Consider the following 72089-nt stretch of genomic DNA (forward strand, 5'->3'; position numbering starts at 1 on the left):
AAAGAATGAAATTAGAACATTCTCTAACACCACATACAAAAATAAACTCAAAATTCAAAAGAATTAAATGTAAGACCAAAATCACAAAACACCTAGAAGAAAATATAGGTGAAACACTATTTTGTCATAACTTGTAGCAATATTTCTTTGGATCAATTTCCTAAAGCAAAGGATACAGAAGCAAAAATAAATAAATGGCATCTAATTAAACTTAAAAGATTCTACACTGCAAAGGAAGCTATCCACAAAACAAGAAAACCTTCTGAATGGGAGAAAATACTTGTCAATAATATGATTGATGAGGAGTTAATATTCAAAACATATAAACAGCTCATATAACTTAACATCAAAAAAAATTTGATTATAAATTGAACAGAAGATTGAATAGACAATTTTCCAAAGAAGGCATACAAATGCCCAACAGAAACATGAAAAGATGCTCAATTAATGATCATTGATCGTCAGGGAAATGCAAATCAAAAGCACAGTGAGATATGACCCCACGCCTGAGGCTATCATCAGCAAGAACACAAGTAACAAATGTTGACAAGGATGTGGAAAAAAGGGAACCCTCATACAGTGCCCGTGGAGTACCAACTGGTGTAGCCACTATGGGAAGCAGTATGGAGGTTTCTCAAAACACTAAAAATAATGCTACCATATGACCCAGCAACTCCACTCCTGGGTATACACCCAAAAATATTTTGAAAATCTTAATTTTAAAAGATACATGCACCCTAATGTTTATAATACCATTATTTACAGTTGCCAAGATATGGAAACAACCTAAGTGTCCATATATAGATGAAGTGATAAAGAAAATGTGTAATACATACACAATGGAATACTACTCAGTCAAAAAAAAAAAAGAATGAAATTTTGCATTTTCAGTAACATGGATGGACTTGGAGGGTTTATGCTAACTGAAGTCAGTCAGAAAAAGACAAATATTGTGTGTTTTCACTTACATATGGAAAAAAAAATAAATGAATGCAACAAAACAGACTGGCAGGTACAGAGAACAAACCCAGTGGTTACCAGTGGAGAGAGGGCTGGAGAGAAGGACAAGATAGGGGAAAGGGATTAAGAAGTACAAACTAATAGGTATAAAATCTATATACGAGTAAGTAATATTCAGCACAGTGAATATAGTAAATATTTCATAATAACTTTGAAAAGTGAAAAGTGAAAGTTAGTTGCATAGTCGTGTCCGACTCTGTGATCCCATGGACTGTAGCTTGCCTGGCTCCTCTGTCCATGGAATTCTCCAGACAAAAGTACTGGAGTGGGTTGCCATTCCTTCTCCAAGGGATCTTCTTGACCCAGGGATCGAACTCAGGTCTCCTGCATAGTAGGCAGATTCTTTACAAACTTAGCCACTAGGAAAGCCCCGTGATAACTTTAAGTGGAGTATAATCTATAAAAATATCAAATCCCTATGTTGTACACCTGAAACTAACATTGCAAATTAGCTATAATTCCATAAAAATGGTAACTGTAAAAGATAGGATATGATAAAATGATTAGGCTCAGTTTCCACTTGTAAGTATCCAGGTGTCAATTCCCAGGATAAGGTAAACAATATCTTGCCTTGATTGTCTGCCTTCCTTGTTAATGGTACCTCAGTTGGACCATAAGTGATTTGTACAGCTACCCAGACAGCTTCCTGGTATTACAAACCATCTCAGTCCAAACAAAGAGGGTCCAAGACAGTGAATTGCCCCCATTCACGTAATAATGTTATCAGTCAAATAGCAGTCTTTGTCAAACTTATACATGTAATGTCATATCCTTGATTCTTATTCCAGAGCTCAAATAATTAGATTGTGTGGTTGCCTTTAGAAATGTTCAGTTTAAAATTATTCTACAGAGGATAAAGAAAACCGACAGCTTTGAGCCAGTTGCCAATTTCAAACTCACTACTTTGGATCTAACATCATCAACTAAATAACTCATAAACTACTGTTAATCTAAAATTTGATCTTTGTATGTGACCCTAATCACATTTAAACAATGACACTTTTTCAAATAAGCATTGTTATTTATGACAATCTCTAGCTTTCACCATTTTAAAAGTGATTCTGAGTATTAATAATATTCCAAACTGTATTTGGGCAAATCAAGGTCAATTTCTCATTATACTGGAAATACTGTAATTTCCTCATCTGTAAAATTAGATGATCAGATTACATGATCTCTAAAGTCCCATCCAATCTTAAACATTTATGTTTTGTTTCCAAGAATGGATATAAAGAAATCCAACCTCTATCTCAGATCTCAGCACTGAATTACCTAGTGTTCTTTTGTCTCTTTTCACCCCAGAAAACTTAGCTTAGGAAAAAAAAAATACGTTGATGTGCAATATGCCTACAGCAACAAAAAGTGAAAATTATCAGAGGCTTAGTTGCTCAGCAGTATTTCAATTCATAGACACTCAAAAACAGCCACCTTTGTACTCAGTGAAATTAAACCCACTTAATAACAGCAATCAAAAACATACACGTACATGGATTGGCACATTTGCTTCTATGAAATCTCAGTATTCAAAGTATTATACATATTGTTTTAAACTTGGCTCAGGACTGGTGATGTGAGATATCCTGAGAGGAAATCTATTAGTATGAACATATTCTTAATACACCAAAGACTGTGACTGATCTCTTTCAGATTACAGTTGGCCTTCTGCCTCAGGCTAGTCTAGAAATAAAGCTAACACTAAAACAATATAGGAAGAAATCTAAGAAGGCTAAGGCAAGAAAGAATTCTTTTCTCTTAGTGCCCGAGATTCTTGAGAAAGCAAATAAACTCATTGTTTTCTGATTCAATAATTTAAAAAAATAATTTGGAAAACATTTGATTATTCATACATATAAAAGCACTGGCAATTTATATTCCAAGATAAGTCTAGTTTCCCCATTTTGTTTCCAAATTCTTACACAAATCTTATCTAAGTTTTTACAAGTGTCATAATTTGGTTTAAACACTTTTGTCTGCTTTTACTCCCTTTAAAGTGTAAATACTTATAAATATGACAAGAACAAATCCAAGGAGGAATCCAAGAAGGTAAGGATGAAAGAGCAGAAATGTCATCTACTTCTTCCTGGCCTCAGAGATACCTCACTTAGGAGCACTTAACTCTTTCCCCAGCACAGCATCTTGGCAAAATTAAGGTGCTCAATACATTTCATTAATACTATATGAGCAAACCCAGCTTGAAGCAATAAGAACACATGTAATAAATTAACAACCAGTGAGAAGTGTTGCCATCAGCAGCCTGGATATCAGTCTACAGACTTTTCCCTTCCAGATCTTCTCTTTGTCCAAGACTTAGAACTAGTTTTCACTCTACATGTCTAACTATATGACCTCTTTTGACACTGAAATCATACATTGAAAGTCAACCTATTTTGACTTTATTCCAATATTTTATTTCCAATATTTTGCTTTATTCCTATCAGCTGCCTCACCTCCAGGACCTGGCTCTCATTTTCTACAGCTTTAGCCACTGGCTGTGCAGTCTCCAGGATCTACAAGTTTTATCGTAGTAATAGAATATTGAATGGGACTGTTTCTGTCTCAGTCTCTACTGAGGTCCCGGACAGTTGTTGTCAATGACTTTGATATTCCCAGGTGAAATGTGAGAGCACCTATGCAGGACTGCAAGAGAACTGTTTGTGTATCAGTTTTAACTAACCTTCGATCTCACTCATCTCTGGCTTTTACAGGGAGTGGGAGTGATACATACATCAGAAAATAGGAAGAGGATTTCTTTGGGGACCATTGCTAGTGAGCTGAAGGAGGCATGTGGGGGCACATGGAGAATTTGCCCCTGATCCCAAGTCAAGTGAACAGGGTTTCAAGGAGACAATTTCTTAAGAAGTCAGACATAATTCCCCTGGAGTTTGAGGACATGCAATCTAATTTCCAACTCAAGCCTGATTGTATAAGCAGTAGGAATCTGGACTAAACAGCCTGTAGTGACAAAGATAACTAGTTAGGGAAGCTACTGAACATCACACAATGGGACATGGGACCAGATTTCCCAAGAACAAGGCATGGGCCACCTGGGAAAGAGAGGTAACCCATAGATGTTTGAATCATGTCCAAGAGGGCTTTCTACAATGATCGAGACAATCTCATCCAGGGAGGCTGAAGGTATAGAGGCAGGTGCAGAAGCTAAATGGGAATTACAACTGGATGGATGAGGGAGACTTACTACTCATGTGAAGGGGGCCTCCAAAAAATAATGGAGTAGTTCACTAAGCACGCAGAGAAGAATCACTTCAAACAATAGGAAAGGACCAAGAAAATCAACATCAGATGCCACCTGAGCTCACTTAAGAGTTTTCCTGCCTCTTACTTCTCCTCCCTTTGGCCTATCAGAGACCTCATCCAGGGACAGGAGAATTATTATGGGATAGAAAAAAATCTGCAAACTTTGGGAGATAGTGAAGGGCAGGGAAGACTGGCATGCTGCAGTCCATGGGGTTGGACACGACTTAGTGACTGATCAACAGAAGAAATTTGACCAAAAAAAAAAAAGACAATAAAAGTTAAAATCAGTTTCTAAGCCAACCATGTTATTTCACATATTATACCATCAACAAGTATTACCTACCCTTCCAAGTTTTGTGGGGACCATATCTTACTCTCTGCATCAGAAACAATTAAATTTGCTTTTTTTTTTTTTGGATTTTTAACATGTTTAACAACTTTTCTAGTGGGGAAGCCTTGTATTCCTAAACTTTGTACTCCCATTACTCCTCACTTCCATTGAGATATCAGCATGTCTTATAATTGAACCCTGTTTGGAACTAAAGAAACAAACTAGTGACATGTGTTTAGAAAACACAAAACTGATAATTCGAGCTATATTCTCAGGTAATCATTTCAGAAGATAAAGGCTCTTTGCTTTTGTTTCTGTTTGTTTTGGGTTTTGTTTTGTTCTCTTTTCGTTTGCTTACTTCCCTTAATTCAGAGAGTATTCTCTGCTTTTTAAAAGTCCATTTCAGTAAAATGAGCTTGGGGTAAAAGAAGAAAATACTGTCAGGATTGTTTTGTGTTGTTTTTTTGTCCTTTCATATCAGTAGCTGATATTTAATGATATATGGCTATACAAATTACTACAAATTCAGTTTAAAGCAACACAAATTTATTACCTTATAGTTCTGTAGGTCAGAAGTCTGATGGAGGCCTTTCCTTCTGAAGTCGTATGTGAAAATCTATTTCCTTGCTTTTTTCCAGTTTGTACAAACAGCCAGCGTTCCTTAGCTCATGGCCTCATTCTTTCTTCAAGGTAGCAGTGCCCTGGACAGCCAATTCTTTCTCATATAACATCACTCTAACTCTGTTTTGCCTCCTGCTTCCTCTTGGAAGGACGCTTGTGATTATTTTGGGCCCACCTGGACAATCTGCGCATACATAGTTTTCAAGTAACTGATTGGCTGGTAAGACCCCCTTTGCCTAGTAAGAGCCTATTCACAGGTTCCGGCCATGAAGCCATTTTTCTGCCTGCTCCACCATTACTATCACCACCGCCATCTCCCATACATACACACACATGTTTCTCTGTTTAGTGGAATAAGTTTGATAAGTGTCCTTAGAATGTCAGATAATGCTTAAGCATGTTAGACCCTATAACTTCCTTTTATTAATCAGCATGAATACCATTTGTCTGGATAAACACTCTGAGTTTTTTTTAACCTTCATGAATGACAAGTATAATTGTATTAATTCAAATGCACTGGGTAAAGTAAAAACAACCTCTATTTATTCTAACGCTAATCCCTACAAATGAAATCAATGTGCTTCAACAAGGAAATCAAGTTTGTTCTTTCCCTTGTTCCTTCTCCTTTGTCTGATTTTCATGGAAAATCTATAGTTGACAGTAGAACTGAACTCAACATATTTGCTACAGGTTGGTGCTTGGACTAATGGAATTTTCAGTGAAAATTTTAAAAGGTGATTGGAACAAGCCTAGGTTCACTAGTAAATTAGGGTGAAAGACAAATCAGGTATTGCAGTTTAGGGTTAATGGTATCATAAGAGGCTTTCAGGGTTGATTAGCAAGGTTGAGTTGTTGCTTTCTTTTTCAACTTTTTTTTTCTTCCTTTATCTCAAGTAGAGGAATTTCTAGCTGGAGCAGTGGTAAAGAATCTGCCTGCCAATGCAGGAGATGCAGGAAATGCGGATCCAATCCTTTGTTGGTAAGATTCACCTGGAGGAGGAAATGACAACCTGCTTCAGTATTTTGGCCTGGAAAATCCATGGACAGAAGAGTCTGGATGGCTATATCCATGGGATTGCAGAGTAGACATGATTAAGCACCTATGCACACATCTTAAGTAGAATTCCCTAGAAGCAGGGCCTGAGACAGGATTTCAAGCACATATGAGATATTTTGGAAGTTCTCTTTAGGAAAAACCTATTATGAGAAAGAGGGAGGGCTAGAAAATGACAAAAAGCGAGCAAGCACATGACCTCAGCTAGAGGCTAGTCTGGACTATATATTGCACGGATAGAGTTGTCTTACCTTGAAGCAAGATGACTGAGGTTTTGTACCTTGTATCAGTCAGTCATTAGCTGCCCCAGGGATGAGGAGACAGGTAACATCAAGTATTAGCAGGTCAGTGAAGGACAATTCTCCATAGATGCTTGCGCAGCTGGAGGATGTCTTCCTGATCAAGTAAAAAGGATCTGGGAGGAAGAACAAGAACATCATCTGTATCATTCCTTCCTTTTCCCTTCAATTTCTCTTTACTTGCTTCCTTCCTTCCTCTGTTCCCTTTAAATCTTGCTCTCCTCTACACTGCTGTATTTTCAAAACTTCAGATCTTACTGAAAATTGTCATTCTTGTTGTTCAGTACTAAGTAGTATGTGATTCTTTGTGACATCATGAACTGCAGCACGCCAGGCCTCCCTGTCCCTCACCATCTCCTGGAGTTTGCCTAAGTTCGTGTTCATTGAATTGGTGATGCTATTCAAACATCGCATCCTCTGTCATCCTCTTGTTCTTCTGCCTTCAGTCTTTCCCAGAATCAAGGTCTTACCAGAGCTTTATTGGAAATATTCACCTATAATTTTTTTTTAAACTCAAGGTGAATTACTTTACATTACTGTGGTGGTTTTTGCCATACATTGACATGAATCAGCCACTGGTGTACATGTGCCCCTCCACCCTGATCCCCCTCCCTCCTCCCTCCCCATCCCACCCTCTGGGTTGTCCCAGTGCACCAGCTTTGAGTGCCCTGTTTCATGCATCAAACTTGGACTGGTGATCTGTTTCATATATGGTAATATACATGTTTCAGTGCTATTCTCTCAAATCATCCCACCCTTGCCTTCTCCCACATAGTGCAAGAGTCTTCTTTATATCTGCATCTCTTTTGCTGTTTCGTGTATAGAGTCATTGTTACCATCATTCTAAATTCCATATATATGCATTAATATACTGTATTGGTGTTTTTCTTTCTGACTTACTTCACTCTGTATAATAGGCTCCAGTTTCATCCACCTCATTACAACTGATTCAAATGTATTCTTTTCAATGGCTGAGTAGCATATTGAAAAGCAGAGACATTACTTTGCCAACAAAGGTCCATCTAGCCAAGGCTAAGGTTTTTCCAGTGGTTGTATACGGACGTGAGAGTTGGACTGTGAAGAAGGCTGAGCACCGAAGAATTGATGCTTTTGAACTATGGTGTTGGAGAAGACTCTTGAGAGTCCCTTGGACTGCAAGGAGATCCAACCAGTCCATTCTGAAGGAGATCAGCCCTGGGATTTCTTTGGAAGGAATGATGCTAAAGCTGAAACTCCAGTACTTTGGCCACCTCATGCAGAGTTGACTCATTGGAAAAGACTCTGATGCTGGGAGGGATTGGGGGCAGGAGGAGAACGACAGAGGATGAGATGGCTGGATGGCATCACTGACTCGATGGACGTGAGTCTAAGTGAACTCCAGGAATTGGTGATGGACAGGGAGGCCTGGCGTGCTGCCATTCATGGGGTCGCAAAGAGTCAGACACAACTGAGTGACTGAACTGAACTGAACTGAATATTCCATTGTGTATATGTACCATTGCTTTCTTATCCATTTGTCTGCTGGTGGACATCTAGGTTGCTGCCATGTCCTGGCTATTATAAACAGTGATGCGATGAACATTGGGGTACACGTGTCTCTTTCAATTCTCGCTTCCTTGGTGTGTATGCCCAGCAGTGGGATTGCTGGGTCGTATGGCAGTTCTAACTATTTCCAGTTTTTTTAGGAATCTCCACACTGTTCTCCATAGTGGCTATACTAGTTTGCATTCCCACCAACAGTGTAAGAGGGTCCCCTTTTCTCCACACCCTCTCCAGCATTTATTATTTGTAGACTTTTTGATAGCAGTGATTTTGACAGGCATGAGATGGTACCTCATTGTGGTTTTGATTTGCATTTCTCTGGTAATAAATGATGTTGAGCATCTTTTCATGTGTTTGTTAGGCATCTGTATGTCTTCTTTGGAGAAATGTCTGTGTAGTTCTTTGGACCATTTTTGATTGGGTAGTTTATTTTTCTGGTATTCAGCTGTATGAGCTGCTTGTGTATTTTTGAGATTAATTTTTCATCAATTGCTTCATTTGCTATTATTTTATCCCATTCTGAAGGCTATCTTTTCACCTTGCTTATAGTTTCCTTCATTGTGAAAAAGCTTTTAAGTTTAATTAGGTCCCATCTGTTTATTTTTTCTTTTATTTCCATTATTCTGGGAGGTGGGTCATAGAGGATCCTGCTGTGATTTATGTCAGAGAGTGTTTTGTCTATGTTTTCCTCTAAGAGTTTTATAGTTTCTGGTCTCACATTTAGATCTTTAATCCATTTTTAGTTTATTTTTTTGTACTGTGTTAGAAAGTGTTCTAGTGTCATTCTTTTACAGATGGTCAATCAGTTTTCCCAGCACCACTTGTTAAAGAGACTGTCTTTTCTCCATTGTATATTTTTGTCTCCTTTGTCAAAGATAAGGTGTCCATAGGTGCATGGATTTACCTTTGGGCTTTTTGTTTCTTTGATTTATATTTCTCTCTTTGTGCCAGTACCATACTGTCTTGATGACTGTAGCTTTATAGTATACTCTGAAGTCAGGCAGGTTGATTCCTCCAGTTCCATTCCTCTTTCTCAAGATTGCTTTGGCTATTTGAGGTTTTTGTATTTCCATACAAATTGTGAAATTATTTGTTCTCGTTCTGTGAAAAACACCATTCGTAGCTTGATAGGGATTGCACTGAATCTGTAGATTGCTTTAGGGTGGTATACTCATTTTCACTATATTGATTCTTCTGATTCATGAACATGGTATATTTCTCCATCTATTTGTGTCATCTTTAATTTATTTCATCAGTGTTTTATAGTTTTCTATATATAGGTCTTTTGTTTCTTTAGATAGATATATTCCTAAGTGTTTTATTCTTTTCATTGCAGTGATGAATGGCATTGTTTCCTTAATTTCTCTTTCTATTTTCTTATTGTTAGTGTATAGGAATGCAAGAGATTTCTGTGTACTAATTTTATATCCTGCAACTTTCCCATATTCATTGATTAGCTCTAGTAATTTTCTGGTTCACCCATAATTTTTAAGCAATGGAAAATGCAGTGAGTTTTTGCTTAAAGCTGATTACCATGGTTTCTGACCTCTGAAAATACCCCTAATTAATTACTGCAAAACTTGGACTCATATTTTAAATTTATAAGTTTTTCTTCCAATTTTTAGGACATAATTGACATAGAGTAAACAGACTGGTTCCAAATATGAAAAGGAGTACGTCAAGGCTGTATATTGTCACCCTGCTTATTTAACTTATATGCAGAGTACTTCATGAGAAATGTGGGGCTGGAAGAAGCACAAGCTGGAATCAAAATTGCTGGGAGAAATATCAATAACCTCAGATATCCAGACGATACCACCCTTATGGCAGAAAATGAAGAGGAACTAAAAAGCCTCTTGATGAAGGTGAAAGAGGAGAGTGAAAAAGTTAGCTTAAAGCTCAACTAAGGTGATGGCATTTGTTCAGAATACTAAGGTGATGGCATCTGTTCCAATCACTTCATGAGAAATAGAGGGGGAAACAGTGAAAACAGTGTCAGACTTTATTTTCTTGGGCTCCAAAATCACTGCAGATGGTGATTGTAGCCATGAAATTAAAAGACGCTTACTCCTTGGAAGGAAAGTTATGACCAATCTAGATAGCATATTCAAAAGCAGAGACATTACTTTGCCAGCAAAGGTCCGTCTAGTCAAGGCTCTGGTTTTTCCAGTAGTCATGTATGGATGTAAGAGTCAGATCATAAAGAAAGCTGAGCACTGAAGAATTGATGCTTTTGAACTGTGCTGGAGAAGACTCGTGTGGTTTTGAGAGTCCCTCGGACTGCATGGAGATCCAACCAGTCCGTCCTAAAGGAGATCAGTCCTGGGTGTTCATTGGAGGAATGTTGAAGCTGAAACTCCAAAACTTTGGCCACCTGATGTGAAGAGCTGACTCAATTGAAAAGACCCTGATGCTGGGGAAGATTGAGAGCAGGAGGAGAAGGGGACCACAGAAGATGAAATGGCTGGATGGCCTCACCGACTCAATGGACATGGGTTTGGGTGGGCTCTGGGAGTTGGTGATGGACAGGGAGGCCTGGCATGCTGCAGTTCATGGGGTCCCAAAGTGTCGGATGTGACTGAGCGACTGAACTGAACTGAACTGAACTGAATGGTCCATTCTGTATGTATACCACATTTTCCTTTCCTTCTACTGATAGGTATTTAGGTTGTTTCCATGTGTTTACTATTGTGAATGGTGCTGCAATATGAACATAGGGGTGCATATATCTTTTCTAATTAGTGTTTTGCTTTTTTGGATAAATACCCAGGAGTAAAATTGCTGGGCCATATTTTTAGCTTTCTGAGGAATATTCATTCTGTTTTCCATAGTGGCTGCACCAATTTACATTCCCACCAACATTGCACAAGGAAACCCTTTTCTCAACATTCACTACACATTTTTTTAAATTAGAATCAGATCTGAGTAAGATAAGCATCAGTCAGTTAAGTTCAGTTCAGTTGCTCAGACGTGTCTGACTCTTTGCCACCCCATGAATCACAGCATGCCAGGCCTCCCTGTCCATCACCAACTCCCACAGTTCACTCAGACTCACGTCCATTGAATCAGTGATACCATCCAGCCATTTCATCCTCTGTCGTCCCCTTCTCCTCCTGCCCCCAATCCCTCCCAGCATCAGTCTTTTCCAATGAGTCAACTCTTTGCATGAGGTGGCCCAAGTACTGGAGTTTCAGCTTTAGCATCATTCCTTCCAAAGAAATCCGAAGGCTGATCTCCTTCAGAATGGACTGCTTGGATCTCCTTTCAGTCCAAGGGACTCTCAAGAGTCTTCTCCAACACCACAGTTCAAAAGCATCAATTCTTTGGCGCTCAGCCTTCTTCACAGTCCAACTCTCACATCCATACATGACCACAGGAAAAACCATAGCCTTGATTAGACGAACCTTTGTTGGTAAAGTAATGTCTCTGCTTTTGAATATGCTATGTAGGTTGGTCATAACTTTCCTTCCAAGGAATAAACCCCTGAAAAGTAGCCTGTTCCATCTATGATTTCTGTCCAATTAATATACTGCTGCTGCTAAGTCGCTTCAGTCGTGTCTGACTCTGTGCGACCCAATAGATGACAGCCCACCAGGCTCCCCCGTCCCTGGGATTCTCCAGGCAAGAACACTGGAGTGGGTTGCCATATCCTTCTCCAATGCATGAAAGTGAAAAAAATAAAGTGAAGTCGCTCAGTCGTGTCCGACTCCTAGCAACCCCATAGACTGCAGCCCACCAGGCACCTCCGTCCATGGGATTTTCCATGCAAGAGTACTGGAGTGGGTTGCCATTGCCCTCTCCAATCAATATACTAGATTCTAGAAATCAGTGAAATGCTATCTCAAATCTGTTCCTTTCACTGAAACCACAGTACAAAATTGACAGACCATTGATGATATAATTGCCTGAGAGTTGTGGTGTGTGTTTGTGAAAGTTGCTCAGTCATGTCTGACTCTTTGCAACCCCATGGGCTGTAGCCTGTCAGGCTCCTTTGTCCATGGGGATTTCCCAGGCAAGAATACCAGATTGGGCTGCCATTTCCTTTTCCAGGGGATCTTCCCACCCAGGGATTGAACCCAGGTCTCCCACATTGCAGGCAGATTCTTTACAATCTGAGTCATCAAGAAAGCCCAAGAATACTGGAGTGAGTATCCTATCCCTTTTCCAGGGGATCTTGCCAACCCAGGAATTGAACCAGGGTCTTCTGCATTGCAGGTAGATTATTTACCAACTGAGATACCAGGGAAGCCTGAGAGTTGTTGTAGTGAACTGTAAATATTCTACTAAAAGGCATATATATCTAAGTTGACTATAGGATATCACCAAATTCTGAGCACTTTTTTTAGCTATCCAAAAAATTGAATCTAAGTATCTTTAAATTTGGTGGATAATAAACTCAAAATATAATTAACCTTTATTTTACAATTAAAAAAAACATTGTAAATCAAGGATATCTGGAAGATCTATAACAAATTATCAAATCTTCCTTCATCTTTTGTTTCCTCATTTGTAAATTGCTTAACAAAACGACCTAAAGATTGCCTTCCAGAATTGAAATTCTGTGATTAAATGGCTAATTCTAATTTGAAATAGTGTACAGAGCAATACTCAGAGTTATGACATCATTCTTTGGCTGCATGATACTTTGGTTGTTTCCATTCTGAAATAAAAGAATAATGTAAAACAAATGGGCCCTTCTAATGGGGCTGAGAAGTTTCATGAAAAAAATTCTTTCTGTAATCACTACATCAAATTGTCACAATACATAATGTATGGGAAAAGTTATTTAGAGATTCTCTTAACTGGTCACTTATTTCCTTTTACTGATGTAAAAAGTAATTCATAATAATTATAATTCTATGTAGCTCACATTTCTTAACCAACATTGCATATATTTTCTTCACATAAAAATTCTTGGATATTTTTTATCTATATTTTACATGTGTATTCGGGAATAAAGAACCAATATCAGCTAGTGTGTTGGTAGTGAAATCAAAATTGGGAGCTAGGATTCCAGATTCCTATGCTCTTCATACTGTAGCACACACCCTTTCATCACGAGCTATAGTTTGGTTGTATAGTTCATTACAGTTTTGGTTGTATAGTTGTATAGTTCATTACAGTGAAATCATGTGCTACATAGATTTCACTGGCATCAAGCAATTAATCCAAATTATTATTATTATTCTTATCCAAATCCATATTATTATGCTGACATTCAATCAGAAAAGTTAAAAGTTTTACAAATATTTTTATTGTTCTTAAGTCTACTATATTGTCACGAGTGAACTATAAATTCATGCTGCATTATCACCCATGGAGCTGGATGGGAAAATATCGTCATATAGTCTTAAGTTCTGAGATACCGTGCATTCATCTTTGTCATCTTGCTTACCTTTGACAATCACTGGACTCCCTTCAATCTTAATCTTCCCATCACTCATTTGATTAAAAGTGAAAATAAGAATCATGAAGATGGTCAATTCTTACTAAAAGGCATAAGCCCAAATGACATTTCCCATTAATGCTAAGATCATCAAATTAAACCAGGGCCACTGTACTTTTCCATTTTGACTTACATACACCTGAATCAAATTTAATATTGTAAAAAATTATTGTTAAAAAGATTTATCTTTCACTTAATTATCTGATAAATATTGTTAAATTAAACAAGGAGGCCATTACATGGAGGCAGTTCTAATTCACTTTAATGGCCAAATAAGCAAAATAAAGTCTTAATCCTGTAAATGCCTCCAGGTTAAGAAATCAAAACCTAAGGACAACCAATCACAAAGAGCCAATTAAGGTTTTCCAACTAAGACAAACACTTAAGCCATAGCTTAATTGAAGCTTTGAATAATTTCATTGCTTTGCTTCTACTTTTTCTCTACAGAAGTCCTTCCCTGAGCTACTATGGGTATAACCTTCCTAACCACCTTTTCAACGTTGCCCACTTTGAATCAACTTTTGCCCAAATAAACTCTTAAAGTTTTCATTATGCCTCAGTTCACCTTTTAACAATTTGAACATTCGTGCTAAAATCATATACTCAGTAGGTACATAGTAAGTCAGGACAATGAACAGGAGTGGGAGAAAATGGATCTGTGTAACAATTTTTAATATCTACAGTGAATCATCATTCTTATAATTCATCTCTTCACCAACCACATTCTAGTTCCTGGAACATGCTCTGTAGCTTTGTATCTAGGTTCCCCTCATCATAAAATATATAAGTTAGCAAAAGTTTCATTGCCTCTGGATGGTTTTGATTGAGTCCCATGTCAGTCCTCAACCTATCACTATAGGAAAGTGCAATGCAGGGATTATGAGGGGTTGGATCTTATGCCTCACTCCAGACCAGGCTGGAGTCCCACCAGTCTTAAGGACTGAAGACAGAGATTCCCAGATAAGAATCGGTACTGTTGCCAATCATCAAGTTTCTATTACCATAGCATTCCCTCAGCTTTTCTTTACCTTCTCCCAAATTTTACACAAACATTCCAAACTATCAAAATGTTTTTTTAAAAAAAATTTCTAATCATCTTGTAATTTCTATTCAAATACCAATCCTAAGACTCATTTTCTAACCATATCTGTCAGAATTCTTCCCTCCCTTAACGGTTTGTCCTTTTATTAGTAAGTTATTTAATTGGACAATGTATATGTTGTTTATTTAACTTCTGCCAGCTTCCATGACCCATATTTCAAGTTGTTGATTTTTAGTCCCTAAGTCATGTACAACTCTTTGCAACCCCATGGACTGTAGCATGCCTGGCTTCCTTGTCCTTCACAGTCTCCCAGAGTTTGCTCAAACTCATGTTCATTGAGTTGGTGAAACTATCCAACCATCTTTAAAACTACATTATCTTATTTCCAGTATTTCCAGTGCCTCCAATACTGGTTCACACATCTTAATAGGCACTTGTTAAAAGGAAGGCTCCTAAGATGCATCAAGAAATATACCCAGGGAATAATTTTTTAACTAGGCACATCCTATGTGAGACATGGTGAAAAAAAAAATCACACATTAAAATGTGAAAGGAAATTTTGGTCAGTATTAATAAATTTTCAAGAAAAAGAGTCACTGAAATTAGAACACTTAGATACAGCAGTGTCAAAAGATGAGAGACTACAGTTCAGGTGACTGTCCCAGGGCTATAGCAGAATTCTGCCCAACTCCAGCTGATATCACAGTTTCAGAGGTGCTTTGAATGGCAGAGCCTGGATTTATGTGGTACATAACATATATAGATAATGACCTTGCTCAAAGAGATCTCATAAATATGAGTTTAACTTCATTAACAGTAGTCCTCCAACTTATTGTTTCATCTTTCAAGGACCCACTTGACAGATAAACTCATTTACACAGCTTGCATGGATTCATGAGTACAGACAGCTCAACACCAACTGCTTTGAACAATGGTTCTCAACCTACTATATATAGTTCCCCTACACTGAATAGAAGATGGGTGGTGCTTACTGACATCAGAGTAGAGGCAAAGAATGGTGCCAAATATCCTACAATGCATGAGACAGCACTTCACAATAAAGACTTATCCAGCCATAAAGCCAAAAATGTCAGCAGTGCACAGGCTGAGACTCTGCTTTAGAGATAAACTTACTAATGGCTTTTGCCTTCCACAGACTGCTATTTCTGGAAAACAGAGGAAACAATTCTAACACATATACGATAATAGATATAGACTCACAGAGGCCTTTGAGCCAACCACCTAATACAAAGATGAGCACAATAAAGGACAGAAAAGGACATAACAGAAGCAGAAGATATTAAGAAGAGGTGACAAGAATACAAAGAACTATACAAAAAAGATCTTCACAACCAAGATAATCATGACAGAGTGATCACTCACCTAGAGGAAGACATCCTGGAATGTGAAGTAAGTGGGCCTTAGGAAGCATCACTATGAACAAAGCTAATGGAGGTAATGTAATTCCAGTTGAACTATTTCAAATCCTAAAAGATGATGCTATGAAAGCACTGCACTCAATATGCCAGCATTCTGGAAAGCTCAGCAGTGGCCACGGGACTGGAAAAGATCAGTTTTCATTCCAATCTCAAAGAAAGGCAATGCCAAAGAAAGTTGAAACTACTGCACAATTGCACTATTCTCAGTTGAGTTCAGTTCAGTTGCTCAGTAGTGTCAAACTCTGCGACCCCATGAATTGCAGCACACAAGGCCTCCCTGTCCATCACCAACACCCAGAGTTCACTGAGACTCACGTCCATCGAGTCAGTGATGCCATCCAGCCATCTCATCCTCTGTCATCCCCTTCTCCTCCTGCCCCCAATCCCTCCTAGCATCAGAGTCTTTTCCAATGAGTCAACTCTTTGCATGAGGTGGCCAAAGTACTGGAGTTTCAGCTTTAGCATCATTCATTCCAAAGAAATCCCAGGGCTGATCTCCTTCAGAATGGACTGGCTGGATCTCCTTGCAGTCCAAAGGACTCTCAAGAGTCTTCTCCAACACCACAGTTCAAAAGCATCAATTCTTCAGTGCTCAGCTTTCTTCACAGTCCAACTCTCACATCCATACATGACCACAGGAAAAACCATGGCCTTGATTAGACAAACCTTTGTTGGAAAAGTAATGTCTTTGCTTTTGAATATGCTATCTAGGTTGGTCATAACTTTCCTTCCAAGGAGTAAGCATCTTTTAATTTCATGGCTGCAATCACCATCTGCAGTGATTTTGGAGCCCAAGAAAATAAAGTCTGCCACTGTTTCCACTGCTTCCCTATCTATTTCCCATGGGACCAGATGCCATGATATTAGTTTTCTGAATGTTGAGCTTTAAGCCAACATTTTCACTCTCCTCTTTCACTATCTTCAAGAGGCTTTTTCGTTCCTCTTCACTTTCTGCCATAAGGGTGGTGTCATCTGCATTTCCGAGGTTATTGATATTTCTCCCAGCAATCTTGATTCCAGCTTGTGCTTCATCCAGCCCAGCGTTTCTCATGATGTACTCTGCATATAAGGTAAATAAGCAGGGTGACAATAGACAGCCTTGACGTACTCCTTTTCCTATTTGGAACCAGTCTGTTGTTCCATGTCCAGTTCTAACTGTTGCTTCCTGACCTGCATATAGATTTCTCAAGAGGCAGGTCAGGTGGTCTGGTATTCCCATCTCTTTCAGAATTTCCCACAGTTTATTGTGATCCACACAGTCAATGGCTTTGGCATAGTCAATAAAGCAGAAACAGATGTTTTTCTGGAACTCTCTTGCTTTTTTGATGATCCAGAGGATGTTGGCAATTTCATCTCTGGTTCCTCTGCCTTTTCTAAAGCCAGCTGGAACATCTGGAAGTTCATGGTTCACGTATTGCTGAAGCCTGGCTTGGAGAATTTTGAGCATTACTTTACTAGTATGTGAGATGAGTGCAATTGTGTGGTAGTCTGAGCATTCTTTGGCATTGCCTTTCTTTGGGATTGGAATGAAAACTGAACTTTTCCAGTCCTGTGGCCACTGCTGATTTTTCCAAATTTGCTGGCATATTGAGTGCAGCACTTTCACAGCATCATCTTTCAGGATTTGAAATAGCTCAACTGGAATTCCATCACCTCCTCTATCTTTGTTCATAGTGATGCTTTCTAAAACCCACTTGACTTCACATTCCAGGATGTCTGGCTCTAGGTGAGTGATCACACCATCGTGATTATCTGGGTCATGAAGATCTTTTTTGTACAGTTCTTCTGTGTATTCTTGCCACCTTTTCTTAAGATCTTCTGCTTCTGTTAGGTCCATATCATTTCTATCCTTTATCAGGGCATCTTTGCATGAAATTTTCCCTTGGTAGCTCTAATTTTCTTAAAGAAATCTCTAATCTTTCCTAGGTCCGAGGTAGGGGCGGTGGCCGAGAGTGCCAGGCTGGGATGGCACAGGAGCGGCCGAGAGGAGCTACCCCACATCCGAGGTCAGGGGCGGTGGCCGGGAGGAGCTACCCCATGCCTGAGGTCAGGGATGGCGGCCAAGAGGAGCAACCCCACATCCAAGGAGCGGTTACTGCACTCATCTCACACACTAGTAAAATAATGCTCAAAATTCTCCAAGCCAGGCTTCAACAGTATGTGAAAGGTGAACTTCCAGATGTTCCAGCTGGATTTAGAAAAAGGAGAGGAACCAGAGATCAAATTGCCAACATCTGTTGAATCATAGAAAAGGCAAGAGAGTTCCAGAAAAACATCTACTTTTGCTTTATTGACTATGCCAAAGCCTTTGACTGTGTGGATCACAACAGACTGTGGAAAATTCTTCAAGAGATAGGAATACCAAACCACCTGACCTGCCTCCTAAGAAATCTGTATGCCAGTCAAGAAGCAACCGTTAGAACTGGACATGGAACAACAGACTGGTTCCAAATAGGGAAAGGAGTACGTTAAGGCTATATATTGTCACCCTGCTTGTTTAACTTATATGCAGAGCACATCATGTGAAATGCCGGGCTGGATGAAGCACAAGCTGGAATCAAGATTGCTGGAGAAATATCAGTAACCTCAGATATGAAGAGGACACCACCCTTAATGGCAGAAAGTGAAGAACTAAAGAGCCTCTTGATGATAGTGAAAGAGGAGAGTGAAAATGTTGGCTTAAAACTCAACATTCAGAAAACTGAAATTATGGCATCTGGTCCCATCACTTCATAGCAAATAGATGGGGAAACAACAAAAATAGAGACTTTATTTTGGGAGCTCCAAAATCACTGTGGATATTGATTGGAGCCATGAAATTATAAGACACTTATTCCTTGGAAGAAAAGCTATAACCAACCTAGACAGCATATTAAAAAGCAGAGGCATTACTTTGTCAACAAAGCTTCATCTAGTCAAAGCTATGATTTTTCCAGTAGTCGTGTATGGATGTGAGAGTTGGACTATAAGAAAAGCTGAGCACCAAAGAATTGATGCTTTTTACCTGTGGTGTTGGAGAAGACTCTTGAGAGTCCCTTGGACTGCAAGGAGATCAAACCAGTCCATCCTAAAGGAGATCAGTCCTGGGTGTTCATTGGAAGGACTGATGCTGAACCTGAAACTCCAATGCTTTGGCCACTGACACGAAGAACCAACTCATTTGAAAAGATCATGATGCTGGGAAAGATTGAAGGTGGGAGGAGAAGAGGACAACTGAGGATGAGATGGTTGGATGGCATCACCGACTCAATGGATGAGTTTTAATAGGCTTCAGGAGTTGATGATGGACGTGGAAGCCTGGTGTGCTGCCATCCATGGGGTCGCAAAGAGTTGGATACGACTGAGCAACTGAACTGATTGAACTGAATCTAATACATTTTTTAATTGTTACTATATTGAGAACTCTAATTGTATATTTTCATGGAAATGTGTTAAAAAAAAATGCGATGGAATATTATATAGTCACTAAATGTGAGACTGTGGGCTTCCCAGGTGATGAGGGGTAGAGAATCCACCTGCCAATGCAGGAGACGCAAGAGATAAGGTTTTTATCCCTGGGCTGGGAAGATTCCCTGAAATAGAAAATGGCAACCTACTCCAATATTCTTGTCTTGAAAATTCAATGTATAGAGGAACTTGGTGGGCTGCAATGCATGAAGTCACAAAGTGTCAGACATGACTGAGCAGCTGAGCATGCACACACAAACATAGAACTTTAGGAGGACTTTAAGTGGCATGTAAAAACGCCCATCACCTGATAGTTAAAAAGAATCAGAATTTTTTATAGTACATTACAACCTTACTATATATGTTTGGTAATATGGGAATATTTATGGATAATGTATGCATATATGTATATGAATAGACATACAAATAAAAATACATGTTGAAAGCCTATGATGTAATTTACAGGTCATTTTAATTTACTTCTTTATGCTTTTCAGATTTTTTAAATAACTATAATACCAGGATTTTATGAAAGGAAAAATATTACTTAAAATTTTAAAAGAAACAGTTTAATGTGTGCTGCTTAAATGTTTTCTGTAAAGAGATGTTTGGCAATTGTTAACACAGAAATGGCATCAGTCGTGGTGAAAACAAGTCAAAGTAAAATTTTTAAAATATTTTGAAATGAATTATTTTATTTGCAAAAAAGTCAGCATTAGCATTGAAACTGGAGAGCACAAAATGCATAAATTTATGAAGAAAAAAATAAGACACATCTGCTTTATCCATTCCCTATGATTCTCAGGAAGAGCTAAATAAGGGAAATAAGATTATTAGACAGTATTTGAGAAAATAAAACCAACAAAGAATGTTGAATATATGCAAAGTTTCTGACTTTTAGGGCATCAAGACTCAACTTCTCACATAATTAGAAGTTATTTTCCTACTATGCCACATATAGCATAGCATAGAAAAGAGGGTTATTTAATACACACACACACACAAAGACTTTTAGTTGTTCGTACAAGTGGAATTAGGAAGATGTTTGATGAGACTTTAACTTCAAAGAATCATAATCTTCAGAAAGGAGTGATTTATCTAGTTTAATCGACATATGCTGAGTTCTACCTTGCTTTACTCTTAGACAAATATTTCTTAAATAACACTTTCATAAAATGTAGATTTCTAAGCCTCCTCAGAAACTCGGGTTTAGAAGGCCTGGACCCGAGGCTTAGGAACCTGCATGGTCAACAAATTCGCGCAGATGGTTCAGAACCAGGGAAACACAACTCCTAGCCCCAGCTCTCCACAGAGTTTTCTTCTTGATTCTCTTTCCTCCCTCTGCCCTTCCCAGTTCTGAGATCTATTAGGCACTTCCCAATAATATTCCTCTTCCTTTAACATAAGAACTTAAGCTAGTGCTGTGTGGACCTTCTCTTTTGCCAGGTACTGTAGCTGGATATGGGACTGGATAAGAAAGGAGGGAAAAACCTCCTATCCTAAAGGTGGAGAAGAGAGGGAGACAAAACTATTGTGTTCTGTCTTGGCGTGTAAAATCTTTGTCCAGAGAAAGATCAATCTAATCTATTGCTAGCAAATATTTTCTATCTAAACATGCTGAAAGAATTACTGGCTTCTATCCTAGGCTGAGATTATTAGGAAATCTTTCTTCTGTAATTTTAAACATAATAGGTATCAGGCTTTGGGAAGTGATGGACATCCCCAAAACACATCCATCTGAAAATGATTCATTTTCTTTTTAATACAAGCTACAGGAAATAATGGTTGACAAAATTCCCAGATTTATCTTGATTTTATCATCTTTCTCTCTCCCCCAACCACAGAGATTGTCAACTTGTGAAGTATAGCCCCAGAAGAAGCAGGTGGAATGAAATAGAGTGGTTTGTCAGATTTACATAGTGAGCAAAAGAGAGTATGTGTTATAGGCTGAATATTTATGCACCCTAAAATTCATATGTTGAAATCCTAACCTAATGGTATTAGGTGATAGGACGTGATCCTTGTGAAAATGGTAGGATATGAGCTTGAAGCCCTCATGAATAGGATTAATTCCTTTATAAAAGAGAACCCAGAGAACTCCATTGCCCCTCCTGACATGTGAAAGTGAAAGTAAAGTCGCTTAGTCGTCTCCAACTCTTTGCGACCCCATGGACTGTAGCCCACCAGGCTCCTCCGTCCACGGGATTCTCCAGGTAAGAATACTGGAGTGGATTGCCATTTCCTTCTCCAGGGGATCTTACCGACCCAGGGATCGAACCCAGGTCTCCCGTATTGCAGGCAGATGCTTTAACCTCTCAGCCACCAGGGAAGCAGACAGCTTTCCATGAGCCAGGAAGTGGGCCCTCATCAGAACCCAACCATACTGGCAAACCTGATCTTAGACTTCCAGCCTCCAGAACAATGATAAATAGATTCCTGTTGTTTATAAGCCATCCTTCTATGGTATTCTGTTATAGCATCCCAAACCACCTAAGATATCAAAAGAAGGTATGGTTCAACCGGTTTGAGAAACGCTCCTTGAAAGAAAACAAACTGTTGATCACTCATTATCAGAGAAATGCAAATCAAAACCACTATGAGGTACCATTTCACGCCAGTCAGAATGGCTGCAATCCATAAGTCTACAAGCAATAAATGCTGGAGAGGGTGTGGAGAGAAGGGAACTCTCTTGCACTGTTGGTGGGAATGCAAACTAGTACAGCCACTATGGAGAACAGTGTGGAGATTCCTTAAAAAACTGGAAATAGAACTGCCTTATGATCCAGCAATCCCACTGCTGGGCATACACACTGAGGAAACCAGAAGGGAAAGAGACACGTGTACCCCAATGTTCATCGCAGCACTGTTTATAATAGCCAGGACATGGAAGCAACCTAGATGTCCATCAGCAGATGAATGGATAAGAAAGCTGTGGTACATATACACAATGGAGTATTACTCAGCCATTAAAAAGAATACATTTGAATCAGTTCTAATGAGGTGGATGAAACTGGAACCTATTATACAGAGTGAAGTAAGCCAGAAAGAAAAACACCAATACAGTATACTAACACATATATATGGAATTTAGAAAGATGGAAACAATAACCCTGTGTATGAGACAGCAAAAGAGATACCAATGTATAGATCAGTCTTATGGACTCTGTGGGAGAGGGAGAGGGTGGGGAGATTTGGGAAAATAGCATTGAAACATGTATAATATCATGTATGAAACGAGTCGCCAGTCCAGGTTCGATGCACGGTACTGGATGCTTGGGGCTGGTGCACTGGGACGACCCAGAGGGATGGTATGGAGAAGGAGGAGGGAGGAGGGTTCAGGATGGGGAATGCGGGTATACCTGTGGCGGATTCATTTTGATATTTGGCAAAACTAATACAATATTGTAAAGTTTAAAAATAAAATAAAATTTAAAATAAAAAAAAAAAGAAAACAAACTGGACTGAAAAATGGAAGTAGTTAGTTAAGTGATTGACCAAAGGCCCCAAAACTTTCATTCAGAAGATCTCAAATTTAAAAAACAGATTCAACTCAAAGTATATTCATTTCCCCACTTCATGTCCTCATGTAAATTTGCTTCATCCTTTTTACTGTTCTGTGTAAACAGAAGTGTAATTACCTTTGTAACTGGAATAGGTTTGCATTCCTTTTAAGATAAACAGAATAGTGAATAACTGGAAACTTTTTGAGTACACAACAAGAAAATACAAAATACACACAAATATTTAAAAAGCAAAACAAACTTAAGCAATCCCTGACTCCTATTCTCTTCCTAAAATGGATCAGAATATTTATGTGAAGCCTTGAAAATTCCCCTCTCAGAAAAAAACACTCAGAGCCACAAACTTTCTAAAACCAGGAGCTGTCCTTGATGGCAAAACTAATACCTTGAGAATCGGGCCTTATATGTAGCCCAAAACATCAAACATCCTGAATTAGAGACACTGATCGCATACTTTTGACAAGAGAAAAAAAGTCTACCAATTTTAATTTGTAGTTATACTGGAAAACATTAGGGATACGGTTTGGGTTGAGAATGAGAATAACATTTAGAGTTGATTAATTGCCTCTCCCCGCTTCATGGATCACAGCCTTGTCCATGGCAAAGGGACTTGCATAAGCCAATGAAGCTGTGAGCCATGCCATGCAGGGCCACCCAAGATGGATGGGTCATAGTGAAGAGTTCTGACAAAATATGGTCCACAGGAGGAGGGAATACAAACCAGTATTCTTGCTGCAAAAACCCCATGGACAATATGAAAAGGCAAAAAGATATGACATCAGATGATGAGCACCCTAAGGCAAAAAGTGTCCAATATGCTATCGGGAAAGAGTGGACGGCAATAACTCCAGAAAGAATGAAGCAGCTGGGCCAAAACAGAAACAACAGTCACTTAATGGATCTGTCTGGTGGTATTTACTCCTTGGAAGGAAAGCTATGACAAACATAGACAGCATATTAAAAATCAGAGATGTCATTTTGCTGACAAAAGTCCCTGTAGTCAAACCTATGTTTTTTCCCTTGGGCTCCAAAATCACTTTGCACGGTGACTGCAGCCAATAAATTAAAAGACACTTGCTCCTTGGAAAAATTGCAATGACAAACCCAGACAGTGTATTAAAAAGCAGAGACATTGCTTTGCCTGCAAAGGTCTGTATAGTCAAAGCTATTGTTTTTCCAGCAGTCAGCATCACCTACTCAGGGGTTTCCCTGATGATTCAGTTGGTAAAGAATCCACCTGCAATGCAGGAGACTCCGGTTTGATTCCTGGGTCAGGAAGATCTCCTGCAGAAGGGATCGGCTACCCACTCCAGTATTCTTGGGCTTCCCTTGTAGCTTAGCTGGTAAAGAATCCACCTGCAATGCAGGAGATCTGGGTTCCATCCCTGGGTTGGGAAAATCCCCTGGAGAAGGGAAGTGAACGTCGCTCAGCCATGTCCAACTCTTTGTGACCCCATGGACCATACAGTCCATGGAATTCTCTAGGCCAGAATACTGGAGTGGGTAGCCAGGTCTCCCGCATTGCAGGTGGATTCTTTACCAGCTGAGCCAAGAGGGAAGCCCAAGAATACTGGAGTGGGTAGCCTATCCCTTCTCCAGGGGATCTTCCTGACCCAGGAATAGAACTGGGGTCTCCTGCAAGTGGATTCTTTACTAACTGAGCTATCAGGGAAGCCTGGAGAAGAGAAAAGCTATCCACTCCAGTATTCTGACCTGGAGAATTCTGTGGACTGCATAGTCCTTGGGGAGTCAGCTTTCACTTTCATTTTCACCAACTCAATGGACATGAGTTTGAGCAAACTCTGGGAGATGATGAAGGACAGGAAAGCCTGGCTTGTTGCAGTCCATGGAGTCTGAAAGAGTTCGACACAACTTGTCAACTGAGCTATAGTAACAATTGCCTCCCATTTAAATATACTGCATTATAAAGAGTTCTCCAGAGAAACACAACTAGCATGATGTGTGTGTAACATAAAGAGAGAGATTTATCTTTAGGAATAGACTCACATAATTGTAGAGGATGGAAAATCCAAAATCTGCAGCACAGGCTGTCAGACTGGGGACCCAGAAAAAAGCTGATGTTATGGCTAAGACTGAAGAGTGTGGAGGCAGAATTTGCTCTTCCTCAAGACACCATATTTTTTCTCTTAAGGCCTTAAGCTAATTGGATGAGGCCCACCCATAGAATGGAGGGTAATCTGTTTTACTCAAAGTCTATTAAATAAATGTCGATCTCATCTGAAAAATACCTTCACAATAGCATCTAGGCTGTATGTGTATGATCAGGTATCTGGGATACTGTGGCCTAGCCAAGTTTACACACAAAATTAACTATTGTGTATACTTATAATTTGTTTAATCACTAAGTTGTGTCTGACTCTTGCAACCCCACAGAGTATAGACCACCAGGCTCCTCTGTTCATGGGATTTCCCAGGCAAGAATACCAGAGTGGGTTGCCATCTTCTCCTCCAGGGGATCTTCCCAACCCAGGGAGGGGCCTTCATCTGCTGTGTTTCCTGCATTGGTAGGTGGATCTTTACCACTGAGCCACCAGGCACTTTTTGTGATCCTAAGGATTTGACTAAAATCAGAGAAAAATAATATTTTTAATGCTCATTTAAAGTGTTTAATAAAAAAAAACTATACAAAGATGGGCACAATAAAGTACAGAAATGGTATGGACCTAACAGAAGCAGAAGATATTAAGAACAGGTGGAAAGAATACACAGAGGAACTATACAAAAAAGATCTTCATGACCCAGATAATCACGATGGTGTGATCACTCACCTAGTGCCAGACATCCTAGAATATGAAGTCAAATGGGCCTTAGGAAGTATAACTATGAACAAAGCTAGTGGAGGTGATGGAATTCCAGTTGAGCTATTTCAAATCCTAAAAGATGATGTTGTGAAAGGGCTGAACTCAATATACCAGCAAATTTGGAAAACTCAACAGTGGCCACAGGACTGTAAAAGTTCAGTTTCATTCCAATCCCAAAGCAAGGTAATGCCAAAGAATGCTCAATCTACCGCACAATTGCACTCATCTCACAGGCTAGTAAAGTAATGCTCAAAATTATCCAAGCCAGGCTTCAACAGTATGTGAACCGTGAACTTCCAGATGGTTTTAGAAAAGGCAGAGGAACCAGAGATCAAATTGCCAACATCTGTTGGATCATAGAAAAAGCAAGAGAGTGTTTTGTCTATGTTTTCCTCTAAGAGTTTTATAGTTTCTGGTCTTACATTTAGATTTTTAATTGTTTGGACTCTGTGGGAGAAGGTGGGGGTAGAATGATTTGAGAGAACACCATTGAAACATGTAAATTACCATATGTGAAATAGATCACCAGTCCAGGTTCGATGCATAATACAGGGTGCTCAGGGCTGGTGTACTGGGATGACCCTGGGGGGTGGGGGAGGGACGTGGGATGGGGTTCAGGATGGGGCACACATGTACACCCATGGCTGATTCATGTCCATGTATGGCAAAAACCACCACAATATTGTAAAGTAATTAGCCTCCAATTAAAATAAATAAATTTTTTTAAAGCAAGAGAGTTCCAGAAAAACATCTATTTCTGCTTTATTGACTATGCCAAAGCCTCTGACTATGTGCATCACAACAAACTGTGGAAAATTCTGAAAGACATGGGAATTGCAGACCACCTGACCTGTCTCCTGAGAAATCTGTATGCGGGTCAAGAAGCAACAGTTAGAACTAGACATGAAACAACAGACTGGTCCCAAATAGGAAAAGGAGTATGTCAAGGCTGTGTATTGTCACCCTGCTTATTTAACTTATATGCAAAGTACATCATTCAAAATGCCAGACTGGATGAAGCACAAGCTGGAATCAAGATTTCCGGGAGAAATATCAATGACAACCTCAGATATGCAGATGACACCACCCTTATGGCAGAAAGTGAAGAAGAACTAAAGAGCCTCTTGATGAAAGTGAAAGAGGAGAGTGAAAAAGTTGGCTTAAAGCTTAACATTCAGAAAATGAAGATCATGGCATCTGGTCCCATCACTTCATGGGAAATCAATGGGGAAACATTGGAAAAAGTGAGACTTTATTTTCTTGGGCTCCAAAATCACTGCAGATGGTGACTGCAGCCATGAAACTAAAAGATGTTTATTCCTTGGAAGAAAAGCTATAACCAACCTAGACAGCATATTAAAAAGCAGGGACATTACTTTGTCAACAAATCTCCATCTAGTCAAAACTGTGGTTTTTCCATTAGTGGTGTATGGATGTGAGAGTTGGGCTATAAAGAAAGCTGAGAGCCGAAAAATTGATGCTTTTGAACTGTGGTGTTGAAGAAGACTCTTGAGTGTCCCTTGGACTGCAAGGAGATCCAACCAGTCCATCCTAAAGGAGATCAGTCCTGAATATTTATTGGAAGGACTGATGCTGAAATTGAAACTCCAATACTTTGACCACCTGATGCAAAGAGCTGAGTCATTAGAAAAGACCCTGATTTGGGGAAAGATTGAAGGTGGGAGGAGAAGGGGATGACAGAGGATGAAATGGCTGGAGGGCATCACCGACTCAACAGACACGATTTTGAGTAAACTCCAGGAGTTGGTGATGGACAGAGAGGCCTGGTGTGCTGCGGTCCATGGGGTAGCAAAGAATCTGACCTGATTGAGGGACTGAACTGATATCTTATAAACTTAACTCAAAATTTGGAAACAAAGTTTCATTTCAATACTAAAATATTCCCTTCACAAAATACCGATTGTGACATCTGTGTTTGGTTCAGTTAAGTTTCAAGCTATTAACAGATCCTGCATTAAGAAAATAATTTAAAATTGTTAAAATATTAAGTGACTACTATTAAAAATATTTATTTCTAGCTCAATTGCTGATCTTTGGCTGATAGTCACTAAACTTCTAAAGTTGAAAATCCTCCTATGGTAAGATTATACTTAGTAGCTGCAACCTTGGCTTCACAGGCATTTACTGCAGATACTGAGGCCTGAGTCTCACCCCTAGAGCTTCTGATTTAACTGGTCTTGTACACACACTGGAGTTCAGCATTTTCTAAAATTCCACACATGAAGCTAATGTGCAGCCAGAATTTAGAACTGCTGCATGCTTGATAGTTAATCAATCCAGCCTAGGTATGCATAACCCATTATTAATACAAGTTTATAGTAGTAGTATCTTAGCAAAGAAAAGAGAATAGAAATCTTACTTTACTTATCAATATAAATGTATCTAGTAACAACAGAGGAAGAGCAGATGTTGGAATGCAGCTGACCAAATATTTTGATGAGTACCTAGTGGAGCTGCGGCTAGAATCTAGACAATTCACATTTTCTACAAACTGGTTTGATCCAAGACCCCTTTGAGTTGGATGATAAACATAGGCGGTCACAATGCAGGACGTTACTGATTCACTCTGACCCCCTCACTGCCCAGCCGTATGTTATTTGCTGGGATCCTGAAGGAGGTTGAGGAAGGGTTGAGGAATAGTGAGGCAGAGCTTTGTGGAGTACAGGACAGGACCTGGGTTGGAGGAATCCATGGAAGGAGCCAGGCTCTGCTTGGCAAGGTAAGACTTTGGGGGAGGTGAGGGCATTGTAACTGGTGCTTGAAGAAAGGGTGGTCTTTGGGGCAAGGAAAACATTTTGCTCAAAGATCAAAAATGGGAAAGGTCTTGTGTGTTTTGGCAAGTAATTTCATGGCTGGAACATGAGGGTAACTTGGAGGAAGTGTGCAGGTCCTGAATCACACGCTGACGAGCTGAAACTCTCCTGAGGGCAATAGGGAGCCACAGAGGGCTGTGAGGAGGAGATGGTATGGCTGGATCTGAACATCAGAACCAGTGCCTAGGGCTACACTATGGAAGGAAGGGAAACAGGGAACAGGGAAGAATTTCCTCTTCCATTTATGCTTTGGAGTAACTTAAAGAGCATCAGATTTTTATATGCTTAGAAGGTTTAATAGATTTCCTGACTTTGTAGATGTGTGTGTTTTGCGTCTTTTGTCACTCAGTCGTGTCAGACTCTGTGACCCCATGGACTGTGACCCGCCAGGCTCCTCTGTCCACGGGATTCTCTAGGCAAGAATACTGGGGTGGGTTGCCATTTCCTTCTCCAGGGGATCTTCCCCACCCAGGGATTGAACCCAGGTCTCCTGCATTGCAGGCAAATGCTTTACCATCTGAGCTGTGTTTTGTCTGTGTGTGTGTGTGTGTGTGTGTTGTGTCAAACTGTTAGCTGTGTTTTCTTTTGGTTTGTGTGTGTGTGTGTGTGTTTTGTGTCAAACTGTTAGTCTTTAAGCACTTACTCAATTTCTTAATGTCACTTAACCTTGTTAAGTTCTTATTCCACTTCTGAGGTCCTTTTGTAATTTATACTTTTCAAAAAAAAAATCATGTCTTCCATCTCAACTTCCATATGTATTGACATAAATCTCCTGGTGTCCGACAGCTTAAAACTTACTGTTCTATTCTTTGCAACATGACATGGGATATATCAAACCCATTTCCCCTGTGCCGGACAGCTCCCTTTAAGGCTGTGCCAACAAGGAGAGTTTCCTGGAGGGAAACTAGAAAGCTGGAGAAAACAATGGAAAAATGTCCCTGTTTTTCTTTTTCTTCTTGCTCCTATCAGTACCACTATAGCAGTAGGTTGGTTTTTGTTTGTTTGTTTGATTTAAGCCATAGCAATAACAGTTGGCTCCAGTTTGCATTTTCCCAAATCTCCCAAACCAGTCTTGGTGTACCCCTTGACACGTACCAACACTGGTCTGCTAGCACCCCAGCTCAGATTTCTGGATCTTCCATGATGGGTTTTCCTTCTTCAAGCTTCTACATTTTACCAACATCAGATTTTCCCTTTGTCTCTCCACCCTCAGGGTGATAATTGTTTCCTGTGTTTAATACCTCTATGATACTTCAATGACCTGTTTTTGATTCCAGGACTCTAATGCCTGATTTACAGTTCTTTATATTAAATGTTCTCTGTTAGAATAACACTGGTTCTGTCTCCTGACTGGAAGACTTCTCAAATTTATTATAATTCTTTTCATTTTTTCAATATCTATAACTATATAACCATTGTCTTTCAGAGGCATTTTTCCTTTCATTTTTCTTCATTTCGATTGTTATTTATTTTTAATGCTATAGTGTATTTTTAATTTTGCTTTCAAACTGTGGTGCTGGAAAGGACTCTTGAGAAACCCTTAGACTGCAAGGAGATCAGACCAGTCAGTCCTAAAGGAAATCAATCCTGAATATTCATTGAAAGGACTATTGCTAAAGCTGAAACTTTAGCCACCTGATGCCAAGAGTGACTCATTGGAAAAGACCCTGAAATTGAGAAAGACTGAAAGGAAAAGGAGAAGAGGATGGCAGAGGATGAGATAATTAGGTAGCATTATTGACTCACTGGACATGATCTTGAGCAAACTCTGGAAGATAATGGAGGATAGAGGAGCCTGGAATGCTGTAGTCTATAGGGTCACAAAGAGGCAGACACGACTTAGCAATTGAACAACAAATATTTGTATTTTATGTATATAATTTTACATGAATAACTGAAATGATATACTGCATGTGAAGCTTTGGAGTACCATCTCTTCATTTTCATTTTACTTGCCATTACTGCCTGCCCCTCTTACACTCTTTCACCCAGGGCAGCCTTTCCCCTTCCCCACCTTCACGTGGCCCTCACATGGTCCTTCACAAAGGCAAGGACCCAAATTAACAATCTCATATATATCTGTAATGTTCACCATGTCCATATAATTATACATAAATATTTAGCTGTTTAACTCGATTTTTTAAATCACTATATATGATTAGTTAGTTACAACTTTATTTTTAAAACATTCCTCATTCAATGGAAACTAACTTTGCTTCTAGTTTTTTCCCACTACCCCTCTTATTCTCCTTGATAACTTCCTCATATTGAAATGCCCTTACTGGCCTCAATAACTATTCATTATACATTTGCAGGTACAGTTCTAGTTAGGTTCAGTTCAGTCACTCAGTTGTATGCGACCCCATGGGCTGTAGCACACCAGGCTTCCCTGTCTATCATCAGCTCCCAAAATGTGCTCAAACTCATGTCCATCGAGTCAGTGATGCCATCCAACCATCTCATCTTCTGTCATCCCCTTCTCTTCCTGCCTTCAATCTTTCCCCAAATCAGGGTCTTTTCTAATGACTCACCTCTTTACATCAGGTGGCCAAAGTTGGAACTTTAGCTTCAGCATTAGTCCTTCCAATGAATATTCAGGACTGATTTCCTTTGGGATGGACTGGTTTGATCTTGCAGTCCTAGGAACTCTGGAGAGTCTTCTCCAATACCACAGTTCAAAAGCATCAATTCTTCAGTGCTCAGCTTTCTTTATACTCCAACTCTCACATCCATACATGACTACTGGAAAAACCACAGTTTTGACTAGATGGAGATTTGTTGATAAAGTAATGTCCCTGCTTTTTAATATGCTGTCTAGGTTGGTCATAGCCTTTCTTCCAAGGAACGAGCATCTTTTAATTTCATGGCTGCAGTCACCATTTGCAGTGATTTTGGAGCCCAGGAAAATAAAGTCTGTCACTGTTTCCATTGTTTCTCCATCGATTTCCCATGAAGTGATGGGACCAGATGCCATGATTTTGGTGTTTGAGTGTTGAATTTTAAGCCAGCTTTTTCACTTTCCTCTTTCATCAAGAGGCTCTAGTTCTTCTTCACTTTCTGCCATAAGGGTGGTGTCATCTACATATCTGAGGTTATTGACATTTCTCCCAGCAATCTTGATTCCAGCTTGTGCTTCATCCAGCCCAGCATTTCAAATGATGTACTCTGCATATCAGTTAAATAAGCAGGGTGGCAAAATACATCCTTGATGTGCTCCTTTCCCAATTTGGAATCAGTCCATTGTTCCATGTCCGGTTCTAACTATTGTTTCTTGACCTGCATACAGATTTCTCAGGAGGCAGGTCAGGTGGTCTGGTATTCCCATGTCTTTAAGAATTTTCCACAGTTTGTTTTGATCCACACAGTCAAAGGCTTTAGCGTAGTCAATAAAACAGAAGTAGATGTTTTTCTGGAACTCTCTTGCTTTTTCTATGATCCAGCAGATGTTAGCAATTTGATCTCTGGTTTCTCTGCCTCTTCTAAATCCAGCTTGAGCATCTGGAAGTTCTCGGTGCACATACTGTTGAAGCCTAGCTTAGAGAAGGCAATGGCCACCCACTCCAGTGGTCTTGCCTGGAGAATCCCAGGGACGGGGGAGCCTGGTGGGCTGCCATCTATGGGGTCACACAGAGTTGGACACGACTGAAGTGACTTAGCAGCAGCTTAGAGAATTTTGAGCACTACTTTGCTAGCACAGCATCACTACTAGTGGAGGTTATGGAATTCCAGTTGAGCTATTTCAAATCTTAAAAGATGATGCTATGAAAGTGCTGCACTCAATATACCAGCAAATTTGGAAAACTCAGCTGTGGCCACAGAATGGGAAAGGTCAGTTTTCATTCCAATCCCAAAGAAAGGCAAAGCCAAAAAATGTTCAAACTACCCCACAATTGCACTCATCTCACACTGCTGGAGCTATTTATAAATACATTATTGAAACTTTCTGCCTCTGTACTCAATGGCATTTGATCAGTAGTTTTTCTTTTTGTGTGTGTGTAACTACAATTCACACATTTAACATAGGAGTGTTTGAAACTTCGTTGACAGCATAAATAAATTAATTTCCAGATTTTTCTGTGCTTATAAATAGTTTAAATAATGTTGAAATTCTTTATTTCTTTAGAGTTAATAGAACCATCTGGTCCTTATTCCATTTCCAGTGGTAAATTAAGCAATCTTTAAATCATGTCAGCATTAATTGATTTATTCAAGATTTTCACTTTATTCCTTTGTTAATTTATATCTTGCTAGTAAACAATTTCATACTTTTTAAATTAGTTCCCATAGATTTATATATTTTACCATCTCAAGATTCCTTTAATAACTGTGACTATGCACCTTTTCTGTTTCTTTCTTTTCAAATTTCCAAGAGATTTGTCTACTATATTAATGTCTTCTAAGTAAAAATTTCTGAATCAATTTATTATTATCCTTGTCTTTTATTTCATTAACTTCTACTTTTACCTTCATTGACAGCTTCCTTCTATTCTTCTGTGGATGTGTGTGTGTGTGTGTGTGCTTCTAATAAAAGTGAGTTTCTTTGGTAGGCTTGAGTAGGAAGCATTGTTTTTTTTCTTCCTTGTTTACTAGATCATTTATAATTCCTCAGTTAATTTCCTTTCTTATCAAAGGATTATTTAACAAAGTAATTATTAATTTTCAGGTAGTTAATATTTCAATTATGCTTTATTTCTAACTTTATGTGAATATGATCAGAAAATTGCTTAGTAAGACTTTCCACACTTTAAAATGCACTTTTGTAGACAATATATGATTAATTTTAACCAATTGACAGAAAAAATGAAAAAAGTCATAATATCTAGGGATATAAGGATCTTATATAATCACTAAGTCAAGTTTTAAAGATAATTTAATAATTTCCTTTCTAATTTTTGTCTACTAGTCATGTCCAATTCTCAAAAAGACTGAAATAAAATTCTTATAACTTATCTTCGTATCCCTAAATATATTGATTTTTGTCTTTAGCTACTATTTAAGGGTTTTCTAGCTTTATTGTTACATTTATCATAAACTACATCTTTCATTATGGTATAATGTCCATCTTTAGCCTTATTTTTGCTGTTATAATAAATTATACCCTTTCTTATATCCATCAAGTCATTCTTAATTTACTTGTCTTATGTATGCCTATCATCTCTTTGCCCTTGCTCTTACCACTTATTTTTTCCTTTGAAATGTCATATGTCAGTTTTGTTTTTTGAGCCAATCTATATTTCAGTGAGTGAACTCGATTCATTCATATATAGCATAGTGACTAATGTATGTATTTTATTCATTCCATCAAACTTTGTTTCCTGTTTTTTTATTGTATTCATGTTTTCCTTTTCCTTAATTTTGCTGATTTATCTAATTATTTCATTTTGTTACTTATCTAATTTCATTTTGTTTTGTTCTTTTTAAATGCAATTTAAATAGATTGCTACACTTTTATCAGTTCCTCTCATTTCTTTCTCCTAGCAACATAATTAGAAGCATATTTTTGTACTACTACTTGAAAGCAAAAAAAAAAAAAACTATTTTCTCCACTAACAAACTCTCTTTTCTCTATAACTTCCTACTTGCTACACCTCAATGAGATGAAACCCTTAGAAAACTTTCTAAACTATTTTTTCTGTAATATTATAGTATTCCTTGCAACTGTCCCCTCCATTTTAAGGATCATTATTTGACTGTGTATTGTGTGTGTTATGTCTGACTCTTTGCCACCCCATGGACTGTAGCCAGCCAGTCTCCTCTGTCCATGGAATTCTCCAGACAAGAATACTGGAGTGGGTTGCCATTCCTTCTCCAGGGGATTTTCCCAGCACAGAGATTGAACCCAGGTCTCCTGCAGTGCAGGCAGATTGTTTACCATCTGAGCCACTGGAGAAGCCCTGACCTTATATTATTCATTCCCAATACATAACATTCAGTGTAACTTTATGCATATATATACTTTTAAGTTCATTATCTAATGCTTGTTTCCTCTACTCATCCCCTTCAACCCTGATAGGAAGATGTTTTGATTCATTTGTTTTTTAATTAAAGCTATTTTCTTGGCAGGTTGCTTCACATGATTTATATGGATGATGCACAGTCAGAATATTTTTATAGTCTCAAATTCTTTTTTTCCCAGTTTTATTGAGATATCATTGACATATAATACCATTCAAGTTTAAGGCATTAAGTACAACTACTCAACATATATATATTGCAAAATGATTGCCACAGTAAATTGACATGCATCACCTCATAGTTATACACCAAAAAAATTTCCTTGTGATGTGAACTTTTAGAATTTATTCTCTAAGCAATTTTCAAATATACTATACAGCAGTGTTAACTACTGTCACCCTGCTGTACATTCCATCCTCAGTACTTACCTTATATCTGTAAGTTTGTGTTTTTGACCACTTTCATGAACTATTTTCCCCACCCCTCACCTCCTGCCTCTGGCAATCACAAATCTGATCACTTTTTTCTCTAAGTTTGTTTTTTTAAGATTCTACAATATTGTTATTTATAGTAGGAAATATATATTTAGTATTTGGTCTTTAACCTTGTTTCTGGGATTTGGCTCTTAAAACCCTTGGGATTTCCTAAGTGATGAGAGCAACAAAGATGTCTTGTTATGTGAATGAGGTGGCTTTGGATGGGGGAAGGTGGAGTAGTCTTGAAGAAGTGAACCTTTAACCTGTGGGATCTAATGCTACCTCCAGAATCCAGTTGAATTCTTAGACACCTTACTGGTATGTAAGAATTCCCTGTTGGTAGTGTGGGAAACCACACACACACACACACACATTGGAATTGGGCCCAAGACCCCAACAGAGATTCCATGTACAAGCAATATCATACAGCATTTGTTTGTCTCTGTCCAATTTATTTCACTTGGCCTAAAGCCCTCGAGTTCCATCCATGTTGTTAAAAATAGCAAGATTTTCTATTTTTTATGACTGAACAGTATTACATTGTATGTATGTATGTGTATATGCCATTTTACTGAATTCATTGATTAGATCTAACAATTTTTGCTTTGGGATCCATGTTGGTCTTAGCCCAAGCTTTAGGCTGGCTCTGCCTTTCAGACCTCTCCCATGGCCCAAAGCTCACATGCAGTCCAGCTGCTAGCTGTCTCCAGATGTTCTGAAGGAGCAGATATATTAACCTTCAGGGTAGAAGAAACATGAGAAACACTCATATGGAGTCACCATTTCTAGTCATTGAATCTCTTTTTAAGTTGCTTTTGTTAGGTTAACGATTCATCTATTTTTTTGTTTTTCAAATATACAGCTCTTGATTATATTTATTATTTGTCTTTTTTCCTTCTAATTTCTCCATTTATCTTTAATGGTTCTCTCTTTCTGTTCTCCTTATTTTTTTGTCTTCTAAAATACTCTTCAATTGAATGATTCATTTTCATTTTTTCTTGTTTATGATGCTATGATTTGGGGAGAGAGACAAACTTCAATCTTTCTAACTAGCTTAATTTAGTTGATAATAATACATGATTTTTCTTAATTTTTAAGTTTTAGATATTTTTGTCACTTTGGTAGAATGTTTTTATTATCTATTTTCTGAACTTTCTCTAAGTCTAGTATTAATTTTAAAGTTTCTGTAATGAGGTCAACAAATTGTGCTTTAATGTTACTAATTTATCCATTCTATTAAGATTTGTATCGTGGCCCAAATTTGATCAGATATTGGCATATCCTATGGATATTAGAGGAATCCTCCATCAGGCAGAAATGGGTTGTCACTAATACCCTGCCATGCTCAGTTATTGCCTTGAAGCAGTCTGGGGACAGCTTGGTCTCAGATTCACAGGAGTGGTAGCTCAAAAGTGTCAGTCAATTATTCTCCCATGGAAGTTTCTCACATAGGAGATCTTAATGGCACATCTCCATGACCACCATACGCATCCAAAGCTTAATTGAAATATAATTTTTTGTTTGTTTGTTTCTGGAAACCCACTTTAATATAAATTTATTTATTTTAATTGGAGACTAATTACAATATTGTATTGGTTTTGCCATACATCAACATGAATCCACCACGGGTGTACATGTATTCCCCATCCTGAATCCCTCTCCCAGCTGCCTCTCCATACCATCCCTCTGGGTCATCCCAGTGCACCAGCCACAAGCATCCTGTATCATGAATCAAACCTGGACTGTTGATTCGTTTCATATATGATATTATACATGTTTCAATGCTATTCTCCCAAATCATCCCACGCTCGCCCTCTCCCAGAGTCCAAAAGACTGTTCTATATATCTGTGTCTCTTTTGCTGTCTCATATACAGGGTTATAGTTACCAACTTTCTAAATTCCATATATATATGTTGTGTGTGTGTGTGTGTGAAATCTCTCAGTCATGTCCGACTCTGCGATCCCGTGGACTGTAGCCCGCCAGGCTCCTCTGTCCATGGTATTCTCCAGGCAAGAATACTGGAGTGGGTTGCCATTTCCTTCTCCAGGGGATCTTCCCAACCCAGGGATCGAACCCGGGTCTCCTGTATTACAGGCAGATGCTTTATCCTCTGAGCCACCAGGGAAGCCATATACTACATATGCATTAGTATACTGTATTGGTGTTTTTCTTTCTGGCTTACTTCACTCTGTATAATAGGCTCCAGTTTCATCCACCTCATTAGAACTGATTCAAATGTATTCTTTTTAATAGCTGAGTAATATTCCATTGTGTATATGTACCACTGCTTTCTTATCCATTCACCTGCTGATGGACATCTAGGTTGCTTTCATGTCCTGGCTATTATAAATAGTGCTGCGATGAACATTGGGGTACACGTGTCTCTTTCAATTCTGGTTTCCTTGGTGTGTATGCCCAGCAGTGGGATTGCTGGGTCATAAGCAAATTTCCAGGTTTTAAGGAATCTCCACACTCTTCTCCATAGTGGCTGTACTAGTTTGCATTCCGACCAACAGTGTAAGAGGGTTCCCTTTTCTCCACATCCTCTCCAACATTTATTGCTTATAGACTTTTGGATCGCAGCCATTCTGACTGGTGTGAAACTGTACCTCATAGTGGTTTTGATTTGCATTTCTCTGATAATGAGTGATGTTGAGCATCTTTTCATGTGTTTGTTAGCCATCTGTATGTCTTCTTTGGAGAAATGCCTGTTTAGTTCTTTGGCTCCTTTTTTGATTGGGTCATTTATTTTTCTGAAATTCGGCTGCAGGAGCTGCTTGTGTATTTTTGAGATTAATTCTTTGTCAGTTGCTTCATTTGCTATTATTTTCTCCCATTTTGAAGGCTGTCTTTTCACTTTGCTTAGAGTTTCCTTTGTTGTTCAGAAGCTTTTAATTTTACTTAGGTCCCATTTGTTTATTTTTGCTTTTATTTCCAATATTCTGGGAGGTGGGTCATAGAGGACCCTGCTGTGTTTATGTTGGAGAGTGTTTTACCTATGTTCTCCTCTAGGAGTTTTATAGTTTCTGATCTTACATTTAGATCTTTAATCCATTTTGAGTTTATTTTTGTGTATGGTGTTAGAATGGAGAGGTCAATGGCACCCCAGTCCAGTAGTCTTGTGTGGAAAACCCCATGGATGGAGGAGCCTGGTGGGCTGCCGTCCATGGGGTCACTAAGAGTTGGACACAACTGAGCGATTTCACTTTCACTTCTCACTTTCATGCATTGGAGAAGGAAATGGCAACCCACTCCAGTTTTCTTGCCTGGAGAATCCCAGGGACGGGGGAGCCTAGTGGGCTGCCGTCTATGGGGTCACACAGAGTCAGACACGACTGAAGCGACTTAGTAGTAGTAGTATGGTGTTAGAAAGTGTTCTAGTTTCATTCTTTTACAAGTAGTGGACCAGTTTTCCTAGCACCACTTTTTAAAGAGATTGCCTTTTCTCCATTGTATATTCTTGTCTCCTTTGTCAAAGATAAGGTGTCCATAGGTGCATGGATTTATCTCTGGGCTTTCTATTTTGTTCCATTGATCTATATTTCTGACTCTGTGCCAGTACCATGCTGTCTTGATGACTGTGGCTTTGTAGTAGAGCCTGAAGTCAGGCAGGTTGATTCCTCTAGTTCCATTCTTCTTTCTCAAGATTGCTTTGGCTATTCGAGGTTTTTTGTATTTCCATACAAATTGTAAAATTATTTGTTCTAGCTCTGTGAAGAATACTGTTGGTAGCTTGATAGGGATTGCATTGAATCTATAGATTGCTTTGGGTAGTATACTCATTTTCACTATATTGATTCTTCCAATCCATGAACACAGTATATTTCTCCATCTATTAGTGTCCTCTTTGATTTCTTTCATCAGTATTTTATAGTTTTCTAAATATAGGTCTTTTGTTTCTTTAGGTAGATATATTCCTAAGATTTTATTCTTTTCGTTGCAATGGTGAATGGAATTGTTTCCTTAATTTCTCTATTTTCTCATTATTAGTGTATAGGAATGCAAGGGATTTCTGTGTGTTGATTTTATATCCTGCAACTTTACTATATTCATTGATTAGCTCTAGTAATTTTCTGGTGGTAGTCTTTACAGTTTTCTATGTAGAGGATCATGTCATCTGTAAACAGTGAGAGTTTTATTTCTTCTTTTCCAATTTGGATTCCTTTTATTTCTTTTTCTGCTCTGATTGCTGTGGCAAAAACCTAACACCATACCTTTGGACATTTTGAGATGCAAAATATCTCTGCTGCTGCTGCTAAGTCACTATAGTCGTGTCCGATTCTCTGCGACCCCATAGACGGCAGTCCACCAAGCTGCTCCGTCCACAAGACTCTCTAGGCAAGAATACCGGAGTGGGTTACCATTTCCTTCTCCAAAAATGTCTCTGCATAAGGGTAAAAATATCAGCAATAAACAAGTTTATTTGGTTCTTTCCCTGCAAAGATTTTGTACCCACCCTTTACAGATATAGGTGATTTTTTTTTTATTAAGTTGCCATGAACTTCTGAGATTATTCTTCTGCTGAACCTAATAAACTCTTTGTTAAAGCCTTTCTTGAGTATAAGCATATTTGAGGTAGAACATGACCTGACCTTCAAGTGTACAGGGGCAGTTAAAGAAGAGCTGATTGCTAAAGAAGACTCACAGGACACCAAATGGCAATGCTTTCAAATATACAAGAAAGAACACAATATAACAGCAGCATAAAGCAAGGATATGCACCACAGCCAAAGGCTACCTCAGAACAGGGTATCCAGGCAGGGGCTCCAATTGTTCTTCCTCCGAAAGGCCACAGCAGATGTCTTTTTACTCTCACATCAGGTAACACCAGTAATATATGTGGAACACTCCCAAACTAGGGAGCCCAGTGGGTGACTCATCCCAGGTTCCGTATACTTTGCTGACCATGTAAGCACATACTTGCTATACAACCAGCCATAATAGCAGACACTCATAGTGATCTCACTAAGACCAGATACAAACCACCAGTCTCAATGTTATTAATAAATAATGTTGATATACTGGTACAACTCTTCTCAGACCCATGGTTACAAAGCAACATTCAAATAAATATTTTATTTAAATACACAATCATTTAAGATCATGTTTTGGAAAAGCATTTAACTATTTGGGGGAAAGACTCACAAAATGAAAATACATAAGAAAATCACTGTAGCTATAGTTTTTAAATGACATTATTGTGTCAGGAATAGTTGAAAAGTTGAGGAAAGGATTGCTTCCCATCACATACACCAAAAAAAATTAAGAACTAAGATGATCTGGCCCTTGCCTCCACAGATATGCTTTCGTTTGCCAGCCTACTCTATTTTTCACTACCTGCCTGTCCACCAATATGGCCTATATGGGTACGGAAGAAATACACACTGACAAAAGTAAGAATGAACGGTTTCTGTTCTCTTAGAAAAAGACTGACCGTCCTTTGGTCATAAAAACAAGCAACCATTGATCCAAGTGATTAATAACAGCTTCACATCAGTTCACACGCCTCTATGCTTTGTTCAACGAGACTGTGTACTACAAGCACAGCTCCTTCATGATTAGCAAGGAATAAAAACAGCTTTCTGTTTTAGATCCTAAGCAGCAGGCTCTTCCTTCAACAGATGGCTCCTATTGCACATATTAGAAGATGGGAGTGGGGTGGCAAGGGGAGAATGAGAGGGAGGAAGGAAGAAAATAGGAATTTAAATAAATAGTACTGTGAAGTCTTGAGGAAATTAATTACCTTATGGAAGAAAATGACTTTCTAGAACCAAAGTTATGATTTCTGAATTCTAAAAGTAAACAGACTAAATAGGAAATAGGATGAATACAGTGTAAAACTATAGTACTGATGTATGCAGATTCCACGATGTAACCATGGAACCAGCTCACAAAACCACCCAAGTAAGCAATGAGATAAGGTCAGATGAGATCAGTCACTCAGTTGTGTCCGACTCTTTGCGACCCCATGAATCGAAGCACGCCAGGCCTCCCTGTCCATCACCAACTCCTGGAGTTCACCCAGACTCACGTCCATTGAGTCAGTGATGCCATCCAACCATCTCATCTTCTGTTGTCCCCTTCTCCTCTTGCACCCAATCCCTCCCAGCATCAGAGTCTTTTCCAATGAGTCAACTCTTCGCATGAGGTGGCCAAAGTACTGGAGTTTCAGCTTTAGCATCATTCATTCCAAAGAAATCCCAGGGCTGATCTCCTTCAGAATGGACTGGTTGGATCTCCTTGCAGTCCCAGGGACTCTCAAGAGTCTTCTCCAACACCACAGTTCAAAAGCATCAATTCTTCAGTGCTCAGCTTTCTTCACAGTCCAACTCTCACATCCATACATGACCACAGGAAAAACCATGGCCTTGATTAGACAAACCTTTGTTGGAAAAGTAATGTCTTTGCTTTTGAATATGCTATCTAGGTTGGTCATAACTTTCCTTCCAAGAGTAAGGGTCTTTTAATTTCATGGCTGCAGTCACCATCTGCAGTGATTGTGGAGCCCAGAAAAATAAAGTCTGACACTGTTTCCACTGTTTCCCCATCTATTTACCATGAAGTGATGGGACCGGATGCCATGATCTTCGTTTTCTGAATGTTGAGCTTTAAGCCAACTTTTTCACTCTCCACTTTCACTTTCATCAAGAGGATTTTGAGTTCCTCTTCACTTTCTGCCATAAGGGTGGTGTCATCTATATCTGAGGCTATTGATATTTCTCCCAGCAATCTTGATTCCAGCTTGTGTTTCTTCCAGTCCAGCGTTTCTCGTGATGTACTCTGCATATCAGTTAAATAAGCAGGGTGACAATATACAGCCTTGACGTATTCCTTTTCCTATTTGGAACCAGTCTGTTGTCCCATGTCCAGTTCTAACTGTTGCTTCCTGACCTGCATACAGATTTCTCAAGAGGCAGGTCAGGTGGTCTGGTATTCCCATCTCTTTCAGAATTTTCCACAGTTTATTGTGATCCACAGTCAAAGGCTTTGGCATAGTCAGTAAAGCAGAAATAAATGTTTTTCTGGAACTCTCTTGCTTTTTTGATGATCCAGAGGATGTTGGCAATTTGATCTCTGGTTCCTCTGCCTTTTCTAAAACCAGCTTAAACATCAGGAAGTTCACGGTTGACGTATTGCTGACTCCTGGCTTGGAGAATTTTGAGCATTACTTTACTAGCATGTGAGATGAGTGCAATTGTGTGGTAGTTTGAGCATTCTTTGACATTGCCTTTCTTTGGGATTGGAATGAAAACTGATCTTTTCCAGTCCTGTGGTCTCTGCTGAGTTTTCCAAATTTGTTGGCATATTGAGTACAGCACTTTCACAGCATCATCTTTCAGGATTTGGAATAGCTCAACTGGAATTCCATCACCTCCACTAGCTTTGTTCGTAGTGATGCTTTCTAAGGCCCACTTGACTTCACATTCCAGGATGTCTGGCTCTAGGTGAGTGATCACACCATCGTGATTATCTGGGTCGTGAAGATCTTTTTTGTACAGTTCTTCTGTGTATTCTTGCCATCTCTTCTTAATATCTTCTGCTTCTGTTAGGTCCATATCATTTCTGTCCTTTATCGAGCCCATCTTTGCATGAAATGTTCCTTTGGTATCTCTGATTTTCTTGAAGAGATCTCTAGTCTTTCCCATTCTGTTGTTTTCCTCTATTTCTTTGCATTGATCGCTGAAGAAAGCTTTCTTATCTCTTCTTGCTATTCTTTGGAACTCTGCATTCAGATGTTTATATCTTTCCTTTTCTCCTTTGCTTTTCGCGTCTCTTCTTTTCACAGCTATTTGTAAGGCCTCCCCAGACAGCCATTTTGCTTTTTTGCATTTCTTTTCCATGGGTATGGTCTTGATTCCTGTCTCCTGTACAGTGTCACGAACCTCATTCCATAGTTCATCAGGCACTCTATCTATCTATCAGATCTAGGCCCTTAAATCTATTTCTCACTTCCACTGTATAATCGTAAGGAATTTGATTTAGGTCATACCTGAATGGCATCGTGGTTTTCCCTACTTTCTTCAATTTAGGTCTGAATTTGTCAATAAGGAGTTCGTGGTCTGAGCCACAGTCAGCTCCTGGTCTTGTTTTTGATGACTGTATAAAGCTTCTCCATCTTTGGCTGCAAAGAATATAATCAATCTGATTTCAGTGTTGACCATCTGGTGATGTCCATGTATAGAGTCTTCTCTTGTGTTGTTGGAAGAGGGTGTTTGTTATGACCAGTGCATTTTCTTGGCAAAACTCTATTAGTCTTTGCCCTGCCTCATTCCGTATTCCAAGGCCAAATTTGCCTGTTACTCCAGGTGTTTCTTGACTTCCTACTTTTGCATTCCAGTCCCTTATAATGAAAAGGACATCTTTTTTGGGTGTTAGTTCTAAAAGGTCTTGTAGGTCTTCATAGAACCGTTCAACTTCAGCTTCTTCAGCGTTACTGGTTGGGGCATAGACTTGGATTACTGTGATATTGAATGGTTTGCCTTGGAAACGAACAGAGATCATTCTGTTGTTTTTGAGATTGCATCCAAGTACTGCATTTTGGACTCCCAAGTACTGCATTTTGGACTCTTTTGATGACCATGATGGCTACTCCATTTCTTCTGAGGGATTCCTGCCCACAAGTAAGCAAAGAAACTGAAAAAGAGTGTTGGAAGCTGAATCTTACAGTTACTCTTTTCTCGAAGAAGTAAAAGAAATGTAGAAAAGAGACACAATAATTTTTAAAATGAGAGAAGAACATGTCTACTCCTTCCAAAATCCCATTAAAGAGACATAAAGGATTTTTTTTTTTTTTTGCGTCATCAACTTATAAAGACAAAGAGAACAAGGCAAGTAATAGCAAATAAGTAATTCAGCAAGATTTTAAAAGCTGAATATCACATGGATAAGAATAAATGACAAGAAAAAAATAAAGCTGAATCTACAGGAGGAAAGCTTCCCCACAGTAATATAATTTGTACTTGAGTTTTAACATTAAGTATATATTTATAATTTTAAATTTTCAAAACATTATTTTAAAAGCACACAATTAAGTTTATTTATATACAGAGTAAAATTAGTTAACAATATGCCTATGTCATCAAGGGTTATACTTGCATAGCACCATAGGAACTATTCCATTTTATAGATCTTAAATACTGTATTATATGTTCAATACACAATGAAAGAAATTGTATCATTCCTCAGCATGAAGAGTTATGATACACAGCTGTAACATGAACCAATCCCAAACAGAAGTTTGTCTCATTTTCTTAGTTTCCCTTCTTAACTCACACACATTAGTATACTGAAGTGTTTAGCTTTTTATTGCATACTTTTCCTTATTAAGAATCATAAAGATTAACACCAGCTCATCTTAGCCACTAAAGCATTCCTTAAGAAATACCTGTGGTGGATTCATTTTGATATTTGGCAAAACTAATACAATTATGTAAAGTTTAAAAATAAAATAAAATTAGAAAAAAAAAAAAGAAATACCTGAAATTTTGTACAAAGATTTATATGCAATTTTCTTTGCAATGTTACAAATGATAATAAAAAGTGGGGAAAACATTCATTTAGAAAGGTACTGGTCAATCATTATGATAATTTTTTGGAGAATATTATGCAGCTATTTAAAAATGATCTCATGAAAAATGACATGGAAAATGTTCATGATGTATGATTACAAAATAATATTACCCTAATTCAGTTTTATTTAATGCACATATTGTATATTTATGTGTGTTACTGAATATACGTATATGCATGTATTTATATGTATAGGTATTCAATTAGAGAAATAGAAAGAAAAAAGTTGAACAGAGAGACAGAAAAACTAAAAGCATGTGTAAAATGTTTAACATTGCAGGTGAAGAAGTAAAAACTACAGCAAAATAAATAAATTAACACTTTAAGGAAAAATACGCTGTTGAGAGTATGTAAGAAATTCTGTAACCTATGAAAATACTGATTTCACCTTTCTCTTTATTCTTTAAGTCACTGAAGCTTAAAGAAAACACTAAAGGGAAGAAGCCAATTCTTCCCTCAGTTCAGTTCAGTTCAGTCGCTCAGTCGTGTCTAACTCTGCAACCCCATGAACTGCAGTACACCAGGCCTCCCTGTCCATCACCAACTCCCAGAGCTTATTCAAACTCATGTCCATTGAGTCGGTGATGCCATCCAACCATCTCATCCTCTGTCATCCCCTTCTCCTCCTGCCTTCAATCATTCCCAGCATCAGGGTCTTTTCAAATGAGTCAGTTCTGCGCATTGGGTGGCCAAATTCTTCCCTACACAGTTTATATTTCATGAGTCCTCATTTCAATTTATCTACTTCAGTTCAGTTTCTAAATCTCTTTGTCCCCTTACATAATATTCACCTGTCAAAACTTCATGATGCTTTCACCATGCCTGTAACCAAACTTGATGTCAATAAATGACTAAACCATGTGGTATCAATAAAACTGCCGTATGATCAGCACCCCCTTGAGCCCTAAGCCCAGTCTGGTGATCCTGTTATATTTGTTACATTTGTTTAGCCAGCATGACCCCTGTCTCTATACTATGATCATTTCAACTTTCTCACTGTCCTCAAACTACCAACCTCATCACTTTTTCCTTCTCAGAAATTAGCCACATCAGATAGCAACCCCCTCACCTTCTGGCCACCAAATCTGTAAGCACACCTGTACCTACATCATCCTTCCCTCCATTCTCTATTCACAAGAGAGGAATTGTCCTATCCAATTTCAATATCTGCCCAATGCTCCAGCTTCCTTCCCTTCCCATCATCCATCAGATCCTGATAAATTAACTTTCCCTCTCACATTATTTAAGAATAAACTACCTCACCTAGCCCAACACTGCTTTCCCGACACCACTTTGCATTTCTTTTCAGGGTCAGAGAGTGTTTTTAATTTGGAGTATCTTAGCATATCTTAGTTAAACCTCTGAACAACTCATTGCCCAGATTGGCAACCTGAAACTTATAAAAAATGATAATCATTTTTCAAAAGTGTTAAAACCATGATTCTCATACCAATATAAAATAAGCATGTATCAATGTTTATTTAACTCATAAATTAAGTGAAAGGATAAGACAGAAGTCCAAATCCCCACAAATTTATAGGGAGTGGAGGAATGATGAAATGCATCTTGAGATGGGTTGAAAAGTGAGTTTTTTGACAATAGGGAAGAGGAAAAGCTTGGCTCTCTACTAGACTGAATTTACTTGCATGTTTGTAAGTAAGAATTATTTGCATTACTGTCAGTGTTCTACAAGTAAACTTTTATTGTTAAGAGAGCTATAAAATAGACTGCTGCTGCTGCTGCTGCTAAGTCACTTCAGTCATGTCTGACTCTGTGCAACCCCATAGATGGCAGCCCACCAGGCCCCTCTGTCCCTGGGATTCTCCAGGCAAGAATACTGGAGTGGGTGCCATTTCCTTCTCCAACGCATGAAAGGGAAAAGTAAAAGTGAAGTCGCTCAGTCGTGTCCGACTCCTAGTGACCCCATGGACGGCAGCCCACCAGGCTCCTCTGTCCATGGGATTTTCCAGGCAAGAATACTGGAGTGGGGTGCCATCGCTGGCTAGTCAGTGACAAACATACATATCCGTACAGGATCAGGTAATTTCCAGAGCTCAAGCATTCCTGTGAAAGATATTCAGTAATCTTTTTTGCAAATTGCAAAGTCTTAAATTTTTCCTTATGTAAATATTTGGTAATGTATTAGAAATAACATAAAAAATAATTGGAAAATCTAGGACTTAAACCCCAGCCTGAAAATCTCCTGCTATTACCCTCTATCTTTTTTTCTTTCTCCTTTTCAAGTTTCTTTAATGGGTTATGCTCAGATGCTCTCTCCATGAATTCCATCTCTGACTGAATCCTCAAACTTAATCTGATTTCTGCCTTCACTATTCTTCTGAAAATACCCTCATTTGGGTCATGAATAAACTCTGTAACCTGAAAGCCAGTCAGCATTCACTTGGTCATTATTGAATATTAAAGACCTGAGATGATATTAAGCATGCCCTCTTTTTGAAAGACTTTTTAAATTTTTATTTCATCTTAACACCCTCTCCTAGTTTTAGTGCACCTTATCTCACTTCTTTTCAGGCTCCTTTCCATGATATCTTCTTCTATTCATTGTTTAAACGAGACTCTTCAAGAGCTGTCCTTCCCTTTAAAAGCTACATTTTCTGTGGGGGCTGTTTCATTTTTCCAATAATCATGTATTCTATAATATATCCAAAATTTGCCTCTGGCATTCCAGTTTCATGTATCCAATTTTTAAACGGGTATACCCAGTGTATGTTACGGAGAAGGCAATGGCACCCCACTCCAGTACTCTTGCCTGGAAAATCCCATGGACGGAGGAGCCTGGTAGGCTGCAGTCCATGGGGTCACTAGGAGTCAGACACAACTGAGTGACTTGACTTTCACTTTTGACTTTCATGCATTGGAGAAGGAAATGGCAACCCACTCCAGTATTCTTGCCTGAAGAATCCCAGGGACGGCGGAGCCTGGTGGGCTGCAGCCTATGGGGTCGCAAAGAGTCGGACACGACTGAAGCCACTTAGCAACAGCAGCAATGGATGTTAATTCAACAAACATGTATTGAAAATTTGCTATAATATGCCATAGATTTTAATGCATGATTGGGCACTATCCAGTCATAGGATTTTTCACAGGTTTTTCACTCTCAATAACTGAAATTATGTCAAGTCTGTGTTTCCTCCAGTTTCCCCTCACTGTAAATGGAATCTCTCTATCCATAGAGCTTCTCAAAGCTGAAAACTCAGTCATTTTTGACCCATCTCTCTCCCTGTACTTCTACATCATAACAAGTCCTATTCTTTTATACAATTTTATTCCACCTCATAATTTTGTCTCTCTTTTTTCCCTTGAAGCTTGATTTGTTGAACAAACAGACACTTTTTGAAGTTCTCCAGTTGGATTTGGTGCCACTCATAATCAATTTGCTTTTATTTAAGATACCAGAAATTATCCTCATTACATTTTTCCCAAATGTTAATATTAAATGAAGATAAACTTCTACTTCAGTCACACATATGACTATATATGTAAATTTCTATATATTTCTTAGTATATGTAGAAAGGGATCTTCAGGCCTTATTGGCTAGAGAGTAAAAACATAAGGCCACATTCCACTAAAATTCAAACTACAACAACTTGGAGTACCCACAATCTAAATATAAAAATTAATTCTTTATAATATCTCCTAAATGTTTCTAGAGTTTTTGAATATCCTTTCCCCTTGTACTTAAGAATAGAAGCCAAAGGAACACCTAAACAGACATTTAGGAACACCTAAAGAGACATTTTCCAAAGAAGACATACAGATGACCAACAAATGCATGAAAAGATGTTCAACATCCCTCATTATTAGAGAAAAGAAATCAAAGCTACAGTGAGATATCACTTCACACTAGTCAGAATGGCCATCATCAAAAAAAAAAAAAAACAAACACTACAAACAATAGATGCTGGAGAGGATGTGGAGAAAAGGGAACCCTCCTGCACTGTCTGGGGAAATATAAATTGATACAGCCGTTATGGAGAATAGCATGGAGATTTCTTTAAAAGCTAGGAATAAAACTACCATATGAGCCAGCAATCCCACTACTGAGGATGTGAAAACCATAATTCAAAAAGACACATGTACCCCAATATTCATAGCAGAACTATTTACAATAGTCAGGACTTGGAAGCAACCTAGATGTCCATAGACAGGTGAATGGATAAAGCAGCTGTGGTACATATATACAATGGAATATGACTCGCCATAAAAAGGAATGAATTTGAATCAGTTATAGTGAGGTGAATGAACCTAGAGCCAGTTATACAGAGTGAAGTAAGGCAGAAGGAGAAGAACATATCACACTTATGTATGGAATCTAGAAAAATGGTACAATGAACCTATTTGCAGGGCAGGAATAGAGATGCAGATGTAGAGAATGGACATGTGGCACAGCAGAGGAAGTAGAGGATGGGACACGTTGAGAGAGAAGCGTTGACATATCAATGGCATCAAGTGTAAAATAGATAGCTAGTGGGAGACAAATATATATTAATAGCACAGGGAACTCAGCTCAGTGCTCTATGATGAAACCTAGAGAGGTCACAGGGGACTGGAAGGGAGGCTCAAGAGGGGATATATGTATATTTAAAACTGATTCACATTGTTGTACCAACACAATATTGTAAAGCAATTAGCCTCCAGTTAAAAAGCAAAAAAGAATAGGAGCCATTCGACCACATTTGTTCCAGTCTTAAGACATGACATGAACCATTATCTCTTGTTTCAACAGCTATGAGACTACTGATCTCCCTTAAGATGCTGCTGCTCCCACCATGCTATTCTCCAGAGATATCAATCTACCATTGCACTGTTGGTTGGCAGGAGGAAGGTAATACTCTCCTTTCATTGCTTAATGCCTTATTATGCAGCAGCAGCTAAGAAACAAATCTTTATCTTTAACAAGATCATACTGAATTTTCTGTTATAAAAGAAGCCAGTCAATGTGAAGAATAACTTACATTGCTACCTTATGGTTATTCTTAGAGCTTACAGGTTACATTACATCCTTGGATTTCTTCAGACATTCCTTGTCTACTTTTAAGTCTATTTCTAATAGGTTTGACCCCTACATTATACCATACACAAAATTAATTTGATATGGTATATATCTATTTTTTTCTTTTTTTAATTTTTATTTTATTTTTAAACTTTACAAATTGTATTAGTTTTGCCAAATATCAAAACGAATCCACCACAGGTATACATGTGTTCCCCATCCTGAATCCTCCTCCCTCCTCCCTCCCCATACCATCCCTCTGGGTCGTCCCAGTGCACTAGCCCCAAGCATCCAGTATCGTGCATCGAACCTGGACTGGCAACTTGTTTCATACATGATATTATACATGTTTCAATGCCATTCTCCCAAATCTTCCCACCCTCTCCCTCTGCAACAGAGTCCATAAGACTGTTCTATACATCAGTGTCTCTTTTGCTGTCTCTTACACAGGGTTATTGTTACAATCTTTCTAAATTCCATATATATGCGTTATTATACTGTACTGGTGTTTTTCTTTCTGGCTTACTTCACTCTGTATATATCTAATATAAAAGCTAAAACTATGAAGATTTTTAAAGAAAATATATAGACTTATTTTTGCAAACCTGTAATACTGAAAAACTTTTTAAAGAGAACATAAGCAAAATTGTTGGGAAAAAGATAAATTGGACCTTATAAAAATTTTAAAAATTTCCATTCATAAGAAAATAAAACTGTTAAGAAAATTAAAAAGCCAGTCACAGACTGGAAGAAAACATGTGTAGCATAGATATCTGGCAAATGAATTTATTCAAAATATATCTGGAATTACTATAACTTAATAATAAAAAGTCAAATAATTTTAGGGGGGTTATTTTTAAATGGAAAAACTCTTAAAAGACATTTCACCAAAAAAAGATACATGAATAACAAATCAGATCAGATCAGTCGCTCAGTCATGTCCGACTCTTTGAGACCCCATGAATCACAGCATGCCAGGCCTCCCTGTCCATCACCAACTCCCGGAGTTCACTCAGACTCATGTCCATCGAGTCAGTGATGCCATCCAACCATCTCATCCTCTGTTGTCCCCTTCTCCTCCTGCCCACAATCCCTCCCAGCATCAGAGTCTTTTCCAGTGAGTCAACTCTTCGCATGAGGTGGCCAAAGTACTGGAGTTCCAGCTTTAGCATTATTCCTTCCAAAGAAATCCCAGGGCTGATCTCCTTCAGAATGGACTGGTTGGATCTCCTTGCAGTCCAAGGGACTCTCCAACACCACAGTTCAAAAGCATCAATTCTTCGGTGCTCAGCCTTCTTCACAGTCCAACTCTCACATCCATACATGACCACAGGAAAAACCATAGCCTTGACTAGACGAACCTTTGTTGGCAAAGTAATGTCTCTGCTTTTGAACATGCTATCTAGGTTGGTCATAACTTTCCTTCCAAGGAGTAAGCGTCTTTTCATTTTATGGCTGCAGTCACCATCTGCAGTAATTTTGGAGCCCAGAAAAATAAAGTCTGACACTGGTTCCACTGATTCCCCATCTATTTCCCATGAAGTGGTGGGACCGGATGCCATGATCTTCGTTTTCTGAATGTTGAGCTTTAAGCCAACTTTTTCACTCTCCACTTTCACTTTCATCATAAACACATAAAAAACTTGTACAATATCATTAGTCATTAGAGAAATGTAAATTAAACTCACAATGAGCTAACAGTTCACATTTTAAAGTATAGCTAAAATGAAAAAGGCTAAAATTCAACTTTTGGCAAGAGTGTGGAGTAATTGCAGCTCTCATACATTGCTGAGTGATAATGTGAAATTATCAATCGTTTCAGGAAAACAGAAGTATGTTATAAAGGGAAATGTAAAACTACTCAAATTATCTAGCAATTTACTCCTAGATATTTACCCAAGATAAATGAAACATACTCCAATAATAATACTGGTGCAAAAATGTTTATGGTATTTTTATTCATTATAGCCCCAAATCAGAACCATCCAAAATTCAACAGATAAATGGATTAACAAAATTCTGGTGGATTCATAATATTGAAGTACTACTCAGAAATAAAAAGGAACACACTATTATTTGACAGTAATGTGGATGAGTCTCAAAAAAAATGTTGTGCTGAGTGAAAGAAGGCAATAACAGGAATATATATTGTATTGTTATTATCTCAAGGTGGAAGGAAAACAGAGAGTGGTTGCCTGGATAGGGGATGGAGGTGCATCGACTGTAGGGAGGCATGAAGATACTTTCTAGAGTGATGGAAATGTTCTACATCTTGACCAGGATGATGCTACAGAGATGTATAAATTTGTCAAAACCCGTCAAACTCTACTCTTAAAATCTATGTATGTCATTATGTAAATTATACCTGTTTGGTTGGGGGAGGATTATACAGAGAAGTTGCTCTAATGAACAAATGGTAAATAAAACAGATAAGATCCCTACTTTCAGGTAGCAAGCTCAATCTCAATCAGAGCAGGCACAGTATAAATCTCCCCACACCCACACCATAAGTTCCAGACACAACAACCTCTTAGAGCAAATAAAATAACCCTATAGTTTAAGTTCTTTCTCCCTATTCTTTATATTCCCAATTCAAAATGAGCCATGTTACAAGATGTTTAAGAGTGGCAAGATCTGCCTTCAGAAAAAAACTGGAAGTCATTGTGTATGGCTTTGCACTCTTGTCCAATAGGAAATTCACATGTGAACATGAAAACCCAACATCAGTACATGAGGATTATTTGGTTTTAAATAATACTATAAGTCAGGGCATCAGTCACCCTATACACATTGAGAAATGACAAGTCCAATTCAAATTTATTTTTAGAGTCTCTCTTAAAGCATGAAGTCATGTCTGCTAGACATTCCCAGAGACTTCTGTCTCAACTTCTCATCATTGTTAGCCACAGGTTGCCTTAGTTATTAAGATATTTCAAGTGACAATAGTACTTCTAAGCGTGAGCATATTTATAAACTGTTGCTAGGCAGCAGTCAGTGTCCGAGTCCAAACTTGAGGACTTACCTAACTCAAACTATTTGTCCTACCTCCAACAGTTAAGTACTAAATGGTCCACCTAGAATATAAAAACTGCTTGGGAATACTGTGGCCTTAAATCTCATCTCTGCATGGAGGGACAGCTTGTCACCAGCTGCTCTGAGCGATACCATAATCCTTAGTCTTCTGTATTTGATTTCATGCCCAGTTTTCTGTTTATGTATTAAAGTGTTGGCCAGTAGAATGGCTCTCCATCTTCAACACATTAGCAAGAGCATGGCTTTAGCAATGCACTATAAAGACTTTGTCTAAGCGATTTACCTAAGCAGATTAGTGGAGCAGTATAACCTGTTTACTCCTATTGCATAATAGTTGTTTTATAAAGAACCTCAGTTATTGTAGCTAGGACGAGTTTTAGCCTATCCCTCAGACTGAACAAAAACAACATTCACAACTCCACACACATACCAAAAAAAAAGCAGTACAAAGAAAGGAAATATTCTCACAAAGAAGTAACAACTCTTATGAGTTATGACACTGGCTAAAGTACACACTCAACAAATCCTATTGTCATCAGAAATCTTAGTTTTCCAGAATGAAATACATATGTATTCAAGTTACTTCAAACTTTTCCACAAGCAATGGTTGTATATTTCCCATACTTAACTTGTTTAACTGAAGGGGCTAATGAGAGCTGTCAAGAAGTAAACTTTATCTGAAAGGTAAAGTTAAGCTTTCACATTCTTCATAGTTGGCAGTTTTTAATAAAGCAATTGTTTGGGGGTTTTCTGTTTTTTGTTTTTTTTTTTTTTACTTTGTTTTTTTTCTTTTAACTTTACCCTATCGATGTTTGTCAGAAAAAAAAAATGGGGGAGATGAAGACTACATTTTGAGTTAGTGCACACGGCTAGAGAAAAAATAAATAAATGAGATTCCCTTGAAGAACATTTGGTTTTCTGCTGAGTTTTCTATTTAATGGAAACTTCATTTTTACTTTTAACATCACAACTTTACATCAGCTGACAAAACACAGGAAAAAAAAGAAAAGAAATCTTTGTTTTATTTGTTCTGGCTTTTTCTTACTTATCAAACAATGATCACTCAGTTATCAAGGGATTGAAGAACAATATTTTCTCATTTTAAGTATTGCCTTTGGGAGATAGCATGGTGTATCTGAAACAGTGGGGTTTTGAAATGAGGACTGAGTTTTCCCTTAACCAACTCTATGTCTCTGTCCTATTCCATCACTTTTCTGGGCTTCAGAATTCTTGTTTGTTAAATAAAGATAATGTATACCTGTCAGACCTCTTGTTTGTTAAATAAAGATAATGTATACCTGACAGTTGCTGTGAAAAGGAGATTCAACTGAATATTTGTTCTGGCTCAGATGGTAGTTAGCTTCCTGATAAGGAAATTTTATTCATGGCTTTCCTGTGATTTCATTTTTTAATCTATAAATTTGTGGGATTTTTAAACCTTCAGCTCTAAAACCTTCAAATTATTATGAAGATAATCAATCTATAATTTCATTAGCATCTTTTGCTAATTAAAAGATGCTGATGAAAGATTACATTGAAGACTCACCCAGATAGCTAACTAGTTGACAGAATTACTCATCCTAACCCTGAATTAAACAATATTTTATTTATAAGTTTCATGCACTTTAGAATGAAACCTTAAGCTATAAAATTCTAGAGATGAGCCCTAAAAAAAAAAGAAAAAAAAACTACTCTTGAAGGATTTATTGAGATCAGAAAAGACCAAGAAAGGCCAAGCTTATTCTTTAAATGATTTTTTCTTGCCTTGTAATAATTATTTAAATTAAACATAGGAAAGTTATGGAACTGTTCAGCTTCCCTGAATGACTTCTCTAGGTTAGACTGCAAGGATATAGTTTGCTGAGCAAATGCTAATTGCATCTCACGAACACTTTATACAATAAATTGTACTGAGTAAAGCGATGAAAATAAAGAAGTAGTCTAAAAATACATCAGAGTCTACAATATCTGATGAAACACTCTTCTCATAGAAATTATATTGTATATTTACATGTAGTATTATGGGCTTCCCTTGTGGTTCAGTAGTAAAGAATCTGCCTGCAATGCAAGAGACACAGGTTCAATCCCTGGCTTTGAGAAGATCCCCTGGAGAAAGAAATAGATACCCACTCCGGTAATCTTGCCTGGGAAATCCCATGGACAGAGGGGTTTGGTGGACTATAGTCCATGGGATCACAAAGAATCAGACATGCCTGAGTGACTAAAAGACAACAAATGATTATTATAGTCCACTCTAACCAAAGTTTTACACCTACATGCATCTAAATCAGGATACTTTAGCCCACCTCTGCTTGCCTTTTTGGACTTCCTTGATGACCCAGTGGTAAAGAATCTGCCTGCCAATTCAGGAGACTCAGGTTTAGCCCTTGGTCAGGAAGATCCTCTGGAGAAGGAAATGGTAACCCACTCCAGTATACTTGCCTGGAAAATTCCACGGACCAAGTAATATGGCAGGTTACAGTCCATGAGGTCACAAAGAGTCAGACACAACTTAGCAACTAAATAACTGAGTTTCAATCTGGGAGAAGAAATAAAGAGAAAGAAAGTGTGACTATGCTTCTTCATTCCGCACATGTATGTATATACTCAGGAGGAGTATGCAGAAGGTTTAAAGGCTATGTTCAACAGTGATGTTTGAAAAAGCATATCTAATATTAAACTTGAAAAGGTTTTTAATATTAAAAATTTTAGTGATAATATTTAATTTTGAGACTGCAAATGATATTAAAGGAATAGTTGTGGGGTTTTAGTGTGAGAATATTGAACTAACTGAATACTTGAATCATTATTTCTTTTTTCTAGTGAATAGTTCAGGAACATAATACATGAAGAGACAGAGGACCACGTTTTAGTGTTCTAAAAGAGAAAAGCCCTCTTCACAAATACTCAACACACATAATTTATGGCATGTGTTTAGTCGCTCAGTCTTGTACAGCTCTTTGCAATCCCATGTCTGCAGCCCCCACCAGGCTCCTCTGTCTATGGAGGTTCTCTAGGCAAGAATACTGGAGTCGGTTGCCATGCCCTCTTCCAGGGGATCTTCCCAAACCCAGGGATCGAACCTAGGTCTCCTGCATTGCAGGTGGATTCTTTACCATCTGAGCCACCAGGAAGCCAAAGAATACTGGAGTGGGTAGCTGATCCCTTCTACAGGGGAACTTCCCAGCCCAAGACCTGAACCAGGGTCTCCTGCATTGCAGGCAGATTCTTTACCAGCTGAGCTACCATAAAACATTATTACTCAGCGTAAAATATACCTGCTGCTGCTGCTAAGTCGCTTCAGCCGTGTCCGACTCTGTGCGACCCCATAGACGGCAGCCCACCAGGCTCCCCGTCCCTGGGATTCTCCAGGCAAGAACACTGGAGTGGGTTGCCATTTCCTTCTCCAATGCATGGAAGTGAAAAGTGAAAGTGAAGTCCCTCAGTCCTGTCCGACTCTAGCGACCCCATGGACTGCAGCCTACCAGGCTCCTCCATCCATGGGATTTTCCAGGCAAGAGTACTGGAGTGGGGTGCCATTGCCTAGTCCCTTTAAAAACAAGCATAAATATATTTTCTGTTGAATAGACACAATACACACTTAAAAGTAGTAGTAGTACAGCATTGACGATAAACCTGGGCATACAGCATTTAATCACATCATTCTGTTTACTTTGGAACATCAACTTATGAAATGTTTGGCAGAATATGCAAAAATTGCTAATGAAAAATTATATAAATTTTTTTAAAAACTAAATATTTGAGTATCTGGTACACAGGGTAATTGGAATAATTACCATCAATCCTATAAAATGAACTGTATCTATATTGACTTTATCAACTCTGTATAGATTGTCAGACAATTTACCTCAAGCCCCAGATTGTTTTATGCCACAATAATGGCAAAGACTAATTCGCAAGTTCTGGGCTCCATTGTGGAAATGTTACCTCAAGCTAGTTTGGTTAATGATTTCAATTAGGTTTATTACAAAATAAAGATAAATCCACATTGATTTGGATTTATCTAGGGTGAACTAGAAACCCCGAGTATGTCTTTATTCTTTAGAAGCAGGTTGAATGCATATAAAAATCTATTATATGGTATTATGCTTGCCTGGCCTTTAGTTGGTAAAGAGCTTCAGTTGAGTAATATCTGGGAGGATTTATGTGTGAAAAGCAAAACTTTAAACTGTCTTTGTTTTAGCTTATTAATTAAAATTTAAAATCTTCAACCCAAGTGTCTTCTAATGCTTCATGTCAGTGCAAAATAAAAATATTAAATCTATATAAAATAAGAATGACAAGTTTTACTTGCTCATCTTAAAGTTAAATACAGCTGATTTTCATCAGTTCAAGCTCCTGATAAGTCAGACTTAAATGCTATTATGGATTTAATTGTGTGCCCTTCCAAGATTGTTATGTTGAACTTCAAATCTCCTGAACCTCAGAATTCAACTTTATCTGGATATAAGGTCATTGCAGATGTAATTAGTTAAGATAAGGTCATACTTGAGTAGCACGAATCCCTAATCTTACTAGTGTTCTTATTAAAAGGAGAATTGTAGACAGCTATGCACACAAAGTGATCACCATGTGAAAATGAAGACAGAAATCATGGGGACATTAAGGGACACCAGAGATTGTGTCCCTGGCAAACAACCAGAGCTGACACAGACGTATAGAACAATTTTCTCCCTCACAACACTTCAAAGGAACCAACTCTGTTGACTTCTTAATCTTGGACATCTAGCCCCGATCTGTGAGAAAATAAATTTCTGTCGTTTAAGTCACCAGTCCGAAGCACTTTATTGCAATAACCCTAACAGACTAATCCAAATGCTTAACTTGCAAATCACTTTTAAGTATTTAAGCAAATCTGTAAATCTAATAATCAAACATGAGTGCAAATAGCTTTCTTTTCTTTAGGACAAATAAAATTCTCATATACATTTCAAATTAAAATCTTAAAAAGCTAATATATCTATGTTTCTTATCTGCCATATTCTTTTAAATGTTTTCTATATCTTAATCAATGTATATTCTCATTATCATAATAATTTTAAAATTAGATACCAAAATATTAATTTTATGGGATTCTTTTAATGCATCAAAAATTTACCTATATTTTCCTAAGTTTCAGTGTTTAGCTTATTTGGCCAAAGCAAGCATATCTGTCATCACAAATGGGCCAAGTTTATCATGACATTTTTAGAAAATTGAACTGTTTGATTTGAATTCATGAGGTCATGTAACCCTCTGACACAGGATTGTGAATAAATGTTTTACTGCTCTTTGCATTCTGAATCTTTATTTATTCTTCAGTCATAATTCTATTCTTCAGCCTTTTCCCACTTTCTATAATCACTTTAATGACAAAGGAATCCTATTTGCTAAGACAGTGTTCGGCAAGGATCAACTTATTATCAGACAGGTTTAAGAGGATACCTTCACTCAAACTTTGATGAGGATACCTTCACTCTACCTGTCTCAGCCCTGGACAGTCGAACAGCCACTCAGTCAACTAAATCCTGACCATCGAGTGAGGCTGACTCTACAGAGTAATCGCATAAAGTCACAGGAGTGACTAAAGCTCAAATACTCCCTTCCCAAAGATCCTAAGTCATACTTGGGTCCCTTTTCAATTCTAAATGTAAAGCAATAATAATTAGAATACAAAGACAGTATCTTTGACAGGAGAATGACCAAGGGGGAAAGGAAGATAAACTGATATATAAAAGATAAAGACATGGGAGCCAATTCTGTAGGGATTTGTAAGCCAATCAGAGATGGACAGAGGAAGGAAGTAGTCTGACTGAAAGTTTTAAAAGATCATGCTTCTGTCTTATGCTCTGAAAAGTCACAATCAGACAGTGAGTCTTCACCTTTTATCAATCCTAGTTTCTTTTTATTATTATTATTATTATTATTATTTTTTACTTTACAATATTGTTTTGGTTTTGCCATACATCAACATGCATCCACCACGGGTGTACACGTGTTCCCCATCCTGAACCCCCCTACCACCTCCCTCCCCATACCATCCCTCTGGGTCATCCCAGTGCACGAGGCCCAAGCTTCCTGTATCCTGCATCAAATCTGGGCTGGCGATTCGTTTCTTACATGATATTATAGATGTTTTAATGCCATTCTGCCAAATCATCCCCCACACCCTCCCACAGAGTCCAAAAGACTGTTCTATACATCTGTGTCTCTTTTGCTGTCTCACATACAGGGTTGTCGTTATTAATTTTCTAAATTCCATATATATGCATATATATGCATATATATTGGTGTTGTTTTTTTTTTTACTGGCTTACTTCACTCTGTGTAATAGGCTCCAGTTTCATCCACCTCATTGGAACTGATTCAAACGTATTCTTTTTAATGGCTAAGTAATATTCCATTGTGTATATGTACCATTGTTTTCTTATCCATTTATCTGCTGATGGACATCTAGGTTGCTTCCATGTCCTGACTATTATAAACAGTGCTGCGATGAACATTGGGGTATATGTGTCTCTTTCAATTCTGGTTTCCTCCGTGTGTATGCCCAGCAGTGGGATTGCTGGGTCATATGGCAGTTCTATTTCCAGTTTTTTAAGGAATCTCTACACTTTTCTCCATAGTGGCTGTACTAGTTTGCATTCCCACCAACAGTGTAAGAGGTTTCCCTTTTCTCCACATCCTCTCCAGCATTTATTGCTTGTAGACTTTTGGATCGCAGCCATTCTGACTGGCGTGAAATGGTACCTCATTGTAGTACATTTGATTTGCATTTCTTTGATAATGAGTGATGTTGATCATCTTTTCATGTGTTTGTTAGCCATCTGTATGTCTTCTTTGGAGAAATGTCCATTTAGTTCTTTGGCCCATTTTTTGATTGGGTCATTTATTTTTCTGGAATTGAACTGCAGGAGTTGCTTGTATATTTTTGAGATCAGTTGTTTGTCAGTTGCTTCATTTGCTATTATTTCCTCCCATTCTGAATGCTGTCTTTTCACCTTGCTTATAGCTTCTTTTGTTGTGCAGAAGCTTTTAATTTTAATTAGATCCCACTTGTTTATTTTTGCTTTTATTTCCAATATTCTGGGAGGTGGGTCATAGAGGATCCTGCTGTGATGTATGTCGAAGAGTGTTTTGCCTATGTTCTCCTCTAAGAGTTTTATAGTTTCTGGTCTTACATTTAGATCTTTAATCCATTTTGAGTTTATTTTTGTGTATGATGTTAGAAAGTGTTCTAGTTTCATTCTTTTACAAGTGGTTGACCAGTTTTCCCAGCACTACTTGTTAAAGAGATTGTCTTTTCTCCATTGTATATTCTTGCCTCCTTTGTCAAAGATAAGGAGTCCATAGGTGTGTGGGTTTATCTCTGGGCTTTCTATTTTGTTCCATTTATCTATATTTCTGTCTTTGTGCCAGTATCATACTGTCTTGATGACTGTGGTTTTGTAGTAGAGCCTGAAGTCAGGCAGGTTGATTCCTCCAGTTCCATTCTTCTTTCTCAAGATTGCTTTGGCTATTCGAGGTGTTTTGTATTTCCATACAAATTGTGAAATTATTTGTTCTAGCTCTGTGAAAAATACTGTTGGTAGCTTGATAGGGGTTGCATTGAATCTATAGATTGCTTTGGGTAGTATACTCATTTTCATTATATTGATTCTTCCAATCCATGAACACAGTATATTTCTCCATCTCTTAGTGTCCTCTTTGATTTCTTTCACCAGTGTTTTATAGTTTTCTAAATATAGGTCTTTTTTTTATTTGGGTAGATATATTCCTAAGTGTTTTATTCTTTTCGTTGCAATGGTGAATGGAATTGTTTCCTTAATTTCTCTTTCTATTTTCTCATTATTAGTGTATAGGAATGCAAGGGATTTCTGTGTGTTGATTTTATATCCTGCAACTCTACTATATTCATTAATTAGTCCTAGTAATTTTCTGGTGGAGTCTTTAGGGTTTTCTATGTAGAGGATCATGTCATCTGCAAACAGTGAGAGTTTTACTTCTTCTTTTCCAATTTGGATTCCTTTTATTTCTTTTTCTGCTCTGATTGCTGTGGCCAAAACTTCCAAAACTATGTTGAATAGTAGTGGTGAGAGTGGCACCCTTGTCTTGTTCCTGACTTTAGGGGAAATGCTTTCAATTTTTCACCATTGAGGATAATGTTTGCTGTGGGTTTGTAATATATAGCTTTTCTTATGTTGAAGTATGTTCCTTCTATTCCTGCTTTCTGGAGAGTTTTTATCAAAAACGGATGTTGAATTTTATCAAAGTCCTTCTCTGCATCTATTGAAATAATCATATGGCTTTTATTTTTCAATTTGTTAATGTGGTGTATTACATTGATTGACGTGCAAATATTGAAGAATCCTTGCATCCCTCGGATAAAGCCCACTTGGTCATGGTGTATGATCTTTTTAATCTGTTGTTGGATTCTGATTGCTAGAATTTTGTTAAGGATTTTTGCATCTATGTTCATCAGTGATATTGGTCTGTAGCTTTCTTTTTTTGTGGCATCTTTGTTAGGTTTTGGTATTAGGGTGATGGTGGCTTCATAGAATGGGTTTGGAAGTCTACCTTCCTCTGCAATTTTCTGGAAAAGTTTGAGTAGGATAAGTATCAGCTCTTCTCTACATTTTTGGTAGAATTCAGCTGTGAAGACATCTGAACCTGGGCTTTTGTTTGCTGGAAGATTTCTGATTACAGTTTCAATTTCCATGCTTGTGATGAGTCTGTTAAGATTTTCTATTTCTTCCTGGTTCAGTTCTGGAAAGTTGTACTTTTCCAAGAATTTGTCCATTTCTTCCACGTTGTCCATTTTATTGGCATATAATTGCTGATAGTAGTCTCTTATGATCCTTTGTATTTCTGTGTTGTCTGTTGTGATCTCTCCATTTTCATTTCTAATTTTATTGATTTGATTTTTCTCCCTTTGTTTCTTGATGAGTCTGGCTAATGGTTGTCAACTTTATTTATCCTTTCAAAGAACCAGCTTTTGGCTTTGTTGATTTTTGCTATGGTCTCCTTTGTTTCTTTTGCATTTATTTCTGCCCTAATTTTTAAGATTTCTTTCCTTCTACTAACCCTGGGGTTATTCATGTCTTCCTTTTCTAGTTCCTTTAGGTGTAGAGTTAGGTTATTTATTTGACTTTTTTCTTGTTTCTTGAGGTATGCCTGTATTGCTATGAACTTTCCCCTTAGGACTGCTTTTACAGTGTCCCATAGGTTTTGGATTGTTGTGTTTTCATTTTCATTTGTTTCTATGCATATTTTGATTTCTTTTTTGATTTATTCTGTGATTTGTTGGTTATTCAGCAGCATGTTGTTCAACCTCCATATGTTGGAATTTTTAATATTTTTTCTCCTGTAATTGAGATCTAATCTTACTGCATTGTTGTCAGAAAAGATGCTTGGAGTGATTTCAATTTTTTTGAATTTACCAAGGCTAGATTTATGGCCCAGGATGTGATCTAAACTGGAGAAGGTTCCGTGTGCTCTTGAGAAAAAGGTGAAATTCATTGTTTTGGGGTGAAATGTCCTATATATATCAATTAGGTCTAACTGGTCTATTGTATCATTTAAAGTTTGTGCTTCTTTGTTAATTTTCTATTTCGTTGATCTATCCATAGATGTGAGTGGGGTATTAAAGTCTCCCACTATTATTGCATTATTGTTAATTTCCCCTTTCATACTTGTTAGCAGGCAATGGCACCCCACTCCAGTACTCTTGCCTGGAAAATCCCATGGATGGAGGAGCCTGGTGGGCTACAGTCCATGGGGTCACGAAGAGTTGGACACAACTGAGTGACTTGACTTTCACTTTTGACTTTCATGCATTGGAGAAGGAAATGGCAACCCACTCCAGTGTTCTTTCCTGGAGAATCCCAGGGACAGGGGAGCCTGGTGGGCTGCCGTCTATGGGGTCGCACAGAGTCGGACATGACTGAAGCGACTTAGCAGCAGCAGCAGCTTCTTGGATTGATCCTTTGATCATTATGTACTGTCCTTCTTTGTCTCTTTTTACAGCCTTTGTTTTAAAGTCTATTTTATCTGATATGAGTCTTGCTACTCCTGCTTTCTTTTGATCTCTATTTGCATGGAATATCTTTCCCCAGCCCTTCACTTTCAGTCTGTATGTGTCCCCTATTTTGAGGTGGGTCTCTTGTAGACAACATACTTAGGGGTGTTGTTTTTGTATCCATTCAGCCAGTCTTTGTCTTTTGGTTGGGGCATTCAACGCATTTACATTTGAGGTAATTATTGATAAGTATGATCCCATTGCCATTTACTTTATTGTTTTGGGTTCAAGTTTATACACTGTTTTTGTGTCTCCTGTCTCGAGAATATCCTTTAGCATTTGTTGGAGAGCTGGTTTGGTGGTGCTGAATTCTCTCAGCTTTTGCTTGTCTGTAAAGCTTTTGATTTCTCCTTCATATTTGAATGAGATCCTTGCTGGGTACAGTAATCTGGGCTATAGGTTATTTTCTTTCATCACTTTAAGTATGTCTTGCCATTCCTTCCTGGCCTAAAGAGTTTCTATTGAAAGATCAGCTGTTATCCTTATGGGAATCCCCTTGTGTGTTATTTGTTGTTTTTCCCTTGCTGCTTTTAATATTTGTTCTTTGTGTTTGATCTTTGTTAATTTGATTAATATGTGTCTTGAGGTGTTTTGCCTTGGGTTTACCCTGTTTGGGACTCTCTGGGTTTCTTGGACTTGGGTGATTATTTCCTTCCCCATTTTAGGGAAGTTTTCAACTATTATCTCCTCAAGTATTTTCTCATGGTCTTTCTTTTTGTCTTCTTCTTCTGAGACCCCTATGATTCGAATCTTATAGCATTTAATATTGTCCTGGAGGTCTCTGAGATTGTCCTCATTTTTTAAAATTTGTTTTTCTTTTTTCTCTTTGATTCATTTATTTCTACCATTCTATCTTCTATTTCACTAATCCTATCTTCTACCTCCGTTATTCTACTATTTGTTGCCTCCAAAGTGTTTTTGATCTCATTTATTGCATTATTCATTATATATTGACTCTTTTATTTCTTCTAGGTCCTTGTTAAAACTTTCTTGCATCTTCTCAATCCTTGCCTCCAGGCTATTTATCTGTGATTCCATTTTGATTTCAAGAATTTGGATCAATTTCACTATCATTATTCGGAATTCTTTATCAGGTAGATTCCCTATCTCTTCCTCTTTTGTTTGGTTTGGTGGGCATTTATCCTGTTCCTTTACCTGCTGGGTATTCCTCTGTCTCTTCATATTGTTTATATTGCTGAGTTTGGGGTGGCCTTTCTGTATTCTGGCAGTTTGTGGAGTTCTCTTTATTATGGAGTTTGCTCGCTGTGGGTGGGGTTGTATCGGTGGCTTGTCAAGGTTTCTTGGTTAGGGAAGCTTGTGTCGGTGTTCTGGTGGGTGGAGCTGGATTTCATCTCTCTGGAGTGCAATTAAGTGTCTAGTAATGAGTTATGAGATGTCAGTGGATTTGGAGTAACTTTGGGCAGCCTGTATATTGAAGCTCAGGGCTGTGTTCCTGTGTTGCTGGAGAATTTGGGTGGTATGTTTTGTTCTGGAACTTGTTGGCCCTTGCGTGGTGTTTGGTTTCAGTGTAGGTATGGAGGTGTTTGATGAGCTCCTATTGCTTAATGTTCCCTGGAGTCAGGTGTTCTATGATGTTCTCAGGATTTGGACTTAAGCCTCCTGCTTCTGGTTTTCAGTCTTATTTTTACAGTAGTCTCAAGATTTCTCCTTCTATACAGCACCATTGATAAAACATCTAGGTTAAAGATGAAAAGTTTCTCCACAGTGAGGGACACCCAGAGAGGTTCACAGAGTTACATGGAGAAGAGAAGAGGGAGGAGAGAGTTAGAGGTGACCCGAATGAGATCAGGTGGAATCAAAAGAGGAGACAGCAAGCTAGCCAGCAATCACTTCTTTATGTGCACTCCACAGTCTGGACCACTCAGAGATGTTCATGGGGTTATACAGAGAAGAGAAGAGGGAGGAAGGAGACAGAGGTGGCCAGGAAGATAAAAGGGGGGAATGAAAAGGAGAGAGACAGATCCAGCCAGTAATCAGTTCCCTAAGTGTCCTCCACCATCTGGAATACTCAGAGATTCAGAGAGTAGGGTAGAGAAGAGAAGGGGGAGGGAGGAGACAGAGGCGACCTAGTGGGGAGAAAGGAGAGTCCAAAGGGGGAGAGAGCAGTCCAGCCAGTAATCTCACTCCCAAGTAAAAATAGGTACTGAAGATTGGGTTTTTAAAGGTACAAAATTGATAACAAATACCAAAAAGCAAAGATTGAAATTCTAGAGTAGAGATTGGATTTTCAAAAATACAATATTAAAGAAAAGAAGAAGAAGAAGAAAAAAAACAAAGTCACAGAAGTTATTAAATATATATATATGTGAAGTTTGCTTTAAAAAATAGTCTTTTTTTAAAAAAGTAATAGTAGGTTATAAAAGTGAAAATTAAAGAAGTAATAGAGGACTTAAAATTTTTTTTAAGTTAAAAAAAGTAAAAAGAAAAGAAAAAAAAAAACAAGAAAAAAAAAGAAAAGAATGATCGTAAAAACAGTAAAAATATATCTAGAACTTTCTCTGCTGGTGTTGTGGGCAGTGTGGGGTCAGTTCATTTTCGGATAGTTTCTTGGTCCAGCTTATATTACTCAGGATCTATAGGCCCCTTCCTTATGTAGTCGGTACTAACTACAGGGTTTTAATCTATTGCACCTGTCACTTCCAAGGCGGTTCCCTTGGTTTTAGCTTCTGTTTGCTGGTCTCTTCAGTGTCTGATTTCTGCCCTGACACAAGGGGGCGGTGGTGGACACATTTTTAGGCTCACTTTTTCAGTCGCGCTTTGGGGAGGGAGGGACGCTGCAAAGAAATAACACTGGTATGTGATCACAGTGTCTCAGCAGCACTGGGCCTGCCCCTGCTCACGCACGTGCACCCTCCCTGCCCACACAACTCAGGCTCTAGGTTGCTCCACCGGGAAACCATCCAAGGCCGGCCCTGGGCTGCATGTACCTCCCAGGTCTAAGCCGCTCAGGTTCAGGCACTCCGGTAGTCCTCAGAGGCGCAGACTCCATTGGGCCTGCGTTTTGTGCCCTTCCCAGCTCCAAGCAGTTAGGGTGATGAGATGTTTGGCGAGCGCAGTCACTGCAACTTATCACCTCTCTTGTCCCTACCGCTTGGTTTTCTGGGTGTACAACCGGTGCACCTTCTCAGGTGGATGACTGTCCAGAACCCCAAGAAGTCTTAGTAAGCAAAGAAGCCTGCTTGCAGTTTGGTAGATAACGTCTCTCTGGGGCTGCGATTTCCCCCTTCCAGCTCTGGCTGCCTGTCACCTGAAGGGGATGGTCTGCAGCCGGCTAGTTCTGTTCCGCCCTTTGTTCCGTGCTCCGGCCTGGCAGTGTCTTAGGTCTTTTCGCGTGGTAACTATCCTACAGTCTGATCTGCTAGCCCAAATTAGTTCGCTCTGATTACCCTCGGGGGCATTCAGGCCCGATCCTTACTCTAAGCACTGCAGCCCGCGCCTCCCTGCCCAGCCGTGCTTGCTAGTGGCGGGTGCAGGAGTCTGCGTTGCTTCTCCCCTGGGGGAATTACCGTTGGGCTCGTAATCTGTGGGTTTTAATTATTTACTTATTTTTCCTTCCTATTATGTTGCCCTCTGTGCTTCCAAGGCTTGCCACAGACTTGGCAGTGAGAGTGTTTCCTGGTGTTTGGAAACTTCTCTCCTTTTAAGACTCCCTTCCCGGGACGGAGCTCCGTCCCTACCCCTTTTGTCTCTTTTTTTGTCTTTTATATTTTACCTACCTCCTTTTGAAGACAATGGGCTGCTTTTCTGGGTGCCTGATGTCCTCTGCCAGCATTCAGAAGTTGTTTTGTGGATTTTACTCAGCGTTTAAATGTTCTTTTGATGAATTTATGGGGGAGAAAGTTGTCTCCCCGTTCTATTCCTCCACCATCTTAGGACCACCCTCAATCCTAGTTTCTGACTAATGAGATTTCTTTCCAGTAAATGTGGATTTAATTACTTAATTTATTAACCTCATTCTCACTCAAGTCAGAGAGAAAGTTCCCTAGAGCACTTCAGCTTTAACTCTACCTGTTCAGACTCCCACTATGCTTGTGACTATATTCACTCTAGCTAGAAACCAAATCCTTCTTTCTTCTTACTTTGCAACTGTGCCTCAAACAGCTCTCTTCATCTTCTCAGTATCTGATTTACTTGCATGCTGTTGTTGTTTAGTCGCTAAGTCCTATGCAACACTTTTGTGACCCCATGGACTGTATCCTGCAAGGTTCCTCTGTCCATGGGATTTCCCAGGCAAGAATACTGGAGTGGGTTACCATTTCCTTCTCCAGAGGATCTTCCCAACAGAGGAACTAAACCCCTGTCTCCTGCATGTGTCTCCTGAATTGCAGGCTGGTTCATTAGGACTGAATTTACTTGCATAGTTTTTTTCTAAATGTGCTGATTCTACTACTTTGATTTCATCTGGCTAATTTTAATGCATTCGTTTTCCTACCTATACTATATATTCACAATTCGATTAGTACCTATTAATACTACTGTGGCAAGCTGTATGTCCACGCTTTCCAAGAAATTTTGGAAATTTTAACCTAGCTCCTTTCAACCTTATGCTGTGATTAGTCATCAGTCATGTCCAACTCTTTGCAACTCTTTGGACTGTAGACCGCAGGGCTCTGTCTGTGGGCAGACAATTTTCCAGGCAAGAATATTGGAGTGGGTTGCCATTTCTTTCACCAAGGGATCTTCCCAACCCAGGAATCGAACCCATGTCTCCTGTGTCTCCTGCATTGCAGGCAGATTCTTTACTCACTAAACCATCAGGGAAGCTCTTTCAACCTTATTAAATCAGATCAGATCAGTCACTCAGTCGTGTCCGACTCTTTGCGACCCCATGAATTGCAGCACTCCAGGCCTCCCTGTCCATCACCAACTCCCGGAGTTCACTCAGACTCACGTCCATCGAGTCAGTGATGCCATCCAGCCATCTCATCCTCTGTCGTCCCCTTCTCCTCTTGCCCCCAATCCCTCCCAGCATCAGAGTCTTTTCCAATGAGTCAACTCTTCTCATGAGGTGGCCAAAGTACTGGAGTTTCAGCTTTAGAATCATTCCGCCCAAAGAAATCCCAGGGCTGATCTCCTTCAGAATGGACTGGCTGGATCTCCTTGCAGTCCAATGGACTCTCAAGAGTCTTCTCCAACACCACAGTTCAAAAGCTTCAATTTTTCGGTGCTCAGCCTTCTTCACAGTCCAACTCTCAAATCCATACATGACCACTGGAAAAACCATAGCCTTGACTAGATGAATCTTTGTTGGCAAAGTAATGTCTCTGCTTTTGAATATGCTATCTAGGTTGGTCATAACTTTCCTTCCAAGGAGTAAGCGTCTTTTAATTTCATGGCTGCAGTCACCATCTGTAGTGATTGTGGAGCCCAGAAAAATAAAATCTGACACTGTTTCCACTGTTTCCCCATCTATTTCCCATGAAGTGATGGGACCGGATGCCATGATCTTCGTTTTCTGAGTGTTGAGCTTTAAGCCAACTTTTTCACTCTCCACTTTCACTTTCATCAAGAGGCTTTTTAGTTCCTCTTCACTTTCTGCCATAAGGGTGTTGTCATCTGCGTATCTGAGGTTATAGATATATCTCCCAGCAATCTTGATTCCAGCTTGTGTTTCTTCCAGTCCAGCATTTCTCATGATGTACTTTGTATATAAGTTAAATAAGCAGGGTGACAATATACAGCCTTGATGAACTCCTTTTCCTATTTGGAACCAGTCTGTTATTCCATGTCCAGTTCTAACTGTTGCTTCCTGACCTGCATACACATTTCTCAAGAAGCAGATCAGGTGGTCTGGTATTCCCATCTCTTTCAGAATTTTCCACAGTTTATTGTGATCCACACAGTCAAAGGCTTTGGTATAGTCAATAAAGCAGAAATAGATGCTTTTCTGGAACTCTCTTGCTTTTTCCATGATCCAGCGGATGTTGGCAATTTGATCTCTGGTTCCTCTGCCTTTCCTAAAACCAGCTTGAACATCAGGAAGTTCATGGTTCACGTATTGCTGAAGCCTGGCTTGGAGAATTTTGAGCATTACTGTACTAGCGTGTGAGATGAGTGCAATTGTGTGGTAGTCTGAGCATTCTTTGGCATTGCCTTTCTTTGGGATTGGAATGAAAACTGATCTTTTCCAGTCCTGTGGCCACTGCTGAGTTTTCCACATTTGCTGGCATATTGAGTGCAGCACTGTCACAGCATCATCTTTCAGGATTTGGAATAGCTCAACTGGAATTCCATCACGTCCACTAGCTTTGTTCAGTGATGCTTTCTAAGGCCCACTTGACTTCACATTCCAGGATGTCTGGCTCTAGGTCAGTGATCACACCATCGTGATTATCTGGGTCGTAAAGATCTGTTTGGTACAGTTCAACCTTATACTGGCAACCAAATAGAAATATTTGAATTAAATTATTGCTTCAAAGTTAATTAAGAGGATCACAGATATAAAGCAACATTTTGTAAAATGGATTTGTTTGTGCTATTTAAAGAAGAGGACTGTTATCCATGACAATTGCCTGAGAAGTTTTTTTCTGGGTAATAAACATGGGAAAATATACATCATAATATAGATTTCTAAAATTATGAACATAATTGTATGTGCCAGAGCCTACCCCAGCTCATTTACAGATCCCTTGTGTGACCCTGCAACGTAGTGAAGAAAATAGAAGGGCAAATACAAAATTAAAATGCATAAAACTATATGTGTACAGCTAGTTTATTTTGAAGACAGGTAAGGCAGAGGCAAACAGGAAGAGCCAAATTGAGAGTGCTGTACTGGGTTGATCACCGCCCCTAGCAGGTAGCGGCCTCAGGACCACGTTTTCTGAGGAACATTTAGAAGAGCTCAGAGAATCTTCCACGCTAAAACAGAAAGGGAAACGCATTCTGCGAGTAATTCCTATCCGGTATTGATTGGAGCTTCATGTTACTGCACGATTGCACATGTGCAGTATGTGCACGCACACACGCAAGAGCACACCCACACAGCACGCAGGCATCCTAAAAGGTGCCTACACGTGTGGCAAAAGGGCACACCCAGTTTTGCAGGCCACAACCTGAGAGGCGCCGTGGGACAGAAAGTACAGGATTTAAAGAACAGAAATTGAGGGCTTCACTGGTGGCTCTTTGGTAAAGAATCTGCCTAACAACGCAGAAAACCTTGATTCAGTCCCTGGGTCAGAAAGCTTCTCTGAAGAAGGAAATGGCAACTGGCTCCAGTATTTTTGTCTGGGAAATCCCATGGAAAAAGGAGTTTGCAGGGCTATAGTGAATGGAGTCACAAAAGAGTCAGACACAACATAGCTGAAAAACAACTGCAGAATGAACTGTGGAATTCTGCAAGGGGCTAACTGTCCAAGTTGAGGCTAGAATCAGATCGGAGGCTGGAAGGGACACAGGAAGATCTACAAGTGCCTGAGGTACTCTTTTATTTAACAATCATGTATTTGAAATGCTCCGCAATGCTTGTGCTACTGGTTTAACTGACCCTCTCACTGACCTCTCACCCTAACAATTATTATCTGTCTTAAGGTTAACTTGTTTCAATTGACATATTAAAAACATCTACTCAGTAACAGTTTTCAGCATGGAAAAGTTTGATGACAAGGAAATTGAAGAGATGAGGGCTTATGCTAAAGTAGGGGAAGAAAAGAGTACAGATCAGAAAGCTTCTTTAGGGTAAGATTGATAAACTGGAGAACATAAGAAAGAAACAGCATATCCGTGGACAGTGTTTCTTAAATACTTTTTACTATAACCCACATGAGGAAATAGATTCCATGCCAGGAAGACCCTTCCTCCCTTCCTTCTGCCTTCCCATACACAAATATATATTTTAATGATGCAAAATTTTTACAGGATAATAGATATCTTGACTATGTGCAATGCTAATATTTTTTATATTTTATTGTTTCTATTTTTAAATATTGGCAGCAGAATTTGATATTATCACAGTTAGAAAATAACTGATTTAGGGTTACTCCCAGCTTTCTAGCTTGGCAACAGAGAAAAATTGATGGATAGATCATCAAGATAAGGAATATAGGAAAAGGAAAGAAGAGAAAGTTGTGAAAAGTTCAGCTTACATTCAGGATATGTTAAGGGTTTTCACACATAATGCTTCATTTAATCTCTATAACCACCTTTATAAATAGGAAGTCATTGTTTCAACTTTAAAGATGAAGATATTAAGGCTCAAAAATATGGTACTTTTCAAAATTGTACAGGCAGATAATGGAGAAAGATTTTGAAACTTTAGAATTACATATTTTACATTACATTAATTAACATGAACCTTGCTTTACATGGACCTCCCTGGTGGCTCAGATGATAAAGAATCTGCCTGCAATGCAGGAGACCCAGGTTCTATCCCTGGGTGGGGAAGATCCCCTGGAGAAAGGAATGGCTACCTACTCCAGTATTCTTGGCTGGAGAATTCCATGGACAGAGGAGCCTGGCAGACTACATTCCATGGGGTCACCAAGAGTCTGACGTGAATGAACAACTCACACTTTGACTTTAACTTTGTTTTACATAGTACAGATAAAAAGCTAAAAGTACAGATAAATATTAAACTTCTGGCTGACCCTGTATTCTACTGGGAATTCCATTTTGTTAGTTTATTTTTATGAAATAGACTATTTTCTATTCTTTATTCATGTAACAATCACTCTTCATAAGGGAAAAAAAAAACAAGCCAAATTATAATTCTGTTTGTTCAGTGGATGAGGGGGGAATAAGAGATCTGAATTTTTTTTCCTCTGCATTATTCATTTTCATAGAATTTTTAAACTGAAAGAGACTATAGAAATCCTCTACTGGAGACATCCAATTCCTTTCCTTAAGACATGAAAAAACTGATCTACTTATTGGCAGAACTGGGTGTGTAGGAAACCCTTGTAAACCTTGTAAATGTGTTCTGCTTTGTAAAATTTGTAAGTATTATTCAACTTCCCCCTCTGCTCCCCTCTGCAAGCATTCTGATTGTTCTTTCCACAAAATTCATTTCCCAAGTGTTCAGATAACAAAATAGAACACAAAGAAAGATTCAGGCACAAGGAGGAGGAAAGGGTGGAGGTTTTAACATCCTCCTTCTTTCTCTAGTAGGTTAAAAGCAGACTGAAAATGTGTAGAAGCCACATTATTTTATCTCCAGTTCCTACAGAAATTAAAAAAATTTTTCTGTTTTTTCATGTTGGTGGTTGACAGCTGACCTCAAAGATTCATTTTTCCCTTCACTTTTCTGTTTTCTTTTTTCCTTCCCAATCTAT

This window comes from Bos indicus x Bos taurus, chromosome 2 (genome assembly GCF_003369695.1).
Source record: "Bos indicus x Bos taurus breed Angus x Brahman F1 hybrid chromosome 2, Bos_hybrid_MaternalHap_v2.0, whole genome shotgun sequence".
Classification (NCBI taxonomy): domain Eukaryota; kingdom Metazoa; phylum Chordata; class Mammalia; order Artiodactyla; family Bovidae; genus Bos; species Bos indicus x Bos taurus.